The sequence below is a fragment of the Trachypithecus francoisi genome, unplaced genomic scaffold, assembly GCF_009764315.1.
Source record: "Trachypithecus francoisi isolate TF-2019V2 unplaced genomic scaffold, Tfra_2.0 Lachesis_group20, whole genome shotgun sequence".
NCBI lineage: Eukaryota > Metazoa > Chordata > Mammalia > Primates > Cercopithecidae > Trachypithecus > Trachypithecus francoisi.
In genome coordinates this window covers 15962958-16030238 of record NW_022681466.1, presented here as the reverse complement: position 1 = coordinate 16030238, position 67281 = coordinate 15962958, and the positions used below count along the sequence as shown (strand labels likewise).

Genomic DNA, 67281 nt, shown 5'->3' with positions numbered 1-67281 from the left:
TGAGGCTGCAGAATCGCCTGAGCCGGCGAGGTCGAGGCTGCAGTGAGCCGAGATTGCACCACTGCACTCCAGCCTGAGTGACACAGGGAGACTCTGTCTCAAAAAATAATAGGTAGATAGATAGATAAACAAACTATCGGTCAAGGTGAGAACCTACTCTCCACCAACGTTCTTTACAACTTCGACATTTTGGTTTACAGAACAGGGGAGGAAACTGACGGCTCTTGTGTGTAGTGATTTTACTCGTGTGGAGGAGAACCCAGACTTTCCCTGCACACACTCTCCCATTTTATGGATGAGAAAAGGGAGGCCCTCAAGGTCACTTAAATGAAAGAGTCAGCATTAGATCCCCCAAAGTGCCTGAGCCAGATGGGTTCCCACCCTGTCCAGTTCTCAGCCCAGATGCTCTGCTCCAGCAGCGCCCTGACCTGGCTTTCCATCTCGCCTGCCTCTTACAAGCAAATGTCTTAAGACCTCTAAGCTTTAGTTTCCCCATTTACAAAATGAGCTGATGGTGATGATAATGCACCTTCCTCTAGGGATGATGTAAAGATTGAATGCATTAATAGCTGTGACGTGCTTAGAACTCCGGCCCATGGCAAGCATTCTGTGACGACAACTACTGTTGCTGTTACTGTATTGTTATTACTTGCTCTCTAGAACCTGTGGCATGGAAAGTTCCCCAGATTCTGGCCCCACCTCTGCCTCTAATATGCAGTCATGGATAATAATATCTCCTTATACCCAGAACGAAGGTCACCAGTGCAAAGTAGTACAGCCAGGAATCAAACCTGGGGACCTCTGAGCCTGTTTCCCCAACAGTACTTTGAAGGCCTTGCACTCCATTTCCGGTTTTCTTTTTGTGATGATCTTAGATAGGATCTTTAGAGATTTGTCAATATACCTGTTTCCTCATCTGAAAATGAAGACCATATCACCTGTCCCACCTAACGTACAGATTCTTAATATCATGTCTCTGAAAGCCACATGAAAAGTCAATAAACAGTTCTGTGAGCCCTGCCAGGGGCCCAGAGCCGTGTGGATCACAGTCCTTGCCTTCTGCAGAATGTAAATGCTTTGAAGCTTAGAGAACCATGTGGCCTCATGGGTGTGACCAAAGCAGTGGCCTTTGGAGAGGTTATCCATGGGTGATGGGACGCCTCTGGACCTCGTGAAGTCTCTCCCAAGAATGACTGTGGCAGGTCAGGGTGGAGGAGGAGCCTTGACATGCTCCAGAAGTTCTGGAGGCCTGACTCGACACGCCCACCCATGAGGAGCAAGCCTGGAAGGCTGCAGAGGTGGTCACTGACCTGGCTGACTCAGGCAAGGTTTACATTGGTTATGCACCCAGTGGTCTTTCCAGAGGCAACATGTGGCCCCATGTGGCCATCTGCAGCTTCCTCGCACAGTTGGAAAAGCAGAAACTCTCCCTTTTTAATTGTAAAAGGGGAGAAGAAAGTACCAGCTGCAGGGGTGGTTGTGGAGACTGAGGGACCAGTCCTCACCTGTTACCCAAAGGGCCAGTTTATTACAAGGCTGAATTTGTCCAGGGCAAGCCTTGGGACGGGGCAGTGTCCCATCCAGCTCGCACCTCCAGGGCCTAGGAAGACATCTCTGGGACTAAAGTGGGACTCAAGGGCTTCACCCATGGATGGGACCACACCAGCACCTCTGAGTCCAGGGCCAGCACTGTCTGTATCTAGAGTAGCCTCCCAAAGCAGGGCCCAGGGCTGCGGAACCTCTGAGGCCCCCGCCCCCTACTGCCCAGTGGAAAAGTGCAAATCCCAGGTCCATAGCTAAATGTAGTCTGATCTTTAATGGATTCTGAGGATGGAAAAAGGAGTAGGGGAATGATGGAGGACTTCATTGGAACAAATGGAGAAAATGGAATAAGGTCTGTATGATAGATATTACTTTTTTTTTTTTTTTTTTTGAGATGAAGTCTTGCTCTGCATCACCACGCCCAGCTAATTTTTTTTTTTTTTTTAGTAGAGACCAGGTTTCCCATGTTGGCCAGGCTGGTCTCAAACTCCTGACCTCAGGTGATCCACCCACCTTGGCCTCCCAACGTGCTGAGATTTCAGGCATGAGCCACCATGCCTGGCCTCCCGGGTTCAAGCAATTCTCCTGTCTCAGCTTCCTGAGTAGCTGGGATTACGGGTATCACCACCATGCCCGGCTAATTTTTGTATTTTCAGTAGAGACGGGATTTCGCAATGCAGGCCAGGCTGATCTCGAACTACTGACTTCAGGTGATCCACCCAATTTGGCCTCCCAAAGTGCTGAAATTATAGGCGTGAACCACAGCACCTGTCCAATATTACTTTATCAGTGTTAAAATTTCTGGAGTGTGATAACAATACTGTGATTTTGTAGGAGAATGCCCTGTTCTTAGGAAACACATACTGTAGTGTTTAGGGATGAACAAAGTGTTATGATGTCTGTAACTTAGTCTTAAATGGCTCAGCAAAAAAAGAAGCCAGGCCTGGTAGCTCACGCCTGTAAGGGAGGCTGAGGCAGGAGGATCGCTTGAGCCCAGGAGTTTGAGACCAGCCTGGGCAACATAGGGAGACCCTGCCTCTTACAAAAAAAAAAAAAAAAGCTGGGTGTGGTGTTGTGCACCTGTAGTCTTAGCTACTTGGGAGGCTGAGGTGGGAGGATTGCTTGAGCCCATGAGGTGGAGGCTACAGTGAGCAGTGATCCTGCCACTGCACTCCAACCTGGGTGACAGAGCGAGATCTTATCTCAAAAAACAAACAACAAAAAAAGCCAGTGTAGAAAAATGTTAGCCCTGTCTCTACTTAAAATACAAAAATTAGCCAGGCATGGTTGCGGATGCCTATAATCCCAGCTACTCCGGAGGCTGAGGCAGGAGAATTGCTTGAACCCAGGAGGTGGAGGTCACAGTGAGCTGAGATCACACCACTGCACTCCAGCCTGGGTGACAGAGTGAGACTCCATCTCAAAAAAAAAAAAAAATATATATATATATATGCGTATGTGTGTATGTGTGTGCGTGTATATATGTATATTTGTCTGTATATATGTGTGTCTGTGTGTGTGTGTGTGTATATATAAATAACAGCTGGGATCAGACCAATTTGGGAAAGTCCTCCCTGTCTCCCCCTGCCTCTGTGGCCTGAGAAGGTGGCCTGAAAGTGTCTGGACACCCAAGGCTTTACTGGGGGGCTCTGGGTGTGGTCTGAGGAGGTGGGCCCCTAGAGGGAGAGGGTCTTGGCTAAGACTTTCCAGAATGTCCCCCAGCCTGGGTCCCAGGGCTCTGCTCTGCTGGGGGAGCGTGGATTAATATGGAAGGTAGTTTTAGCCATAGCTAGGAAAATTCTAAACGCCCAAACCCTTGACCCAGCCAGATCACTTCTAAGTGTTTTTCTAGTCATCTACTCGTACAAGTGCGAAATGATGGTACCAGCTTGGACTTCTTCATTGCAGTCTTCTTTGTAACAGCAGAACATCCCGTGAAAGGGAACTGTTAATTGCATGACCGTATCTCCATGTGACAAATCCACACAGCCTTGAAAGGGCGGCATTCCCTGACCTATCCAGGTGGGGTGGGGGGTGAGGGCTGCAGATCTCTATATCATTATGTAAAACAATCTCAAAGACAGAGTTCAATTAAATAGCAGGTGCTGAGAGCGTGCCGGACGGTCGTTCCAAACAGCAGTGTCACTGCTCCCTAGGGGACATTTTTTTTTTTTTTTTTTTTGAAATTTACGAGGCCACTGCCATTTCTGGTTGTCACAAGACTGGGGCTTCTGGCATTTGATAGATGGCAGGTCAGGGGTACTAAATGCCCTGTAAGGTGTAGGACAGTTTGACACAATAGGGATTTTCCAACAACAAGAACACATCTCTCAATTTCCCTCTGTCTTTCTGGACAATTACATACAATTACACACATGAGGAATGTTTGCAATTCTCAGATCTGGAAGATGGTTCTGTTTTACCCACATACCCCCGCCTTTTTTTTTTTTTTTTTTTGAGACAAGGTCTCTCACTCTGTCACTAGTTGGAGTGCAGTAGCACAATCATGGCTCATTACAGTCTCGACCTCCCCAGCTCAAGCGATCCTCCCACCTCAGCCTCCCGAGTAGCAAACTCCCATGCCTGACTAATTCGTTTGTATTTGTTGTAGAGACAGGGTTTTGCTATGCTGCCCAGGTTGTAACCATACTTCTTTTGAATACTTACATTCTGCTGTGCATTGAGTTTTCCAGGAATAAAACCACCCTGCAATTGTAGGGAAAATTGGGTTTTGTCTTCAAGAACTTTACCAAAGGTCATTTGCCATTTCATTTTTTTCTTTGTTTTGTTTTTTTGAGATGGGGTTTTGCTTTTGTCGCCCAGGCTGGAGTGCAGTGGTACAATCTTGGCTCACTGTAACCTCCACCTCCTGGACTCAAGCAATTCTCCTGCCTCAGCCTGCTGAGTAGCTGGGATTACAGGCACCCACCACCACGCCTGTCTAATTTTTGTATTTTTAGTAGAGACAGGGTTTCGTCATGTTGACCAGGCTGGTCTCAAACTCCCGACCTCAGGTGATCCACCCACCTGAGCCTCTCAAAGTGCTGGGATTACAGGCATGAGCCACCGCGCCCAGCCTCATTTACCATTTCAAAATATCAGGTCCTGTCCCTGGTTGGTTGTCTAGTGGTTAGGAAAAAGAAAGACAATCTCATCCCAGTGGCTACTTGGCCCATGGGACTTAGTCACCAACCCAACACACCAGCACCGAGTCTGCATTTTATGTTCTCCATATCCAGTGATGATGTGTGCATTCGTGTTTTTTGTTTTTTTGTTTTTTGTTTTTTTATTGAGACAGAGTCTTATTCTTTCGCTCAGGCTGGAGTGCAGGGGCGCGATCTTGTCTCACAGCAACTCCTTGTTCTGCGTTCAAACACTTCTCCTGCCCAGACTCCCGAGTAGCTGGGTCTACAGGCATGCGCCACCATGCCTGGCTAATTTTTGTGTTTTTAGTAGACAGGGTGTCGCCATGTTTGCTGGGCTGGTCTCGAGTTCCTGACCTCAGGAGATCTGCCCGCCTCGGCCTCCCAAAGTGCTGGGATTACAGGTGTGAGCCACTGCGCCCAGCCTAAGTGTATGTTCTTTTGTGTGGTCAAGCCTGAGCTTTTGTATACATCTATTATAAATTACTTTCCTTTTATTCTTCCTCTATATGACAGCCTGAACTTTATGCAGATTTCTAAAACTGTGTGTAGGACAATTATATTACCTATGAATTTCATTTCTGAATCTTAGAGGAGAGCTACAAAACAGGTGTTACCCAAAGCACACCTTGAAGCTGATCTTGTTAAGAACCTTGGCCGGGCGCGATGGCTCACGCCTGTAATCCCAGCACTTTGGGAGGCCGAGGCGGGCGGATCACAAGGTCAGGAGATCGAGACCATTCTGGCTAACATGGTGAAACCCCGTCTCTACTAAAAATACAAAAAAATTGCCGGGCGAGGTGGCGGGTGCCTGTAGTCCCAGCTACTCAGAAGGCTGAGGCAGGAGAATGGCATGAACCCAGGAGGTGGAGCTTGCAGTGAGCCGAGATCGTGCCACTGCACTCCAGCCTGGGCAACAGAGCGAGACTCCGTCTCAAAAAAAAAGAAACTTGCAGAGGCCAGGTGCAGTGGCTCACACCTGCAATCCCAGCACTTTGGGAGGCCAAGGGAGAAGGATCACTTGAGGTCAGGTGTTCGAGACCAGACTGGCCCATATGGTGAAACCCAGTATCTACTAAAAATTAAAAAATTAGCCAGGTGTGGTGGTGCACACCTGTGATCCCAGCTAGGGAGGCCAAGGCACAAGAATCGCTTGAACCTGGGAGGCGGAGATTGCAGTGAGCTGAGATCCCTCCACTACACTCCAACCTGGGTAACAGAGTGAGACACCGTCTCAAAAAAAAAAAAGAAAAAAGAAAAGAAAAAGAAACTTGCAGAGGATCATAAACTCAGCGGGCACCCTCCAGTCCCGTGCAGCATCATCACTTTCTCAGGGGCTGCAAGTTCTGGCTTCTCAGTGCGACCCAGGCTGTCTGAAGTAAGTTGACCACCAGACCAGCGAGGCCCTGCCATGGCTGAGCCTGGGCCACAGTGTCCCAGAAGGAGGAGGATTTGTCACAGCTACACACAGTTGACATGTGGGCCAGACCTGTATACATCTTCTTTCTTTCTTTCTTTTTTTTTTTTTGGTTTATTGAGCATTTCTCTTTTTTTATTTTTATTTTTAAATTTTTTGCGTGTTTGGGCTGGGCGTGGTGGCTCGTACCTGTAACCCCAGCACTTTGGGAGGCCGAAGCAGTTGGATCATTTGAGGTCAGGAGTTCGACACCAGCCTAACCAACATGGTGAAATCCCATCTCTACTAAAAATACAAAAAAAATTAGCTGGGCATGGTGGCATACGCCCGTGATCCCAGTTACTCAGGAGGCTGAGCAGGAGAATCGCTAGGACCCGGGAGGCGGAGGTTGCAGTGAGTCAAGATCGTGCCACTGCACTCCAGCCTGGGTGACAGAGTGAGACTCCAGCTCAAAAAAAAAAAAAAAAATTTTTTTTTTTTGAGTGTTTGTCGTGAGCCAAATACTGTTGTAGGCCCTGGGACACAGCAGGGAGAAAGCCAAATAAGCCACATAAAGTCCACGCTCACACTATCTAGTGCAGGGGACCCAAACAAATGAGTAAGTAAATTAGACATTTCAGACAGCAAGACATATGTGAGGACAATAAAACAGGGTCACATGATAGAATGTCTGGGATGGGTTAGAAAAGGGGGCAACTAGGGAGTCCAGGAACACAATAGAGATTAACCTATGGTGAGGGTCAAGGGAGGGTGGAGCAGGCTGGGAGGAGGGGAGGGATTCACGTTAGAGGCTGAGGATGTCACGCGAGCTTACATTGGAAAAATATTGTGGGGCCGGGTGAGGCAGCTCACACCTAGGGAGCCCAACACTTAGGAAGGCCAAGGCAGGAGGATCGCTTGAGCCCAGGAGTTCAAGACCAGCCTGGGCAACAAGTGAGAGCCCCATCTCTACAAAAAATTTAAAATTTAGCCTGGTGTGGTGGCACGTGCCTGTAGTCCCAGCTACTCAGGAGGCTGAGGCAAGAGGATCACCTTGAGCCCAGGAGTTTGAGGTTACAGTGAGCTAATTTCGCACCACTGCAGTCCAGCCAGTGACAGAGCAATACCTTGTCAAAAAAGAAAAGAAATAAAAGAAAAGAAAAAAGGAAGGAGAAAGAAGAAAAAGAAAGAAAAATGAGCGACAAAAGAAAGGAAAGAAAGAAAAGAAAATAAAGATAAGGAAAGAAAAAAATGGAAGGAAGAAAGAGAAAGAAGGAAATGAAATAAAAGGAGAAGTATTGTGGTATGTGGTGGTTACAAACACAAGATCAGGGCCAGACCTGAATTCATTTCAGCTGTGTGACCTCAGGTCACACAGGTTGCCTAACTTCCCTTAGGGGCTTTTTATTTTTATTTTTATTTTTTTTGGTGACAGGCTGAAGTGTAGTGGCCCGATCTCGGCTCACTGCAACCTCCGCCCTGGGTTTAAGCGATTCTCCTGCCTCAGCCTTCCGAGTAGCTGGGACTACAGGCACCCGCCACCATGCCCGGCTAATTTTTGTGTTTTTAGTAGAGACAGGGTTTCTTCATGGTGGTCAGGCTGGTCTCCAACTCCCGACCTCAGGTGATCTGCCTGCCTCGGCCTCCCAAAGTGCTAGGATTACAGGCATGAGCTAACGTGCCTGGCCTTTTTTTTTTTTTTAAACGGTGCCTCACTGTTGCTCAGGCTGGAGTGCAGTGGTGTGATCATAGCTCACTGCAGCCTGAATCCCTGAGCTCAAGTGATCCTAGAGTTTCAGCTTCTCAAGTAGCTGGGACTACAGGAGAGTGCCACCTTGCCTGGCTAATATATATATATATATATATATATTTTTTTTTTTTTGAGATGGAGTCTTGCTCTGTCGCCCAGGCTGGAGTGCAGTGGCACGATCTCTGCTCACTGCAAGCTCCACCTCCCGGGTTTACTTACACTATCCTCCTGCCTCAGCCTCCCGAGTAGCTAGGACTACAGGCGCCCGCCATCACGCCCGGCTAATTTTTGTTATTTTTAGTAGAAATGGGGTTTCACCGTGTTAGCCAGGATGGTCTCGACCTCGTGATCTGCCCGCCTCCGCCTCCCAAAGTGCTGGGCTTACAGGCGTGAGCCACCGCGCCCGGCCCATATATATATATATATATTTTTTTTTTTGAGTCAGGTTCTCTCACTCTGTTGCCCAGGCTGGAGTGCCATGGCATAATCACAGCTCACTGCAGCCTCGATGTCCTGGACTAAAGCCATCCTCCCACCTCAGCCCCCTCCCCCACTCCCCGCCCCAAGTAGTTGGGACCACAGTCATGCACCACCTCGCCCAGCTAATTTTGTTTATTTTTGATAGAGACAGAGTGTCAGTGTGTTGCCCACGCTGGTCTCAAACTCCTGGGCTCCTGTGATCCTCCTGCGTCCACCTCCCAAAGTGCCAGGATTATACCACAGTGCCCAGCCTTAGTTATTTCACTGTAAGACGGGAATAATAATTGTACCTACCTCAAAGGATTGTGTTAAAGATGAAAGAGCCTAATACAGAACCTGGCACAATATAAATCTCAATAAACAGTAACAGGACCTACCTTTTAAAAACACTGAAATCAAGTATGCCAGCTATCATCCTAGCAGAAGAGATTGAATTAAAGTCCCCTGATATGTATTTGAGTACAGGTTTCTCTGCTAATTCAGAGAATTAGGGGACCTTGTCTCCATCCTGGGTCTCAGTTTCTTCATCTTTAAAATAGAAGGCTGGGTGGGGTGGCTCATGTCTGTAATCCCAGCACTTTGGGAGGCCGAGGTGGGCAGATCACCTGAGGCCAGGAGTTCGAGACCAGCCTGATCAACATGGTGAAACCCCATCTCTACTAAAAATGCAAAAATTAGCCAGGTGTCGTGGCGGGCACCTGTAATCCCAGCTACTTGGGAGGTTGAGGCACGAGAATCGCTTGAACCTGAGAGGCAGAGGTTGCCGTGAGCTGAGATCACACCACTGCACTAAAACCTGGGCAACAGAGCGAGACTCTGTCTCAAAAATAAATAAATAACCAAATAAAAATAAAAAATAAAATGGAAAGGATAGTACTCCTGGCCCCACTTCCTTCCTAGGGCTGCCGAGGTTTAAGCTGAGAGATGAGGTGTGGTGACAGTGCATGACGGGGAAAGTGGGCCTGGGGTGGGCTGCTCCTCCCTTCCTGTCCTCCGTGCAGCTGACTTCTCTCTGGCTTCTGTGGGTTCTGGAGATTATTCTGAGCCAACCTCTCTGAGCTCTCTGGGTGGGGCAGCTTCGTCACCTAGGCCCTGGCCTGTTGCTTCAGAGACAGGTCCCCACTGGGTTAACAAGAGGAACCCCTTTGATGTCCTAAAAATAATTCCTACTGTTTTTAATGTACCAGTTTACAAGATTTCTTCACATCCATCATCCCATTTGAACCTCACATGACTGTGTGGAGGGCATGCAGTGGTTATTGTGTACACATTTTACAGATGAGGAAACCGAGTATTGGAGGAGTTGAGTAATCCATCCAAGTCCATTGGAGCAGATATATCCTGACTGGCAGGGGGCCCACCTGGAGAAAGGCCAGGGGCACTCAGGTGGGCTGGGAGGACTGGGAGGGAGGATCAGGGCCGTGAGCTGAGCTGGCATCGGCATCCAGTGGAGCTGGTGAGGTGGGCAAAACTCTGGGCTCTGATTGATTTGCACTCAGACACCAACACCACTGCATCCTAGCTAATGACTGGATAAGACTTTAGCATCTCCTGTGCCTGTGAATGGAGATCACTCTCCGGAGTGTTATAGGAACTCTGCATTTGAAACACAGGCCTGATTCTTGCCGTCTCTACTCCTGCTTCCAGCTCTCACAACCAGAGTCAACAGTACCCGCCTGTCCTTCCACTGCCACCACCCAAACTGTCTACCTGCTGCCCTTGACAACAGCTGGGCTCCAACTCCTACAGTCCCCAAGCAGTTCAGGGACCACTCAGAGGTGAAACAACTCCAACCATCTCAACCTCAGCAAAAGGAACAGGGTAGTGAGGGGTACTCCACACAGCCACAGGGACACAGGACACTGGCCAGACCACCAAGGGGGGCCTGGCTCCCCGTGGGCCTTCCTGACCCAGTAGCCATCCCTCCCAGGGGAAGGACACAGTGTTCTCAGATGTGGGCCCAGGGGCTGTGTCATGGAGGAGCTGGGAAGGGTTTAGAGGACCTGGGTTTCTGTCTTTGGTTTGGTTGGGTTTTTTTTCTTCCCACTCTAGTAAGATCAAATTTTATATCATTGATTTTGTAAAGTTTAATTGGAAAACGAATTTCTCTGTGTTGAATAAGTGCAATTTGCTGGTCAAAATTCATTCAAACATAGGAGTGAGAGAGGAGGAAGTGACTGTTTATTGAGGAACTGTGATGTGCCAGGCACTCCACAAGATGTTTTGCTCATTCAGGCTTCCTGAGCACCCTGGGTGACAGGCATTCCAATGAGCCCATTTTACAGATGAAGGCATTTAGGGTCAGAAAAATAAGCCAAAGTCACCCAGCTGGCAGGAGGCCACGCTGGAATCCAAGCTCAGTGGGCAGTAAAGAGGCCTGTCTGCTCTGCTCCCAGCCCGTCTGCTAGGCTTGCAGAAAAGCCCTGACTCTTGTCCTCTGGCACCTGCCACCTGCCTGTCTGGGATGGGAAAAGTGAGAGGACAAGGGTGCTGCTTTTTGTTATAATTTGATTAAAATGCATTGTGGCCGGGCACAGTGGTTCATGCCTGTGATCCCAGCACTTTGGGAGGCTGAGGCAGGTGGATTGGTTGAGCTCAAGAGTTTAAGACCTGCTTGGGCAACATAGTGAAACCCTGTCTCTACCAAAAATACAAAAAATTAGCCGGGCGTGGTGGTGTGCACCTGTGGTCCCAGGTACTCAGGAAGCTGAGGCAGGAGGATCACTTGAACCTGGAAGGTGGAGGTTGCAATGAGCTGAGATTGCGCCACTGCACTCCTGCCTGGGTGAGCAAGACCATGTCTCAAAAAAAAAAAAAAAAATTATTTGCATATGACACTTTGTTAAAACAGTTATTGAGGCTGGGTGCCATGGCTCATGCTTGTAATCCCAGCATTTTAGGAGGATCACTTGAGCCCAGGAGTTCAAGACCAGCTTAGGCAATACAGCCAGACCCCGTCTCTACCAAAAAATAAAATAAAATTAGTCAGACACAGTGGTGTGCACCTGTAGTCCCAGCTACTCCGGGAACTTAAGTGGGAGGATCAGTTGAGCTCAGGAGTTCAAGGCTGCAGTGAGCCACGATCATACCACTGTACTCCAGCCTAGGTGACAGAGTAAGACCCTGTCTCTAAAAAGCAAGCAAACAAACAAAAAAACAAACGGTTATTGAGTGAAAAACAAAACAGGGAAGTGGTGTATCCACTGTCACTGGGCAAGTTCATGGCTTATGTTGGGACAGGAACATGGGTCTCCTGACTGTGGCCAGTACTTCTGTTCCCAAATACCCTGCCACAGCCTCTAGCCTGAGCACTGGCCTGTTCCTGCTTCTCCTCCCTCATTACCCACCCATAGCCCAGCAACCTCTGACCCCTAGCTCTGGTATCCCTTTCTGCCGAAAGGGAGACGCTCTGTCCTGATATGGAGCACTCCCCGCAGGACCCCCAGCCCTACCGCCCATGAGTTGGAATAGTTTGGAAAGGACATAGCCTGTCTGCTCCTGCTATCTCTGTCTGCCGTGTGGGGAGCTGGCCCAGAATGATGGAATCCCTGGGGAGCAAGGGGTTGTGTCCGGCTTGGGAGGGCTTCTGGAGACCTGGCCCAAGTCCCAGATCTTTCTTGAACTAGAAAAATGCCTGCTGTTTTTAGTGCATTCTCAGTTGACAAAGCATTTTCTTATCTCTAATCCCATTGGATCTTTATAATGAAGAAGGAATTCCTTGTCAATCTGTGTTGTATTTTATTTAATTAATTAATTTATTTGTTTTGAGACAGAGTCTCGCTCTGTTGCCCAGGCCGGAGTGCAGTGGCATGATCTCTCCTCACTACAATCTCTGCCTCCCGGTTCAAGCAATTCTCGTGCCTCAGCCTCTCAAGTAGCTGGGATTATAGGGATGTGCCACCACACCTGGCTAATTTTTTTTTAATTTTACTTATTTATTTTGAGATGGAGTCTTTCTCTGTCGCCCAGGCTGGAGTGCAGTGGCGTGATCTCGGCTCACTGTAACCTCTGTCTCCCGGGTTCAAGTGATTCTCTCACCTCAGCCTCCTGAGTAGCTGGGATTACAGGCACCTGCCACCATGCCCGGCTAATTTTTGTATTTTTAGTAGAGATGGAGTTTCACCAAGTTGGCCAGGCTGGTATCGATCTCCTGACCTCACGTGATATGGCTGCCTCAGCCTCCCTGCATTGCATTTTAAATCTGAGAGACAGAGGCTGAGAGTGACCTGTGTCTAGGACCAGGACAGGCTACACAGTTTGGAGGTCCAGTGCAAATGAAAATGTGGGACTCCTTGTTCAAAAGTATTAAGACTCTGGTCGGATGCGTTGGCTCACGCCTGTAATCCCAGCACTTTGGGAGGCCAAGATGGGCGGATCACCTGAGGTCAGGAGTTTGAGATCAGCCGGGTCAACATGGCGAAACCCTGTCTCTACTAAAAATACAAAAATTAGCTGGGCGTGTTGGCAAGCACCTGTAGTTCCAGCTACTCAGGAGGCTGAGACAGGAGAATCGCTTGAACCCGGGAGGCAGAGCTTGCCGTGAGCCAAGATCATGCCACTGCACTCCAGCCTGGGTGATAGAGCAAGACTCTGCCTCAAAAATAAAAAAGATAAAACAAAACAAAACAAAACAAAAAAATTAGCCGGATGTGGTGGTGCACACCTGTAATCCCAGCCGTTTGGGAGGCTGAGGCAGGAGAATCACTTGAACCTGGGAGGCGGAGGTTTCAGTGACCTGAGATTGTGCCATTGCCCTCCAGCCTGGGCAACAAGAGCAAAACTCCCTCTCAAAAAAAAAAAAAAAAAGAAAAAGACTTTGTCCAGGCGCAGTGGCTCACACCTGTAATCCCAGCACTTTGGGAGGCTGAGGCAGGCGGATCACCTGAGGTCAGGAGTTTGAGACCAGCCTGGCCAATGTGGTGAAACTCCATCTCTAGTAAAAATACAAAAATTAGCTGGGCATGATGGCAGGCACGTATAATCCCAGCTACTCGGAAGGCTGAGGCAGGAGAAGCGCTTGAACCCGGGAGGCGGAGGTTGCAGAGCCAAGATCACGCCACTGCGCTCCAGCCTGGGCGACATGTAAGGTCCAGCCCTACGGGTCTTGGCGGGTGTTCTCCCCGTGTGTGGAGATGAGATCATAAGAAATAAAGACACAAGACAAAGAGATAAAGAGAAAACAGTTGGACCTTAGGGACCACTACCACCAAGACGTGGAAACTGGTAGTGACCCTGAATGGCTGGGTGCACTGATATTTATTACATACAAGACAAGGGGGGCAGGTTAAGGAGGGTGAGTTGTCCAAGTGATGGATAAGGTCAAGCAAGTCACGTGATCATGGGACAGGGGGCCCTTCCCTTTTAGGTAGCCAAAGGAGAGGGGGAAGGCAGCATATGTCAGCGTTTTCTTCTATGCATTTATCAAAAAGATCAAAGACTTTAAGACTTTCACTATTTCTTCTACCGCTATCTTCTAAGAACTTCAAAGAGGAACCAGGAGTACGGGAGGAACATGAAAGTGGACAAGGATCATGACCACTGAAGCACAGCACCACAGGGAGGGGTTTAGGCCTCCGGATGACTGCGGGCACGCCTGGCTAATATCCAGCTTTCCACAAGAAGCTGGTGGAGCAGAGTGTTCCCTGACTCCTCCAAAGAAAGGGAGACTCCCTTTCGCAGTCTGCTAAGTAACAGGTGCTTTCCCAGGCACTGGCATTACTGCTGACCAAGGAGCCCTCAAGTGCCCCTTATGCGGGCGTGACAGAGGGCTCATCTCTTGCCTTCTTGGTCACTTCTCACAATGTCCCTTCAGCACCTGACCCTATACCCGCTGGTTATTCCTTGGTTATATTAGTAATACAACAAAGAGTAATATTAAAAGCTAATGATTAATAATGTCTATACTAATGATCGATAATGCCCGTGATCATCTCTATATCTAATTTGTATTATAACTATTGTTATTCTAACTATTTTCTTTATTATACTGAAACAGTCTGTGCCTTCAATCTCTTGCCTCGGCACCTGGGTAATCCTCCGCCCACAGTGACAAGGGCAAAACTCTGTCTTAAAAAAAATAAATAAATAAATAAATAAGAATTTCAAGACAGTGGCAGTAGAGCTTTAATTTTTTTTTTTTTTTTTTTTTCCTAGAGGTAGAGTCTTGCTCTCTTGCCCAGGCTGGAGTGCATTGTTGCAATCATAGATCACTGCAGCCTTGAGCTCCTGGGCTCAAGTGGTCATCCTGCCTTGGCCTCCCAAAGTCCTGGGATTACAGGCATGAGCCACTGCACCCGGCCTGTAGAGCTTTAAACAAAGCACAGGCTGCTTCTGAGCACAGGGCCCTTGTCACATGGCTATGAAGACAGCCCTGCCTGGACCCAGAACCCTGGTGTAGGCACTTTATAGCTTATAAGCCCTCCAGTCAGGAGGCCTCAGCCTGAGCCTCCTGAGCCTCAGTTTCATCTCCTGTAATCTGTGAAAGCACTGAACACCAATCTCCCTTCCAGGCTAACTTTTTGCAACAGCTTAAAGCACCCATCCCAAGATCTCTTCAAGAATCCTCTTTCCAAGTCCCTGCTCCCAGCCTGGCTTCCTGGTCCCCATCCCTCTCCCCTCTCCCGCCCTTTCAAAGCCCAGAAAGGACAGGTGACTGAGTGACTGTCTCTGGGCTTATACAGTGGGGTGGTCTCCTGTGACAGGCTAGGCTTCAGGGTATGGCTTAGCCTATCCCTCATATCTCCTTGGGGCCTCTTGGGGCAGAGAGCCCAGGCGGGGCCCAACAGGCACACCAGTCAGGTGCCTGATGATGAGGGCAGGCGCCTGGAACTGGGTCAACAATTGCTCACACGGAGGTGACTCAGGCAGTAAGGGGAAAAAGAGGTGGGGGTGGGGAGGTGGCTGTTTCTGTGCCCTCACTTGAGCCTCAGCCTTCAGGGTTGCCAGATTTATTTTTATTTTTATTTTTGAGAGTCTCACTCTGTCTCCCATCTCCCAGGCTGGAGTGCAGTGGCGCAATCTTGGCTCACTACAACGTCTGCCTCCCGGGTTCAAGCAATTCTCGTGCCTCAGCCTCCCAGGTAGCTGGGATTAGAGATGTGCACCACCACCCCTGGCTAATTTTTGTATTTTTAGTAGAGATGGGGTTTCACCATGTTGGCCAGGCTGGTCTTGAACGCCTAACCTCAAGTGATCTGCCTCCCAAAGTGCTGGATTACAGGCCACCAGACCTGGCCCCCTGTAACTTCTTCTTCTTTTTATTTTTTTTTTTTTGAGACAGTGTCTTGCTCTGTCACCCAGGCTGGAGTGCAGTGGCACAATCTCGGATCACTGCAAGCTCCGCCTCCTGAGCTCTCCTGCCTCAGCCTCCTGAGTAGCCCGGACTACAGGCGCCCGCCACCACTCCCAGCTAATTTTTTTGATTTTTAGTAGAGATGGAGTTTCACCGTGTTAGCCAGGATGGTCTCCATTTCCTGACCTCGTGATCCACCTGCCTTAGCCTCCCAAAGTGCTGGGATTACAGGCTTGAGCCACCGTGCCCGGCTCCTGTAATTTCTTTTTTTTTTTTTTTTGAGACGGAGTCTTGCTCTGCGGCCCAGGCTGGACTGCAGTGGCCGGATCTCAGCTCACTGCAAGCTCCACCTCCCGGTTTTACGCCATTCTCCTGCCTCAGCCTCCCGAGTAGCTGGGACTACAGGCGCCCGCCACCTCGCTCGGCTAGTTTTTTGTATTTTTTAGTAGAGACGGGGTTTCACCGTGTTAGCCAGGATGGTCTCGATCTCCTGACCTCGTGATCTGCCCGTCTCAGCCTCCCAAAGTGCTGGGATTACAGGCTTGAGCCACCGCGCCCGGCCTCCTGTAATTTCTTAAGCAAAGGAAAAGAAAAAAAAAAAAAAAAAAAAAGCAGAAGCCACAAAGGAAAAGATTGGCCAATATATTTCAGATGACATAAAAACAACACAAAAGACAAATGACAGATTGGGAGGAAGCATCTGCAACATACACAATACCCAGAATATATAAACAGCTCCTACAGTTCAACAAGAAAGAAAATACTGCAAAAACAATCAGCAAATAATACTGTGATGGTAGAACAATGTGTCTACTTAGATGGTGCTCCTGGATTAGATTAACATTTAAATCAGTGAACTTTGGGTAAAGCAAATTGCCCTCCATTGTAGGGAGACCCCCTGAGACTACTGCTATGGAATAAAAGATGAAATGCTCCTGATTATTGTAAATACAAAATTGCATGCAGGATTATGTAAAGACAATTGGACTTGCCAGTATGAGCCAACAGCGCATGATGTGCTTCCCCCTGCAGAGAGCCTATGAGTGGACGTTCAGTCATGGAGGTTTCACATCACCAAGATTCCTATCCCAGAAAAACAGATGTTCATAGCTCTGGAAATGGAATGTGACCCTTGTGGAGAGCCTATAAACAGATGCATGAGGGGAGCCTGTTCATATGGATAAGACAGGGCTATAAATGCTCTCATCTTGCCATGGCTCTTCTAGGCCTCTTTAAGGTTAAGGCATACTCCCTTCTGAGAATTTCTGGTCTAACTGGTTGTCTAGCTTCACGTCCTGTTTCTTTTCTTTTCTTTTTTTTTTTGAGACGGAGTCTGGCTCTGTGGCCCAGGCTGGAGTGCAGTGGCGTGATCTTGGCTCACTGCAAGTTCCGCCTCCCGGGTTCACGCCATTCTCCTGCCTCAACCTCCCATGTAGCTGGGACTACAGGCGCCCGCCACCGCACCTGGCTAATTTTTTGTATTTTTAGTAGAGACAGGGTTTCACCGTGTTAGCCAGGATGGCCTCGATCTCCTGACCTTGTGATCCTCCCGTCTCGGCCTCCCAAAGTGCTGGGATTACAGGCGTGAGCCACCACGCCCGGCCAACGTCCTGTTTCTATAGATTATTTGTAACCAGCTTTTGCTGCAACTGTTACTGCTGATTAATATCTTGCTAATCATAGGTTATGGAAAGAGACTATGTTTCTGTTTTAAGGCTCTGTTAGAAATTACTCATGTAGGCTGGGTGCGGTGGCTCAAGCCTGTAATCCCAGCACTTTGGGAGGCCGAGACGGGTGGATCACAAGGTCAGGAGATCGAGACCATCCTGGCTAACATGGTGAAACCCCGTCTCTACTAAAAAATACAAAAAACTAGCTGGGCGAGGTGGCGGGCACCTGTAGTCCCAGCTACTCGGGAGGCTGAGGCAGGAGAATGGTGTGAACCCGGGAGGCGGAACTTGCAGTGAGCCAGGATCCGGCCACTACACTCCAGCCTGGGTGACAGAGCGAGACTCTGTCTCAAAAAAAAAAAAAAAAAAAGAAAGAAATTACTCATGTACACACTATATTGTAAATTCTTATCTCTGTATACTGTACTTCTGCATACAGATGTTATGTTAAAGAATTACTTCATCCCCATGTGACCATCTCACCTCATAATCAAATGACCCTAAATCCCTCACAAACCTACTCCCGCACTCACTAAACTTAATAATAAATGCTGGTATATCCAGTGCATTGGCAGCATCTCAGGACCAGAAGACAGTGAACCCCTGGACCCAGCTTTCACTATCTTGTGTGTGTCTATTATTTCTCGACCTGGCGATCTGCCTGGGAACAAAGAGAGAACCCCGTTGCATTGCAGGCTGCTGGCCAGATCCCGCAATACTCCATAATGCGGATGGGCCTGAATAAAACAGAAAGATGGGCCTCCCCAAACTAGAGGGAATTCTCCAGCAGGCTACCCTTAGACTTAACCATCAACTCTCCTGGGTCTTCAGCCTGCCAGCCCACACTAAAGGCTTAGGATGGTTACAATAAGAAAGACAGATGATAACAGAAGATAACCTGGATGAGGCTAAAGAGAAATTGAAACCCTCATACATTGCTGGTGGGAATGTAAAATAGTGCAGCTGCTTTGGAAAACAGGCTGGTAGTTACACAAAAGGCTAAATAGAATTACTATATAATCCACTAATTCCACTCCTAGGTATATACCCAAGAGAAATGAAAACATATACACACAAAAACTTGTCTAGGCCAGGCGCGGTGGCTCACTCCTGTGATCCCAGCCTTTGGGAGGATGAGGCAGGAGGATCCCTTGAGTTCAGGAGTTTGAGACTAGCTGACCAACATGGAAAGACCCTGTCTCTACAAGAACCATACAAAAATTAGCAGGACATGGTGATAAGCACCTGTAGTCCCAGCTGCTTGGGAGGCAGAGGTGGGAGGATTGCCGAGCCCAGGAGACAGAGGTTGCAGTGAGCGGAGATGACACCACTGCACTCCAACCTGGGTGACAGAGCAAGACTCTGTCTAAAAAAAAAAAAAAAAATTGAAGATAGGCACAGTGGCTCAAGCCTGTAATCTGTAATCTCAGCATTTGGGGAGACTGAGGCAGCAGGATTACTTGAGGCCGGGAGCTTGAGACCAGAATACGCAACATATTAAGAAAAAAAATTAGAAAATATAGCTGGGAGTGTGGTGGCATGTGCCTGTAGTCCCAGCTACTCAGGAGGCTGAGGTGGGAGGGTCGGAGGCTGCAGTACAAGGTGGCACCACTGTAATCCAGCTTGGGTGGCAGAGGAAGGCTCTGTCTCAAAAACAAAGAAACAAACAAAAATGGGCCAGGCGCGGTGGTTCACGCCTGTAATCCCAGCAGTTTGGGAGATTGAGGTGGGTGGATCACTTGCAGTCAGGAGTTCAAGACCAGCCTGGTCAACATGGCAGAACCCTGTCTCTACTAAAAATCCAAAAATTAGCTGGGCATCGTAGCACGTGCCTATAATCCAGCTATCTGGGAGGCGGAGACAGGAGAATTGCTTGAACCCAGGATGCAGAGGTTGCAGTGAGCCAAGATCATGCCACTGCACTCCAGCTTGAGTGTTGGAGTGAGACTCTGTCTCAAACAAATGAAAAGAAACAAAAAAGAAAAGAGATACTGATAAATGCTATGTGATAAGCTTTGAAAACATTAAGCTAAGTGAAAGAAGCCAGTTGCAGATCACTTACTGTAAAATTTCATTTATATGGAATGTCCAAATCTATAGAGGTAGAAAGTAGATCAGCGGTTGCCTAGGGTTAGGGAGGGTGACTGCTAAAGGACGCAAGGCTGCCTTCTGCGGTGATAAAAATGGTCTTAAACTGATTGTAGTGATGCTGCATAACTCTGTTAAGACACTAAAAACCACTGAGTTGTACACTTTAATTTTTTGGGGGGTGGGGATGGAGTCTTGCTCTGTCACCCAGGCTGGAGTGCAATGGCATGATCTCAGCTTACTGCAAACTCCGCCTCCCGGGTTCAAGCAATTCTCCTGCCTCAGCCTCCCGAGTAGGGAATTACAGACCTTGTTATCACGGCACCTTACCCCTCTGAAATTAAAAAAAAAAAAAAAGGCCCGGCGCGGTGGCTCACGCCTGTAATCCCAGCACTTTGGGAAGCCGAGGCGGACGGATCACAAGATCAGGAGATCGAGACCACAGTGAAACCCCGTCTCTACTAAAAAATACAAAACATTAGCCAGGTGCAGTGGCAGGCGCCTGTAGTCCCAGCTACTCAGGAGGCTGAGGCAGGAGAATGGCGTGAACCTGGGAGGCGGAGCTTGCCGAGAGCCGAGATCGCGCCACTGCACTCCAGCCTGGGGGACAGAGTCGGACTCTGGTCTCAAAAAAAAAAAAAAAGAGAGAGAGAAACATTTGTAAAGTAGGTTTTTGAGTCTCAGCGCTATTGACCTTTTGGGCAGGATACTTCTTTGTTGTGTGGTCTTGTTCTGTGTGTTGTGTGATGTTTAGCGGGATTGCTGGCCCCTACACACCAGATGTTAGTGTCCCTCCACCCTGAGTTGTGACAACCCAGATTGTCTCCAGACACTCCCAAATGTCCCTGGCTGGCAAAATTGCCGCTGCTCAAGAATCATGGCTTTGACGATTAGACTTTGTGATATTTGTTTCAGTCTGTTTAGGTTTTTTGTTTTTTCTACCTGTATTTTTTTCTGGTTCTGGGTGGTTGTAATTAATAGGTTCATTGATGGATTCACCTAACATTTCATGAAAGTTTCATGTGTGTGTGTGTTTCAATAGAAGCATAAACTATACTCCCTAGTCTCAAGATACACAGGAAGGAAAATAAGCACAAATGTGTCACCAGGGCACAGACTAGTCCTAGGTCCTCAGCAGGCCAGGTGTCTTATCCACTGTCTGGGTCTGCTCTAACTCCAGGCTTAGAACCCCTGCCACACGACTCCACAGCTCGGCTGGCACCCTTTCCCTGCTCCGACTTCTGCTGCCTCGAGCTTGGCTAGCTGTCCCCCTGCCCCTGCCTCACCCTCAGCTCCAGTTCCTTGCTCAGGCTGCAGCAGTCTCCATCCCCTGTGCAGACACTGCCCTTCCTCCACGGCCCAGTACCAGGTTTTCCCTGGGCCTCTCCTCTCTCCTGGCCCATCTCCCATCACCCATCTCTGCCTGGCCCAGGCCCTTTGGCACCGAGCAGCCTGACTCTTGTCACTGGCTAATGTGTTCTGTGGTACATTTTCTCTCCTCACCCTCCTGTATCAATTCCTCGAAGGCAGGGCCAGTGGAGACTAGGAAGCCACTTCCCTTTCGACAGCCCCCGCCACAGCCCTGCCTGTGCCAGGCACCTAGCAGCTCCTGAAGCCCACTGGCATTGAACATGGCATTCAATCCCTGCCAAGCCTGCCCTTCCCATCTGGTTTCCCAGGGCTCTTCCCAACACCTCCTCCTCCACCTGCCAGTTAAAATCTTCCCAGACTCAGCTCAAGGAGATGCTTCTAAGGGGGAATGAAATCTCTTCTTCCCCACCTGTAGACAATCTACTTCCTCTCCCCACACCTGGCAACTGGCGCACGACCTTGTATCTTAAATTAGATTCAGCCTGAGACTGTCTCCCACCAATCCCTGCCCCCTGTCCTGCCGAGCACCTTAAGGAAAGGGCGTTTGGGCTGTTTATCTTTGTCCTGGAAACCATCCTTCAACTCACGCTGGGCCCTGCCTAGCATGTCATCCGAGTTTGCAGAATAGGGCAGGACAGGACAGGGCAGGATAGGATAGGATAGGAGCGAGTGAGGCCGGTAGCTCACACCTATAATCCCAGTGCCTCGGGGGCCTGCGGTAGGAGAATCGCTTTGGGAGCAGGAGTTGCAGGCCGCAGTGAGCTATGATCAGCTTGGGCGACTGAGCGAGACCCTTTCTCTAAAACAAACACATAAGGTCGGGTGTGGTGGCTTACGCCTGTAATCCCAGCGCTTTGAGAGGCCGAGGCGGGCGGATCACCAGGTCATGAGATCAAGACCATCCTGGCCAACATGGTGAAACCCCGTCTCTACTAAAAATACAAAAATTAGCTGGACGTGGTGGCGCGCGCCTGTAGTCCCAACTACTCGGGAGACTGAGGCAGGAGAATCGCTTGAACCCGGGAGGCAGAGGTTGCAGTGAGCCGAGATCGTGCCACTGCACTCCAGCCTGGCGACAGAGTGAGACTCCATCTCAAAACAAACAAAAGAATAGAAAGAGGAGCACAAATATTCCCAATTCATAACAGTACCTCGCACTGTCAATGCCCCAGACACGCGCTATCATCTCTAGCAAACTCCCCCAGGAACCTGCAGGATGGGTGAAGGAAGGCGACGAGCACCAGCTGCCCTGCTGAGGCTGGCCCGGCGTCACATGATTCTCCAATCACATGATCCCTAGAAATGGGGTGTGGGGCGAGAGGAAGCGGGGAGGAGAGTGATTTGAGTAGAAAAGAAACACAGCATTCCAGGCTGGCCCCACCTCCACCCTGATAAGTAACCAATGGGATCGCGGCAGCCCTGATCCCCGGCCAATGGAAACTGAGGTAGGCGGGTCACCGCGCTGGGATCTGTAGTCTGAGCGCTGCCCGGCTGCTGCTGCCCAGGGACCGCGGACCCGGACGCAGGTAGGAGGGCGGCCGCGCAGACCTCTCGCCTGCTCCTGCCCAGGGGCCCGGCCAGGGCCATGTGAGCTTGAGGTTCCCCTGGAGTCTCAGCCGGAGACAAGAGAAGAACCGCTTATTGAAACTCCTTGGGGGTTCTGATACACTAGAGGGAGTTTTATGGGAAAGAGGAAGCAGTAATTGCAGTGACCTCTGTTAGAAGGGGGCTTTCTACCTCCCCAGCATTCCCCCAAAGCAGGGACCACACCATTCTTGACTCAGCTCCACCCCTGTCGGTAGGTGCCGGCTTCTTTCCCTCTCGTGGTGGTGGTGGGTGGTTCCCGCGGCGGCCTGGAGCCGGAGGGGCGCGCGACCCTGGGCTGGGAGCTTCGAGGGCCTGGGAACGGGACCTGAGACCTTGGCTTCTCGAAGGTAGTAGGGACTTGGGAGTGGTGATTGAACCTGGTCTGGCTCCTCCTTACTTCCTCTTTTTGGAGGTGGGACGAGCTAACTTCCGCCTCTCCCAGCCACTTTTTCCTGCTCAGTTGCAGCTAGGCTGGCTCCCCTTTTGGGAATTTCCTTTCCCCTTGGCACTCGGAGTTGGGGGCTGCCACCTAGTGGAAGATAACGGAGCTAGGGTCTTGAAGAGGCTGCTGTCCCCTCTGGCTGTTTTGGCGGTGTAGGGTGGCGTGAGACTGCGACTCGCCTCCTCATCCCTGTTTCTGTATGCGTGTGCGTGTATTCAGTAGAAGCATACACTATACTCCCTCAACTCAGGGTAAATAGGAGGGGCCATGCACAGGTAACTCACCAGAGTGCCGAATACTCATGTGCAGACAGACTCCCCTTCCCAGCAAGCCAGGGCAGCGGACAGCCTGCTGAGAACACCCAGGAAGTAGGCAGTGCCAGCTGCAGGTGCTTTGGCTGGGAGCTGTGGGGCTGAGGAGAGGGTCCACTGTTCAGGACCAGTCAACTTCATCCTTATCTGTCCAGGAGGTGGCCTCTTGGGGATGCTGAGTTAGGGGAGGGGCACTTGAGGAAAGCCAGTTGGAGCAGAGAGGATGTGACTGGGTGGGTGACATTTCCTGCCCCTCCCCCCTCCAATGGTATCCACACATAGACTCGTGGGGGAACTGAGGCACAGACAGGGAGCAACTTCTCAGGCCCTCACAGTTGCCAATTCCAGGATTAGGACCCAAGTGCGATTTCCAGGCAGTCCCTCCTTGTAACCTGTTTCTGTCGTACCTGTTGCACCTATCCCCCTGGGGCTTAGGGGTCCATTCTCAGGCACTGCCCATTGTGCCACTAGTGATATTAACCCAGGTCCAATACGCTCTGGGGCCATCAAAGCCTGTCGTCACCATGACCTGATGTGTGACATGTTATCGGTGTCCCTTGGTATCCTCATGGAACTGGTTCCAGGACCCCAAAGTCTGTGGGTGCTCAAGTCCCTGATACAAAATGCTGTGATATTTGCATATAACCTATACATACTTTAAATCATTTCTAGATTACTTATGCCTAATACAATGGAAATGCCATGTTGGCTGGGCACGGTGGCTCATGCCTGTAATCCCAGCACTTTGGGAGACTGTGGTGGGTGGATCACCTGAGGTCAGGAGTTCGAGACTGGCAACCTGACCAACATGGTGAAACCCCTATCTCTACTAAAAATACAAAAATTAGCCGGGTGTGGTAGCAGACTCAGGAGGCTGCTCAGGAAGCTGAGGCAGGAGAATTCCTTGAACCCGGGAGGCAGAGGTTGCAGTGAGCTGAGATTGCGCCACTGTACTACAGCCTGGGCGTCAGAGCAAGACTCCGTCTCAAAAAAAAAAAGAAAAAAAAAGAAATGCCACGTAAATAGTTGTGATCCTGAATTGTTTAGGGATTAATAAGAAAGAACAATCTGTACCTGTTCAGTATAGATGCACCCATCCTAAGCCTAACTACGTGGTATACCTCAGCAACAATGTAACATTTTCTGGGGTTTTTGTTGTTTTGTGAGATGGAATATCAGTCTCGCTCTATCACCCAGGCTGGAGTATGGTGGCACAATCTCCTCTGCTCACTGCAACCCCCACCTCCTGGGCTCAAGCGATTTTCCTGCCTCAGCCTCTTGAGTAGCTGGGATTACAGGTGTGTGCTACCACGCATGGCTAATTTTTGTATTTTTAGTAGAGATGGGGGTTTCACCATGTTGGTCAGGCTGGTCTCGAACTCCTGACCTCGTGATCCGCCCACTTAGGCCTCCCAAAGTGCTGGGATTACAGGTGTGAGCCACCACACCCAATATTTTTTTATCTCTGGTTGGATACGGAGGGCTGACTGTACTTAACATCTCTGAGCTTCAGTTTCTTCCTTTAAAGGTAAAGGTGACGCTGGGCGCGGTGGCTCAAGCCTGTAATCCCAGCACTTTGGGAGGCCGAGACGGGCGGATCACGAGGTCAGGATATCGAGACTATCCTGGCTAACATGGTGAAACCCCGTCTCTACTAAAAAATACAAAAAACTAGCCGGGCGAGGTGGCGGGCGCCTGTAGTCCCAGCTACTCAGGAGGCTGAGACAGGAGGATGGCATGAACCTGGGAGGTGGAGCTTGCAGTGAGCTGAGATAGCGCCACTGCACTCCAGCCTGGGAGACAGCAAGAGTCCATCTCAAAAACAAAAAACAAAAAACAAACAAAAAAGTAAAGGTGAGGCCAGGTGTGGTGACTCAAGCCTGTAATCCCAGCACTTAGGGAGGCTGAGGCGGGTGGATCACCTGAGGTCAGGAGTTCAAGACAGCCTGACCAGTATGGTGAAACCCCCTCTCTACTAAAAATACAAAAATTAGCCGAGCATGGTGGCGGGTGCCTGTAGTCCCAGCTACTCAGGAGGCTGAGACAGGATAATCGCTTGAACCTGGGAGGTGGAGGTTGCAGTGAGCTGAGATTGCGCCACTGTACTACAGCCTGGGCGTCAGAGCAAGACTCCGTCTCAAAAAAAAAAAAAAAAAAAAAGGTGAGCAGGCTTGGTGCCACACTCCCAGAGTCCCAGCTAATTGGGAGGCCAAGGTTGGAGGATTGCTTGATCCCAGGAGTTTGAGTCCAGCCTGGCAACAGAGCAATATCTCATCTCTAAAAATAAAAGAAAAGTAAAGGTATTAATTACTACTTTGGATGGTTGTTGCAAAGAAATAAAATAATGTAGTCTTGTAACTGGCTCCCAAGAGGCTCAACAGACATTACTGTTTTCGCTTCTTCAGGACGAGTTACCTCTCTGGCCACCCCACTGAGCTAGCTGGGCTAGATGAGCCTGGGAGAAGAGTTGTTTAGGAAGTGAGAGGCTGCTCTCCGCAGAAACTCAAGGCTCAGTTCCTCCTGGTGACTCAGATGGGCAGCCCAGTGGGCACACGTGGTCTCTCTCCACATGTGGCTGGGTTTTACTTCCAGAATAGATGGAGAGGCAGAGGTGGGGGTTAGCATGCTTGGGGAATCTCAGAGAGCCCTGGTGGTGTGGGGTACCCTCAGAACACAGGTATCTCAAAGGCTGACCCAGCTTCTGTGTCCCCTTCCCTGGGTGAGGAGGGGACATTCATGGGCAGGTGGTGACTGGCCTCTGGGGAAGGCAGCCCAGATTCCACTGGCCACCATACTTCCTTTTTCACAACTTTCTCACCCCTGTGGTTTCCCATGTCATCATGTGGCTGCTTCCTGCAAGTCCTTAGGGGGTGCAGGTATGAACACAGTGTCAGGCAAGGAGGCATCTGGAGGGGAACCCTGGCTTTTCCTGGGGGGCCTCCCTCCCTGCACCCCAGCCCTGTCCTCTCCCATGGCTACTGATGCCTTCCCCCCTCCCCCCCAGAGGTGGCCCACATCTGCACAGATCAGACCCAAAAAAATCACGTCTTCCTGACTCTCATAAGCCTGCCCAGTGAGGCCCAGGCATTAGATCATGTGCTGGGGACTCAGGCCCACACATATACGCATGTCAGCATTCATGCTTACAGGTCTGCACGTGCTGGGGCATGTGTCACACACAGGGCTCTGTAGGAGGCTGACTCTCAGCCCCTGCAGCTTTCTGCCTGCCTGGGCAGGGAGGCGTTGAGAAGGCTCAGGGAGTCCCAGGCCAGGACCTTGGCCTGGGGCTGGGGGACTGAGTGGCCCTAGAATCAAGGGTGGCGCAGGCTTAAGCAGTTGCCAGATGTTCCTTGGTACTTTGCAGGCAGACCATGTGGACCCTGGTGAGCTGGGTGGCCTTAACAGTAGGGCTGGTGGCTGGAACGTGGTGCCCAGATGGTCAGTTCTGCCCTGTGGCCTGCTGCCTGGACCCTGGAAGAGCCAGCTACAGCTGCTGCAGTCCCCTTCTGGTGAGTGCCCCTCAGCCTAGGCAAAAGCTGGCAGCCTGGGTTTTCCCAAAGGGTCATCTTGGATTGGCCAGAGGAGGATGCCAGGCACAAGTCTGTGGTTTATCATTTCCCCTGTCTTTCCAGGACAAATGGCCCACAACACTGAGCAGGCATCTGGGCGGCCCCTGCCAGGCTGGTGCCCACTGCTCTGACGGCCACTCCTGCATCCTCACCGTCTCAGGGACTTCCCATTGCTGCCCCTTCCCAGAGGTGAGCGTGCCATCAGCCCGATGGAGGGGCTTAGGTCTGCATTGATGCTTTTCCTGCAGTCTCCCACTTACAGATAAAAGGGCCTTGCCAATGCCGGTTTCTCTGTGTCCCACAGGCCGTGGCATGCGGGGATGGCCATCACTGCTGCCCACGGGGCTTCCACTGCAGTGCAGATGGGCAATTCTGCTTCCAAAGATCAGGTGCAGCTGGGATGTGGGTGCAGGGCAGACAGACGGGCAGCATGTAGAGCCTGGAACCCAGGAGCCCAGCTGGCGGGGCAGCCCCCATTTCTGCCCTCGTGCCCTCATTCATGTGGCATCTGTGCTAAGCAACACCCCTGCTGTAGACAGAGGTGCAGCACTGGGGATAGGAGGGGGAGGAGAAAGTGCAAGACTCCAGGTTCAGGCATTGTGGGGGTGGGGAAAGGTCAAGCTGGGCCGATCTAATGCCAACCCATGGTCAGTGGGTGCCCCTTCCCCATGCCGGAGGGAGTGGATTGTGAGGAGGGTGAGTTAGGCAAGCCTAGGAGATCACTGAGCCCCTAGTGTCACCCCCAAACCCCAGTAGCTGGGCTTGCAGGCCCTGGTGCCACCAGCTCCGTGTGTGATGGGGCAGTCATCTTCCCTGAGTGGGCTGGTAGAATCCCGGGTCATCTTTCCACAGGTAACAACTCCGTGGGTGCTGTCCAGTGCCCTGATAGTCAGTTCGAGTGCCCGGACTTCTCCACGTGCTGTGTCATGGTCGATGGCTCCTGGGGGTGCTGCCCCATGCCCCAGGTACAAACCTGGGGAGACAGGGGTACGTGGAGGGAGGTGGGGGCAGAGGGTGGGGGCAAGGGGTGAAGACGGAGTCAGGACCATTTTTTCTCAGGCTTCCTGCTGTGAAGACAGGGTGCACTGCTGTCCGCATGGTGCCTTCTGCGACCTGGTTCACACCCGCTGCATCACACCCACGGGCACCCACCCCCTGGCAAAGAAGATCCCTGCCCAGAGGACACACAGGGCAGGTGAGGAGGTGGGAGAGCATCAGGCTGGGGGCTGGGGTGGGGCGTCATTGACTCCAAGTGTGGGAAAAAGTGCCCTCCACCCTGGCTGCCCTCACACTTGCTTCTCTTCCAGTGGCTTTGTCCAGCTCAGTCATGTGTCCGGATGCACGGTCCCAGTGCCCTGATGGTTCTACCTGCTGTGAGCTGCCCAGTGGGAAGTATGGCTGCTGCCCAATGCCCAATGTGAGTGAGGGGCTGGAGCCAGCTTGGCTGTGCACTCCCAGCCACTTGGCCCTGACATGCACCGTACAGGGGCTCTGGGGCATAGGGCTGGCTGGCTGCTTGCTGGGAGCCTGGCTGATGCAGGGTTCATGCCACCCCCTAGTGGAGGATTGGGGCAGTGCCAGCCATCAGCCTGGCTGCTCCCTGTGCTCTGCTGAGCCTGGAAGTGACAGCGACTCACACCTGTCCCCACCCAGGCCATCTGCTGCTCCGACCACCTGCACTGCTGCCCCCAAGACACTGTGTGTGACCTGATCCAGAGTAAGTGCCTCTCCAAGGAGAACGCTACCATGGACCTCCTCACTAAGCTGCCTGCACAAACAGGTACCAGAGGCAGGGCACAGATACAGGGGTGGGGCCCTCTTTCCTTCCTTTTAGGCCTGGCCTTAGGATCACTGCAAGGTGGTGTAAGTGGTGCCCTCCATCTTCAACACCTGGTGCCAGCTGTGGAGCCGGCAAAGGGTAGATACCCCTGAGGGTCCCCAGTGCCACTTCTGACCTGTCCTCTCTGCCTCCCTCACAGTGGGAGACGTGAAATGTGACATGGAGGTGAGCTGCCCGGATGGTTATACCTGCTGCCGTCTACAGTCGGGGGCCTGGGGCTGCTGCCCTTTTACCCAGGTACCCAGGGATGGTGGGTGGGTGGGTGGCCTGAGCAGTGTGGCAGCCAACTGGGCCCCAGTGCCCACTGGCCCTTCTCCATCTGCCCTAGGCTGTGTGCTGTGAGGACCATATACACTGCTGTCCCGCGGGGTTTACGTGTGACACACAGAAGGGTACCTGTGAACAGGGAACTCACCAGGTGTCCTGGATGGAGAAGGCCCCAGCTCACCTCAGCCTGCCAGACCCACAAGCCTTGAAGAGAGATGTCCCCTGTGATAATGTCACCAGCTGTCCCCCCTCCAATACCTGCTGCCAACTCATGTCTGGAGAGTGGGGCTGCTGTCCAATCCCAGAGGTACATGGGAGGGGACAGCATCTTGGCCTGGGCAGGTGGGTGGCCAAACTCCTATTGCTTTCTGCCCTCCACATGGCCAGTAGGTGACACCCAGCTCTGTCAGATTCGTTTCCAGCTGGAGGTGCTGTAAGCAGGAGAGGCGGGCTGGAGTAGGTAGGGGCTCGGCACTGCACCCCACATAGTGGCTACCTAGGACGCCCTTTCCTGCCCACCCCCCAGGCTGTCTGCTGCTCAGACCACCAGCACTGCTGCCCCCAGGGCTACACATGTGTAGCCGAGGGGCGATGTCAGCGGGGAAGCGAGATCGTGGCTGGACTGGAGAAGATGCCTGCCCGCCAGTCTTCCTTATCCCACCCCAGAGACATGGGCTGTGACCAGCACACCAGCTGCCCGGTGGGGCAGACCTGCTGCCCGAGCCTGGGTGGGGGCTGGGCCTGCTGCCAGTTGCCCCACGTGAGTACCTCCCTGCCTGCCCCGGATAGGGGAGCTAAGCCCGGCGAGGGGACAGGAATGTAATGCCATTCTGTGCTCCCTTCCCTGCCAGGCTGTGTGCTGCGAGGATCGCCAGCACTGCTGCCCGGCTGGCTACACCTGCAACGTGAAGGCCCGATCCTGCGAAAAGGAAGTGGTCTCTGCTCAGCCTGCCACCTTCCTGGCCCGTAGCCCTCACGTGGGTGTGAAGGACGTGGAGTGTGGGGGAGGGCACTTCTGCCATGATAACCAGACCTGCTGCCGAGACAACCGAGGGGGCTGGGCCTGCTGTCCCTACCGCCAGGTCAGTGCCATCCCCCACCCTGGGGCTGGGTATGGCCAGGGACCATGTCCCACCTCATCCAACCCTCTCACCCCCCTCTGACCACCCAGGGCGTCTGTTGTGCTGATCGGCGCCACTGCTGTCCTGCTGGCTTCCGCTGCGCAGCCAGGGGCGCCAAGTGTTTGCGCAGGGAGGCCCTGCGCTGGGACACCCCTTTGAGGGACCCAGCCTTGAGACAGCTGCTGTGAGGGACAGTACTGAAGACTGCAGCCCTCGGTACCCCACTGGATGGGTGCCCTCTGCTCAGGCCTCCCTAGCACCTCTGCCCAACCAAATTCTCCCTGGCCCCCATTCTGAGCTCCCTATCACCATGGGAGTTGGGGCCTCAATCTAAGGCCTTCCCTGTCAGAAAGGGGTTGTGGCAAAAGCCACATTACAAGCTGCCATTCCCTCCCCATTTCTGTGGACCCTGTGGCCAGGTGCTTTTCCCTATCCACAGGGGTGTTTGTGTGTGTGCGTGTGTGAGTTCCAATAAAGTTTGTACACTTTCTTAACAGTGTCTGATTTGCCGCCCTGCCTGCCCTCCCTCCCCAGGGCCCCAGAGCAAGGGTTCATGTCCACTGCCAACACTCCCCTCCCCTACCCCACAGAAAGACACACACAGCCTTAACCTCACCAGTTTTGTATTTGCTGCTGCCCACATCGGCTGTATCACATTACCCCCTAGTCCCCAGAGCTGTCCCAGCCACCAGCCCTGTGACATCATAGCCCAAAGATGGGCTAGTCAGCAAACAGCACCCCCTCCCCTCCCAGGGGTCCAGAGAGAACGCCCCCTCCCTTCCCAGCCCTCACACTAGCAGCTGAGGCTGGGTCACCCCTCCTGCTTTCCCACAATAGAGCTTTCTATGTACAGCCACGTCTACACAGGCACTGCTTCCCCCCAGCCCTCCTCCCCGGCACCTCCCCTTGGGGGCTGGACCCCCCCCTCCTCCCCGGCTTGGAGGCAGACACAGGGTCCCTTGCAAGACACAACCCAGCACCTACCACGGAACGGCTCCAAGGCCCCTGGGCCCCTCTCCAGCCTGGGGCTGGGGGCTATGCGTGAGGGGCCCCGCAGGCCCCGGGGGCGCGCACCCTGGGTGCGGGCCCGCGCGGGAGGGGCGGTGCCAGGCCCGGCGCCGGCGCTACTTGACGTTGAACACCATCAGCGGCCGCTCCTCCCGCCGCTGCCACGGGCTCTTCTTGTCGCCCGCTTCGTCGCCCACCTCCGCCCCCAGCTCGTCCTCCGGGCTGGTGAGCGAGTCGCGCCGCAGCTCGCTGGCGCTGCTGCGGGAGCTGTCCCCGCGACTGCGGCCCCGCCCCCGGGGTACCGTGGCCGCCCGGCCCTCGGGCGCCGCCACCTCGTCCAGCAGCGGCGTCAGCGAGTTGTCCTCTGGAGAGCAGAGGCCCGTGCGGCTCTCGCTGCTGCTGGGCTCCGTGTCCTCGCTGAGCGCCAGGCGTGGGGGCGCGGGCGGCGGCGGCGGCGCGGCAGGCGGTGCGCGCTCCCGCTCCTCCCTCGCGGGCCGGCGGCGCGCGGGCCGCGCCTCGTGCACATCGACGCCGGAGTCCAGGCTGGCGTCGGTGCTGCGGGCCCCGCCGCCCGCCTGCAGGTCGATGTAAGAGTGGCGTACTTGCGAGTTGGAGCGCCCGTCGAGGGACACGAACCAGGCGCGCGGGTGCGGCTTCACGCCCAGTTCCAGTAGCTTCTTCTCGGTCAGGGCCTGCAGCTCCCCGTTGAGCTGCGCCATGGTGGACTCGTTGAACAGCACAGGGATGGTGACCGAGCCACTGACGGGCGCCGCGCGCCCGGCCCCCCAGCCCTCGCCGCCGCCCCCGCCGCCCTCGGCCCCCGGGCCTGAGTGGCCTTGCATCTGCGGGCGCTGGGGGTCGGGCTGGGGAAAAGAGCGCGCTGGGCCGGGTGCCGTGCCCTCCGGCGGGGCCGGCTCGTCGCCCACGCCCGCGGCGCCAGCCTCGCCGCCGAGGCGCACGTAGTGCGCGGGGATCACCAGGGTGGGCATGACGTTGCGGTAGACGTTGTCCTTGAGGTGGTCGATGGAGCCGCAGAAGATGAGCTGCCCCGCCTGGCCCAGCGACGGCGGCCGCGCCAGCTGGTCCACCGACTGCGACAGCAGGAAGTCGGGGGTCTTGCTCTCGGCTGCCCCCTTGTGGCCCAGGTAGTGGTCGAAGGGCGGCGGCGGCGGCAAGGGCGGCTCGTGCAGGAAAGCCGCAGCCCCCGAGGGCCCGCGCCGGTACTCCTCTAGGCCGGGCTCCAGCCCGCCGGGGCCCTCGGCCGAACGCGCGCCCTTGAGCCCGGCGCTTTCGCCCCCGCGGGCACCCGAAGGCTCGGCGGCCGGGCGGCTGGCAGACCGCGGCTTGGTGCGGAAGAAGTCGTCCCGGGAGGAGGCCAAGTCCCGGGAACTGGAGAAGGCCGAGTGGAGGGGGCCTGGAGGCGGAGCCTCGGGGTCCCCCGACGGGGCGGGTTCCAGGGGTCCCCCACAGATGAGGTGGAGCTGGGACATCGAGGTGGCCTGGTCTCGTTTGTTACCGTCAGAAGGCCCCGAGAGCTGCAGCTTGCGGTGCTGTTGCCTCGGCTTCAGGCAGCGCCTCCTGGAAGGGAGGGTGCAGAGGGGGCCTCTCAGGAAAGGGTGAGGGCCAGAGTTGCCCCCGAACCCCCTTAGATGCAAGACAAGAGATGAATATAGTGGAAGAGGTGAGGAGAATGCCTGGGGCGCCCAGGAGAGATGGCGGGGAGCCGTGTCCGTTTGGCGGTCCCCTCAGGGTAAACTCTGCACTCCTCTGCATGTAGGATGTGCTGCAAGAACCAGGGATGAGCATCTAAGCCGTCTATGGGTGTGTTCGGCCTGGAGTCCTCTTGGGTAGAGAGCTGGGCTGCTAGGGGCAGTGGCAGATCTCTCTGGAGGGGCCGGGCTGCAAGTCCTGAAGCCCTGCCTCCCCTCCCACCTCCCGGCTGTCTTCAGCCACTAGCACCAGCCCTTCAGGTCTTAGCATGTTTACAGGAAGTCTTTTCCTGTCTGCTCCTTGAGGACCAGAAGTGGATTTTATGCATCTTTGGGGCCCCAGGGCCCGGTGCAAGTGCAGGCCTCAGTCAGAGGAGAGGAGGGGAGGGTGGGGGAAGCCTGGTGCTCACCGACAGTAGTAGATGAGCAGACACAGCAGGATGAGCACCAGCAGGGCAAGGGCTGCCAGGATGGTGAGCAAGAAGATGGTGTGGTAGGTGCCGATGTCCTGGATGCCCGACGTGATGGTGACCAGCCCTGTGCCAGGCGAGGGCTTAGCGTTCAGGTGTGGATGCCCTTCCTGCCTTTCAGAAGTCTGCTCTCCCAGCTCCCCTCCTCCACGGCCCCTATGCCCACTGCCCCACTACTCTTACCAGCCGTGGGGGAGGCCATGGCGGCGACCCAGTACCCCAGCTGAGGGGAGACGAAGGTCCAGTAGAGCTGCCGGCCTTCCTTCCGGATTATACCAGTGCCATTGCGCACCCACAGCCCTGGGAGAGGCAGGGGTTTTGTCACACTTGAGTCCCTCCCACTCAAGTCTCACTTTCCTCCCTCAACTCAAGCACCTGCAACCCCCTGAGGCGCTTACCACTCTTGGGGTCGAATCTCCAGGCTGGAATGCTGGTGCCCACGGTGAGGGCACGAGTCTCGGAGGGCACGGGCAGGGACAGGTGAATGGGGCCTGAGAGTGGCACCTCTGTCCCATTACCTGTCAGCAGGTGCACGCTCACAGCGGCCAGCGGCATCAGCTCCAGCCAGGAGCCATTGCCTGAGGGAAGAGGGTACAGGGCTGAGGGCTGATCCTGAGCCTGGGGAGACCCCGTCCACGCTGGGCACCCAGCCTACCTGAGCTGGAGGCCTCAGTGCCCAGGAAGGCAGGGAAAGCCCGCATTTCCTGCTGGGTGCTGGCAGGCGTGAGTGACGCCCAGAGCTGGCTGTAGGTGGAGCTGATAGGCAGGCGGGCAGCCCGGCGCTGGAACTGCACCAAGGGCTGGGAGCGGGCACCTGGAGGGAGAGAGGGGCTGCAGTGGCCTGACCACGGACAGGATCCCGAGGGACCAGAGCAGAAACCCATTATCTAAGGAAAAGGGGGACATTAAGTCAGGCCACTTCGGAAGGCCAGGGAGGGTGATGCCTTGGGGAGAAAGCTGGGCAGTCATGGAATGTTAACCTGGAAGGGACATGGACTTGAAATCTCTGTGTGAGCCTCAGGAATGTACTTGCTTTCTTAGAAGTTTCCTTGTAGAACCTATAAAATATTGCGATCCAGATCCTCAAACAGTATTGTCTACTAAGTGGCAGGCACCACGTTAGACACTGGGGGCTCAAAGATGAATGTCTGCTGTGATGGGAATGTTTTCTAGCTGTGCTTCCCATTATGGTACCCACTGGATACACGTGGCTGTTAAGCATTTGAAATGTGGCTAGTGTGACTGAGGAACTGGATTTTTAATTTTTAAAAATGTAATGAATTTTTTCTAGGCGGGTGCAGTGGCTCATGCCTGTAATCCCAGCACTTTGGGAGGCCAAGGCGGGTGGATCCCCTGAGGTTGGGAGTCAGAGACCAGGCTGACCAACATGGAGAAACCCCAATTCTACTAAAAATACAAAATCAGCCGGGCGTGGTGGCACATGCCTGTAATCCCAGCTGCTTGTGAGGCTGAGGCATGAGAATCGCTTGAACCTGGGAGGTGGACGTTGTGGTGAGCTGAGATTGTGCCATTGCACTCCAGCCTGGGCAACAAAAGCGAAATTCTGTCTCAACAAAAAAAAAAAAAAAAAAAAAAGGCCGGACGCGGTGGCTCACGCCTGTAATACCAGCACTTTGGGAGGCCGAGGCAGGTGGATCACGAGGTCAGGAGTGCAAGACCAGCCTGGCCAAGATGGTGAAACCCCGTGTCTACTAAAACTGCAAAAATTAACCAGGTGCGGTGGCAGGCACCTATAATCCCAGCTACTCAGGAGGCTGAGGCAGGAAAATCACTTGAACCCAAGCAGCAGAGGTTGCAGTGAGCTGAGATCATGCCATTGTACTCCAGCCTGGGCAACAGAGTGAGAAACCATCTCTGGATGGATTAATTTTTAAAAATTAATTTAAAAAATTTTTTTTTATTTTTGAGACTGTCGCCCAGGCTGGAGTGCAGTGGCTCAATCTCGGCTCACTGCAAGCTCCACCTCCCAGGTTCACGCCATTCTCCTGCCTCAGCCTCCCGAGTAGCTGGGACTACAGGCGCCCACCACCACGCCTGGCTATTTTTTTTTTTTTTTTTTTTTTTAGTTGAGATGGGGTTTCACTGTGTTAGCCAGGATGGTCTCGATCTCCTGACCTCGTGATCCGCCTGTCTCGACCTCCCAAAGTGCTGGGATTACAGGCATGAGCCACCACGCCAGGCCAAATTAATTAATTTTTAATTTAATTTACTTCAATTTAATATGTAGCTAGTGGCTACTGCATCAGACAGTTTAGGTCGTGTGTGTGTGTGTGTGTGTGTGTGTGTGTGTGTGTGTGTTGGGGTGGAGGGGACAGACATATAAACAATTCCAATACAGTATGGTCACAGCTAACATTTATTAAGCTTTAAGCTATGCTGCGCACTGTTCTAAGCAGATTACCTGTATTAACCCCTGCAATTAGGAAAATAGCCCCTTAGCTAGTTGTCTTTATTATCAACCTCATTTTAGAGGTGCAAAAATGGAGGCAGGCAGGGGTTCAGTAACTTGCCCGAGGTCACAATCCTCAAGCCTGGATAGAAGCCCGGACCACTGGGCTCCAGGCCCATCCTCTCCCATTCCATTCCTCCTGCACCTTGCTATCCAAATAGAGGGATGCAGGGGACTAGGGGAGCTGGTCTCACTCAGCTCAGGGGAGGCCCTATGGAGTCTTGCAGGATGTGGAAGACTCAGCCAGGAAAGAAAGAGGGAAAGGACATCCAGGAGGCCTGGCATGAGAAAGGCCCAGAGGTGTGGGGCAGCAGGCGGCCCGGGCTCTGGAAGGCGCTGTCAGCTCTGAGATGGCACCTGGGCTTGGTACTGAAAGCAGTAGGTGCCATGCAGGGGCTTCAAGCTAGGGGGCTACAAAGGGTCCACTGGCATTTTAGAAACCTGCAGGGGCACTTAGAAGCCTCTGGTTTGGGATCAAAGTGATGAAGGTGAGCAAACAAGAGCAGATTGGTAAGGCCGGGTGCAGTGGCTCACGCCTGTAATCCCCGCACTTTGAGAGGCTGAGGCGGGTGGATCACCTGAGGTCAGGAGTTCGAGACCAGCCTGGCCAACATGGCAAAACTGTCTCTACTGAAAATACAAAAATTAGTCTGGCATGGTGACGGGTGCCTGTAATCCCAGCTACTCAGGAGACTAAGGCAGAAGAATCCTGAGATTATGCCACTTCAGTCTGGGCAACAGAGCAACACTCTGTCTCACAAAAAAAAAAAAAGAAAAGAAAAGAAAAATCTAGCTCCGTGACAAGGGCTCAGGCTGAGACTACAAACCGGGAAGGGGCTCCTCCAACTCTGAAACCCACCATGGCCCTCTAAGCGGAATGGAGCCCCCAAACCCTCACTGTCCTCTACTACCCTCCACCTGATGTCTGCCCCGGCCTTCCTCTCCAGTGGAGGTGCCTCTGCTTCCCCTTCACTCCTGAGTCGAGGGCTGACCGCTCCGTTCGACAAGCTCTCACCCAGCCGGGTCCCCTCGCAGGTTAGGGCCGTCTCAGCACTGAAAGCAGCTGCCCTTCACTCCACTGCCCTGCCTGCTCTGGAACTATTTCAGGGCTTGCAATGATCTGTCTTCCTACTTGTCTGTGAACGTCCAAAGGCAAGGAGCGGGTCTTCTTCCTCACCGTGGTTCCCAGCACCAGCCACAATGCCTGGCACGGCCTAGGAGTTGAAGTAAGTACTAGCTGAGCGAGACCAAAAGCTGGGGGTAGATCAGGACAGCTGCAGGCTTTCTCTGGGCCTTGCACTTCCTGTGCACCTGTGCATCCAGCAGGTGCACAACAAATCCGTGTAGGCCCATTGAAGATAAAGGTGGCAGGGAAGGTAGGAATAGATGGAGAATAGAAACCACGAGAATCCCGATAACTATAAACATTTATTGAACACCTTCTGTACTGTGTTTTTTCACTTTTTATGGGATTTAATTCTTACTCCAATTTGATGATGTAGGCACTAACCTTCCACATCTTACAAATGAGCAAATTATGGCTCAAGAGAGGTGAAGTGACTTGCCCAAGGACACCCAGCTAATATAGGACAGTGGAGGTCTCTACGCCCAGGTTAGGGGAAGGAAGAAGAGTTGGCATGGGTGAGGGGGCGCCTTACCGGGAGAGCCTAGGAGAATGTGCACCAGGTCCTCATAGAGGATGAGCGTGGCCGGCCGCTCAGGGAGCAGGTAGAGACTGACAGACGCATACACTGTGGGAGAGATGGCCAGTCAGCTCCAGGAAAGCCTGCCCCTCACCCCCCAGCCAGGCATCCCCTCCATCTAAGTCCCAGAGGCTTCACCCTCCCTCAGCCCCCTCTGTGTACCCCAGCCCAGGCAGCAGCTGCTGGAACGCCTCCCCCTCCACCCCCAAGGAGCCTATTTTGGGAAGGGGCTGATGGAGGGTCAGCTGCTGTTCCCCCCCCCCCACCTGCCCCTGCACTCACAGGGCAGCTTGTCAACACGCCAGGGCACAGAGTTGGTGAGGAAGCCAGGGCGGGCAGCAGTGACCAGCACCCAGGTGCCCAAGCGATAACTGAGGGACAGGGTGGCCACACCCTCTGAGTCTGTGGTACCAGCTGCCAGCAGAGTCCGGTTCCCAAACACATCCACTGAGGCCCGGGCCAGGGGCACCAGCTCTCCGCTCACATACACCTGCACCTTGATCAGGATCTCTGTGGGCAAGATGGGGTGAAGGGAGTGAGGACGAGGGAGGAGGAAAGAACTGGGGGGAGCCCCAAGATCAGCGGAAGGAGCTGTGTTTGGGAGAGTCTTTGGGGCTGAGGCTAGAGAAGGCATGATTTAAGACCCAGCATTCAGTGAGAAACCTCCTGTCAGCCCATGAAGGAGGTGGGACTATTCCCGTATTTCATCGTCTGACACATGCGCTGTGTCACATTTTCACAATTCTAAACTCAGGCTATGTCTATGATTGATGATGCCATCGTTATAACTGGCAGCATTTCTTCCTTTCTTACTGGTACCTGAAATCATGGTGCATCTTACAGTCAGTGGTGTGTTGGATTTGATAATATATGCTCTTAGTCCATTTTACAGATAAGGAAACTGAGGCTTAGAGAGTTTAGATACTTGGACGACAGCTAAGTGGAGATCTGGGATCCAGACCTAGCAGTCTGCCTCTAGAAGCAACATTCTTAACCCCAGGCCTGGGGAGAGGAGAAGGATAGGAGGGCTGAGAAAGGCTAAGTAAAGCTGGGTATGCAGGTGGAGAGAAGGGTCAAGATTCAGCAGTTTGAAAGGGAGGATGGAGGCTAGGGCAGAGTTTGGGGTCTTGGGAAAAAATTGACAGGGGACACTAGGAAACTGGTCATTCCCGTCATTCATCCTTTTCCCAGAATCCTTTGCACAAGCCTGTTTTCCTTCAGATTTAGGGACTCACCCCAACCCTATGCCCAAACAAATTACTTCTGCCCCCTCCCCCTCACATGAACCGCCTGCCCCCTCCCAGCTGGTCAGCTACAGTCAGTCACCATGGCAACGCCCTCATTCCTCCCAGGAGATCAGGCAGGGAGCTGGGGCCCTGGCAAGGGGAAGGAGATCTGGGGGGGTGCAACCCAGGCCCAAGAGAACTATTGTGGAGGGGTCTGGGGAGGGAAGCCCAAGTGTTTTGCTTTCCAGGGATGCCTCTGCCCCCAGTCTGAGGAGAGTCTGGCCAGGCCATCAGGCAGGTGTCCTGCCCTCAGATGGCGTGATGGGGAGGAACCAAGCCTTGAGTTGTTCCCATGGATTCTCCAGGCAGTCTCTCTGATCCAGGGCACCCCTTCCCATCAGCACAGCCCCTCCCTCAAGAACACACCTCACCCCTACCTTCCTGCTAACAAGGTGTGTCATGCATGTATGGACACCTCAGTGGGGGGCCCAGGAGGCAGGTGGGGAGTGGGCTGAGTGCTGGATGCAAATCTAGTGGGGGTTGGGTGCGGAAGGAAGAGTCTGGAGCTGAGAGCAGCAGGGCCTGGGGAGGTCAGGGTGCTGCAGAGACTTCGAGGAGAGGGAAGGCCTTAGAGTGGAGCCTGACACTCAGCAGTGACAGGTGTCTTAGCTCAGGCTCCCAACCCGGAGCCAGTGCCACGCCTGCCCTAGGCATCCCATCCAGCTGTTCCCCTGAGCCCACCTCCCCTCCCAGACCAGAGCCCAACCCTGCAGGGTGGGTGCACACTCTACCCACTCTCGCTCTCTGCTGCTACAGGAAGCTGGCACCCCTGTACTGTTTTTTTGCACATTTGATGAGATTTCTTACTTCAATTTGATGATGTAGGCACTATCCTTCCATGTCTTACAAATGAACAAATTATGGCTCAGAGAGGTTAAGTGACATACCCAAGGGCACCCAGCTAATACGGGAGAGTGGAGGCCTGTACACCCAGGTTGGGAGAAAGAATTGGCTTGGGGTGGGGGGAGGGGAGAGCCTAGGAGGATGTGCACCAGGTCCTCACCATCCCCCCACCAACACCCATTAGGAATTCTGAGAAGCCAGAAGGGCCTGGCTACTCCCACCCCCATCCCGGGCTTAGGAACAGCTGGATAGAGCAGCTGGGGAGAGGGACCCCGAGTCTGAGATACTTGGGGTCATTTGAGGGAATAGCTTGGGTTCAAGAGTCAGAGCTTCAGAAGAGGGAGGGAGCTGGGGAAACAAAACTGGGGTGGGCTGGTAAGGCTCTGTGCCAACCTTGGGGGTGGGGGAGAAGGGGGCAGGTGCCTAGCAGATTCCCTTCCCCCTTCCCCTCAACCTGGGCTCCCCGCCAGCTGCCCCAGAGAACCCCCCTGTACTGGCTCTATTCCAGCCAATTCCCTGGGCCCCTTCCCTTGAGGTGCAGGGACTTGAGGGGAGGGACGTCCTAAGAAACTAGGGCTTCTTCCTACTAAGCAAAGCCTCATCTCCTCCCCCAGAGAGCTGGGGAGACTGAGGCAGAGGGCGAACCCTCCCCAATCCTCAAAGCCTGACATACCATATAGTATCCACCTCTCCCGGCTCCAGGACTGCCTCAATCCAGGAGGAAATCCGACCCTCTCCCTTCATCCGGACCCCACTTCCCTCATCCAGATCCCCTCACCCTGCTTTTCCTGCCAGCTCCTTCGTGTGGGGGGTGAGGAGTGAACACTGCTTCAGGCAGGGATGGGGCCCACAGGCCGGGGGGAGAGAGCAGGAACACGGGAGGTGGGCTCAGGGCTGGAGTGGGGGGAGGCCCCTAAGCATCCAGGCCTGCCTGTGGAGTGTAGAGTCAGGGTCTTGCTCCCCCACCCTTTCCTGCTGCAGAAGCCGGCCCCACCCCCACCTCACACACCCACCTGCGCCCGGTGAGTCGCTGGGGAGGGTCTCCTCCACTGCGAAGGAGATGTGAGGTGAGGAGGGGGTGATCTGGGGGCGGGCAGGGGACAGGAGTGCCATGAGGCCTGCTGAACGGGGACCCAGGCACCTGCCCTCCCAGCCGGCACTGCCCACAGCCAGCCAGCTCAGCATGGCTCCGCGACCGCAAGCCTGCCATGCGCCTTCAGTTGGAATCACAATGTACCCTCTTTTCTCAGAGCCCCACAACTGCCGCTCGTCCTCCGTCATAGGCTCACAAGCATTTATTTGGTGCACCCCAAATTCTAAACCAGGGGAGCTGGCTGGGAGCTGTCAGGCTCCAGGGCGAAGAACCCCATTAGAGCAGTCAATCCCGCCCACAGCCTCACCCACTCCCCCTTCTCCCCTCCCCCCTTCAAACCCAGCTCCAGGCGCCCAGCCTCCTGTCCGGGCCTAGGGTGGCAGCCGATGCCGGCGCCCCCACCCAGCCGGGGTCGGGAGCGAGGAACCCGCAGGGGGCTGCGGAGCGGGCGCCCGCCCCAGCCCGCCCCTGGGCGGGTGTCTTCGGTAGACAATGGCTGAGGCAGCAGCGCCTCGCGAACCAGGAGGGAGAAAAACAAATAGGGAGGGGGCGGCGGCGCCGAGCCTGGGGACCCTCGCCCTACCCATTGTGTCTCCCCAAGACCCCCGCCCCGGACGGCCTCCCTCTCCCCGCCTCCGCTTTCTCCAAGAAGCGCCGACCCCAGATCGCTTAGCTCCCCCCACCCGAATCCAGGGAACAGAATATCCCTCAATTCACGAACGCCGCGAAGAGGGGGCTGACGGGCGGGAGCCTGATCAGGGGGCGCAGGCCCGCGATCGCGGCCCCTCCCGGCGAAGACTCACCCTGCGGGCTGGGGGACTCCGGCGGCGACTTGCCGGGAGCCCGGGAGGCGCTGCCGAGCAGCAGCCCCAGCAGCGGCAACAGCCGCGCAAGGACGCTGGGGCCACTCGCCGGCGGCATCGCGGGGCTAGGCCGGGCCCTAGCGGTCCATGGCTCCCGCCTGGTCCCGCTCGCCCGGCCCGGCGCAGCCCCAGCTCTGCGCCGCGCCTCGCAGCTCCGGCTCCCGCTCCGGCTGCGGCGCCCGCTCAGCGCGATTGTCTCCGCCCGGAGCCGCCGCAAGCGCCCCCTGCAGGCGGCGCGCCACACGGCTGGCCTCCCCCCCCCACCCCCCGGCACCGCCCCTCCCGGCCCGGCTCCGCCCGCCTACCCGCAGTACTGCCCACCTTCAGCCCATCCCGCAGCCCCTGCTCTGCGCTCCCAGACTCTGGGCTGCAAAGGAGTGTCGGGATTAGGGTCCCATCACCCGGGTTCTTGGGTTTCGAGAGTACCCAAAATTGGTGCAGAATTTTTTTGTGTGTAGGTTGGGAGTGGCTATTGCTTACAACACTCTCAAGGGGTATGGTCATGAAAGTCTCAGAAAAGTGTAAGAACTCCCTGCTCGATGGCCCCCTTCTCTCGGCAAAACACCTAGGCAGTGCTGGGGCAGGGAAGGCCCCCTAGACACTCCTAAGTCTCTTTTTTGTTTTTGAGACAGAATTTTTTTTTTTTTTTTTCAGGGACAAGTGAACATTTATTTTGGGGCCTTTCTTACTATTTCAAGTATTTTTTCAAAACAAGGCCCCAGGAATCTCTAGATTCAATTATGTCCCTGGGCTTGGTCGACTGGTGCAGGAGTCTTGGGGAGCCCTGTACAAATGCTAGAGTTACTCATTTATCAACACTAAACTCGAAGATAGAAGATGCCCATGGAATGTGCTAATTTTAGATAAGGTGGCAGCCAATGTAGAAAATGCTGGAATTTTTCCTTGGAACTGGACTGTGATGAGAGGTGCTTGCCATGAACATAGGCTAGTGTTTTCTTCTTCTTCTTCTTTTATTTATTTATTTATTTATTTATTTTTACAAGAGTCTTGCTCTGTTGCCCAGGCTGGAGTGCAGTGGTGAGGTCTTGGCTCACTGCACCCTCTGCCTCCCAGGTTCAAGTGATTCTCCTGCCTCACCCTCCCAAGTAGCTGGGACTACAGGTGTGTGCCACCGTGCCCAACTAATTTTTGTATTTTTAGTAGAGACAGTGTTTCACTATGTTGGCCAGGCTGGTCTCGAACTCCTGACCTCAGATGATCTACCCACCTTGGCCTCCCAAAGTGCTAGTATTACAGGTGTGAGCTACTGTCTTTTCTTTGACCTTTCCTTTCCAGTTTTTGAAGATAAAGCTGGAAATAATCTTCTCTGAAGATACTTGATAAAAATTCCCATAAAAACAAAAACACATGCTTCTACTACACATGCTTCCACTTCATTGATAAAAATTTACTGCAGTTTGGCACCTGGGTCTAGTTCAGCTGGCAGATGAGCTGACTGATGCATTCACCCCGATAGCCAGGTGTGCCCATCTCATTGAGGAAGCCCACTCTATTTTTGGTAGCATGACGGGCCACTGAGAGGTGGAAAGGGCGCAAGAACCTTGATGCTTCCCTGGGAAGGCAATTTCATGAATGAGGTCTTCCAAGCAAATGACACCTAACTTCCCCAGGTGCTCCTCAATCACTGTGTTGTCTGTCAGAGGGAGGGTCTTATTCTTGACCTTGGCTTGTCTATGTTTCAAAATGAGTTCCTGGACAGACTTCTGATTTGGAAATTCCCAGGTCACATAAGGTTCCACTATACGCAGCATTTTTAGGTTCTGGAGGGTGACATTTACAAAGACAACACTAAAAATTTTATTTAGGCAAAGTCTTACAAATGGTTCTCTGCACCAATAAACTCACGCCATCAATTCTTTCGATGCATACAACAAAGGTCAAGGAATGTTTATCTGGCAATTCCAAGGCGTGACGTTTGACTTCTAGTCATCTGAGATGCATTTTGTCACATTTCTGCCGCCAGGAATCATGTAGGAATGATTCCAGTTGCTTAAACTTGAGCCCTTTTCCTTCCCTCTGCTCCTTCTTTGACAAAAGTGCCTGCTTTGCCTGGGTGGCTTTGAGGGCTTCATAAGCCTTCCTCTTTTTCAGGAGATTTTCTAGAACCAAAGGGATTTTTCTTTGCAAGAGCAAAGAAAAATCTTTCTAGTGTTGTAGCTACTGATCATTAAGAGTCTTTTGTTGTCGCCCAGGCTGGAGTGCAATGATGCAATCTCGGCTCACTGCAACCTCCGCTTCCTGAGTTCAAGAGATTCTTGTGCCTCAGCCTCCTGAGTAGCTGGAATTACAGATGCCTGCCACCATGCCCGGCTAATTTTTGTATTTTTAGTAGAGACGGGGTTTCACTGTGTTGGCCAGGCTAGTCTTGAACTTGTGACCTCAGGTGATCCTCCCGCTCAGCCTCCCAAAGTGCTGGGATTACAGGTGTGAGCCACCATGCCTAGCCCTAAGTCTCTTATTAAGCCACTGGCAAGTTACTAAGCCTTCTGGTCCTGTCTTTCTTTAAAATGGGAGTTGTCATAATCTCTACCTCATAGGGTTGCTGTAACGACTAAATGAGATGTAATGACCAAATAATGATGTAAAGACTCTAGCACAGGCCTCACAGGAGCAGGGGCGTAATAAATGCTGCTATTGCTGGCCCAGGGTGAGGTGGGGACTCACCTGTGCCCAGGTAATAGGATGCATTGCTGGGCAGTGCTAATGGCTAAGGAGTGTTTCCAGAGCTGGCAGCAGCCTTTCTCTTCCACCAGTTGGTGACTCTCAGTGGTCTTGGTTCTGGCTTTGTGAATGATAAACTGGGTCTCTCCCTTGTCCTCAGCCATTGAATCCTGTATTTGAGGACAGCTATTGGCTTGCTCTAGTCCCAGCCAAGCTCTCTTTCCTTCCAGTTCAATATTTCTGGTTGTCATCCTCAATCAGTTTCCAGCTGGCCAAATCTTTATCTGGTATCGCTTCCCTGGTTCTCTCCGGTTTGTCACCTTCTCTTTCTCACCATGTGGTGGCCAAGAGGGGACTGGATACCTAAGGCAAGGACCCCATTTCCCAGAGAACAGCAGGCTACCCTCCTGGTTGGGTCTTCTGATTTAAGGGGACATCATTATAAGCTTGTGGACAGAATGAAAACTGCCAGTGTATCTGTCTCTCTTCTTTCTTGCTCCCTTCCTTCTTCTTTACATCTCTCTCTCTCTCTTTTCTTTTCTTTCTTTTTTCTTTTTTTTTTTTTTGAGATGGAGTCTTGTTCTGTTGCCCAGGCTGGAGTGCAGTGGCTGCGATCTCAGCTCACTGCAACCTCCACCTCCTGGGTTCACGCCATTCTCCTGCCTCAGCCTCCCGAGTAGCTGGGACTACAGGCTCCCGCCACCACGCCCAGCTAATTTTTTTGTATTTTTAGTAGAGACAGGGTTTCACCGTGTTAGTCAGGATGGTCTTGATCTCCTGATCTTATAATCCACCTGCCTCGCTCTCCCAAAGGGCTGGGATTACAGGCATGGGCCACTGCGCCCAGCCTCTCTCTCTCTTTTCAATAGAAATTTCCATCTCACCAGATTTCCCAGTACTATTCTTATGTAACTAGTTTTTTGGAACCTCAGCACAAGACTTAGCACTCATCCCTGGTAAATTTCATCCTGTTGGTTTCTACCCAACTTTGCAATCTGTCAAGGCTGCCTTGAATCTGCTTCAGTCACCCATTGTATTGGAGCTCCCTCCCAGCCAGCAGCCATCTGCAGGGTGAAGAGTGGCTTCCTCTGCCTCCAGTCAAGCGACTCATGACAATGCCAGGCAGCCCAGGGCCAGGATGAAGCTTCATAGAGATCTCCTTCAGCTTTATCAGAATTGTTCAGGTCTAAATCCGAGTCTCTGTGATCCAGCTCACATTTATGTCTTGTCTATAAGGACAAACGCCAAATGCTTTGCTGGATCAAGATAAGTTGACTGGAGCCATCCAATTGCAATGACGGAAGGAGGAGGCAATTTGGCTGGGGTTCAAGGATCACTGCTTAATCTTTTCTAAAATGCGTTCAGTCACCCAAATAGAAACCTGTTCCGAAACTTGCCATGCATGTATGTCAAATTATTCTTTTCAGAATTTACTATTTACACCTTTGGGTAAAATCAAATACCAACAGCTCTTGCTGTTATATTGTTCATCAATGGCTTCCCCCAACACTTGGCGTCAAGTCCAAAGTTCTCCCCATGGCCACGGGGTGTTCCTGCCCCCATCCCCCATCTCCTGGACCCTCACCCACCTGCCTCCAGCCACATGGGCCTCCTTGCTTTTTTTGAACACACTAAGCCAGCTCCTACCTCAGGGTCTTTTCACTGGCTGCTCTTTCTTTCCAGAACATTTTATCTTCATGTAGCTGCATGGCTCAGTCATTCATCTCCCTGCTTATCTCATCAAAGAGGCCTTCCCTGACCACTCTACCTAAAATGTTAGCAGCACCCCTCCAAACATCCACCATATATATTTTTTTTTTTTTTTTTTTTTGAGATGGAGTGTCTCTCTGTTGCCAGGCTGGAGTATGCCTCCTGGGTTCAAGCAATTCTCCTGCCTCAGCCTCCTGAGTAGCTGGGATTACAGGTGCCCACCACCGTGCCTGGCTAATTTTTGTATTTTTAGTAGAGACAGGGTTTCTCCATGTTGGCCAGGCTGTTCTCCGACTCCTGACCTGAGGTGATCTGCCCGCCTCAACCTCCCAAATGCTGGGATTACAGGTGGGAGCCACCATACCTGGTTCACCCACATACAATCTATCACTCTCTCGTCACCTTTATTTTCACTCACAGCACTGACTGCCACTGACCATACATTTATTTATTTGTTTACTTTACTTTTTACCTCTGCAATGTAAGTTCCAGGAGGGCAGGGATGTTGCTTTGTTCACTGCTGCATCCCAGCACTGGAATAGTGCCAGGCATGCAGTAGGTGCTCCATGATTATTTATTTTTATTTTTAATTAAAAAAAATTTTTTTAGCCAGGGTCTCAGTCTGTCACCCAGGCTGGAGTGTAGTGGTGAGATCAAGGCTCACTGCAGCCTTGACCTCCCGGGCTCAAGCAATCCTCCTGCCTCAGTCTCCTAAGTACCTGGGTCTATAGGCACACACCACCACACCTAGCTAGTAATTTTTATTTTTATTTTTGAGATGGAGTTTGGCTCTTGTTGCCCAGGCTGGAGTGCAATGGCACAATCTCGGCTCACTGCAACCTCTGCCTCCCCGATTCAAGTGATTCTCCAGCCTCAGCCTCCCGAGTAGTTGGGATTACAGGCGCCTGCTACCATGGCCAGCTAATTTTTTGCATTTTTAGTACAGACGAGGTTTCACCATGTTGGCCAGGCTGGTCTTGAACTCCTGACCTCAGGTAATCTGCCCACCTCGGCCTCCCAAAATGCTGGGATTACAGGTGTGAGCCACCTCACCCGGTCAATTTTTATTTTTTCAGAGACAGAGTCTTTCTCTGTTGCTCAGGCTGGAGTGCAGTGGCACGATCATAGCTCACTGCAGCCCAAAACTCCTGGGCTCAAGTGATCCTCCTGCCTCAGCCTCCCAAAGGGCTAGGATTATAGGCATGAGCCACCATGCCTGATCAATAAATATTTATTGAACCCAGGAATGAACAAATCCCTCAGGACTTCAGGGATACCTCCCTACCTCTGCCTCTCAGCTGTACTCACCACAGCTGGAGAGCTGTCTTCCATCCTCATCCTCTTTCCTGGCTAAAGGCTCTTCTTGGTAGGTAGCCAGGGAGCAATGCTTGCTCTCTCTTCCCTGGCATGATGCTGCCTTCCTCAGGCAACAGCTGAGCCAGCCTCCCTCTGCCCCTTCTCACTCCAAACAGCTTTAAAGACCTTTTTGGATAGAGAGGCAGGGAGAGCATGTTATTTTTCCACACCTCAGGTCATTGTGAAGTTTACCCTTCCAAAATTGTAACAAATGTGCTATTTAAAGCTGCCCTGGCTGGGCGCCGTGGCTCACGCCTGTAATCCCAGCATTTTGGGAGGCCGAGGTGGTGGATCACCTGAGGCCAGGAGTTCAAGACCAGCCTGACCAACATGATGAAATCCCTTCTCTACTAAAAATACGAAAATGCCTGTAATCCCAACACTTTGGGAGGCCAAGATGGGTGGATCACGAGGTCAGGAGATCGAGACCATCCTGGCGAACACGGTGAAACCCCGTCTCTACTAAAAAAATACAAGAAAAAAAACAATCCGGGCGAGGTGGCGGGCGCCTGTAGTCCCAGCTACTCGGGAGGCTGAGGCAGGAGAATGGCGTAAACCCGGGAGGCGGAGCTTGCAGTGAGCCGAGATCGCGCCACTGCACTCCAGTCTGGGCGACAGAGCGAGACTCCGTCTCAAAAAAAAAAAAAAAAAAAGCGAAAATTAACCAGCTGTGGTAGTGTGCTGCTGTAGTCCCAGCTACTCAGGAGGCAGAGGCAGGAGAATTGCTTGAACCTCTGAGGTGGAGGTTGCAGTGAGCCAAGATTATGCCACTGCACTCCAGCTTGGGCAAGAGTGAGATTCTGTCTCAAAAATAAAAAGTAAAATAAATAAATAAATAAATAAAGCTGCCCACCAAGGACACAGCCTGCCTTCTCTGATGCTCCCACCCCATCACCTGCCCTCCCATCCCATCCTGCCCTTAGACATGTTCATCCCACTCCAGTCTTCCTTGAGGCCCTGCCACCCTTTCTCCCTTTTTTTTTTTTTTCCTTTGAGACTGGAGTTTCGCTCTTGTTGCCCAGGCTGGAGTGCAATGGCACAATCTTGGCTCACTGCAAACTCTGCCTCCCATATTCAAGCGATTCTCCTGCCTCAGCCTCCCGACTAGCTGGGATTGCAGGCATGCGCCACCAGGCCCAGCTTATTTCATATTTTTAGTAGAGATGGGGTTTCTCCATGTTGGTAAGGCTGGTCTCGAACTCTCAACCTCAGGTGATCCACCCACCTTGGCCTCCCAAACTAGTGGGATTACAGGCATGAGCCACCGCGTCCGGCTCTCCCTCTTTTCTTATACCTGCCACCCCAACTCTGCACTCCCTGACACTCCCCAAAGACAGTGATTTGCACACTTTGCCCTGGCAGAGACCTTCTCTGTCCACACTTCCACCAGCCCTAGGTCCCTGTCCAAAACATTTCTTCGGTCCTCTCTCCTCTGGCCCCAAAAGGAGGCAGCATGCTTGGCATCAGGGCTCAGTCTCTTTATTAGGCAGCAGGAGGGGGTGACCCAGCTCTGTTGGGAGGGAAATGACACCAAGAGGACCCCAACTAAAGCTTGGAGGCAACTCATTGGAGAAGGGGTGTTGCAGGTAGCACGCCCAACCCTCCTGCTAGAACAGTGTAGGCTGCACCATCACTCCCCCTCTTCATCATCTTCTTCCAGGGGTGGCCGGTTCCGCTTGAAGAAGCCGACCTGGGGGTACACGGGGGCCAAGGTCAGGGTATAGAGATGATCTGTCAGCCTCAGAGCACGTGTGAGGAAGTATGCTAGCTACGAGCACCTCCCTGGACCAGCACAGAACACGAACCCCTCACAAATGGATGCCTTTTGACATTTACAGATAATGCATGGAACAAATTGTTGGGTTTTTGTTTTTTCTCCTGAGTTTTTTTTTTTTTTTTCTTTTTTTTAGATGGAGTCTCACTCTGTCACCCAGGCTGTAGCGTAGTGGCTCGATCTCGGCTCAATGCAGCCTCCACCTCCCGGGTTCAAAAAAATGCCTCATGCCTCAGCCTCCCAAGTAGCTGGGTTTACAGGTGTGTGCCACCATGCCCAGCTAATTTTTAGTAGAGATGGGGTTTCACCCTGTTGGCCAGGCTGGTCTCAAACTCCTGACCTCAGGTGATCTGCCTGCCTCAGCCTCCCAGTGTGCTGGGATTACAGGCATAAGCCACTGTGCCTGGCCTCTGAATTTTTCTTTCTTGTTTTATTTTTAGAGACAGGGTCTTTCTCTGTTGCCCAGGCAATCCTCTCACCTCTTAGCCTCCCAAGCAGCTGGGACTACAGGTGTGGACTACCACACCTGACTAATTTTTTTAGAAAAACTTTTTTGTAGAGATGGAGTCTCACTATGTTGTCCCAAACTCCTGGCCTCAAGTGCTCCACCGCACCTGGCCCCCACCTGGAATTTTTATTTTATTTTATTTTATTTTTGAGACGAAATCTCGCTCTGTTGCCCAGGCTGGAGTGCAGTGGCGCAATCTTGGCTCACTGCAACCTCTGCCTCCCTGGTTCAAGTGATTCTCCTGCCTCAGCCTCCTGAGTTGCTGGGACTATAGGCATGCGCCACCATGCCTGGCTAATTTTTGTATTTTTAGTAGAGACGGGGTTTCACCGTGTTGGTCAGGCTGGTCTCCAACTCCTGACCTTGTGATCCGCCTGCCTCGGCCTCCTAAAGTGCTGGGATTACAGGAGTGAGCCACCGTGCCCAGCCTGGAATTCTTCTTATACTGAAGTTTGTGTCTACGTGACTCGAGCATATGATGGTATGTGTTCGACTATTGTGGGTCTAGTGTGTGGTTTCCCTGAAAGCACCATGTCTTCCCTTCAGTGTGCTTGAGGCTTCTCCAGGTGCAGAGGAGCGAGTGACCCTCCAGGGCCACATAGGAAGCAAGGAATAGGGTCTAAACCAGTCCTCGGGCCTCTTGCCTCACTCAAGGAGAAGGGCAGAGCTAGGAGGAAGTGCGTCTTGTCCTCGAGACCAGCCAGGAACTCCTGAAGGCAGAACTTACACCCTATATACCCTCTATATCCTCTGATTCTTTCTGGTGGCAGGAGTGTCTAAAGGCCCCAGAATTTCAGGCGCTATCCTTTCCAATAGTATGTACCTGGAAGTGTTCCCAGGAGAATGACATTTTTTGTGTTTGTGTGTTTGTTTTACCTTTTTTGCTCTACTAGAGAAAGACATTCTATTTCTTTCTTTCTTTCTTTCTTTCTTTTCTTTCTTTCTTTCTTTTTTTTGAGATGGAGGCTCGCTGTGTTGCCCAAGCTGGAGTGCAGTGGCGTGATCTTGGCTTACCGCAACCTCCGCCTCTACTGCCTTAGCCTCCCGAGTAGCTGAGATTACAGGCATGTGTCACCACGCCTGGCTAATTTTGGTTTGTTTTTTTTTTTTTGAGACGGAGTCTCGCTCTGTCGCCCGGGCTGGAGTGCAGTGGCCAGATCTTGGCTCACTGCAAGCTCCGCCTCCTGGGTTAACGCCATTCTCCTGCCTCAGCCTCCCCAGTAGCTGGGACTACAGGCGCCCGCTACCTCGCCCGGCTAGTTTTTTTGTATTTTTTAGTAGAGACGGGGTTTCACCGGGTTAGCCAGGATGATTCTGGTATTTTTAGTAGAGATGGGGTTTCACCATTTTGGCCAGGCTGGTCTCGAACTCTTAACCTCAGGTGATCTACCCACCTTGGCCTCCCAAAGTGCTGGGATTACAGGTGTGAGCCACTCCACTGGGCCGAGAATGACATTCTAGATCCCTGGTCCCTGGATTACCCACTTGGGTGGGCCACAATCTCTCCTTGACTCCCTGTGAGGCAAGGTGGGGCCAAGCCTGTGCCCCACTGGAGATTCCACCGTCCTTCACACCTCACCTTCCACATGGCCAGGACCAGGATGGTGAGCAGCAGCAGGCCGCCCAGCACACCCACCAGCACCCACCAGATTGGAATGGCCCTCTCCTCCAAGGCCCGAAGCAGCTGTGTCCGCACCTGGGGGCAAACCCACGTGTCTTCTCAGTCACCTTGACACCTGCCTTTCTTTCTTCTTTTTTTTTTTTTTGAGATGGAGTCTCGCTCTGTCACCAGGCTAGAGTGCAGTGGCATGATCTCCACTCACTGCAACCTCCACCTCCTGAGTTCAAGAGATTCTCCTGCCTCAGCTTCCCGAGTAGCTGAGACTACAGGCGCGTGCCACCATGCCCAGCTAATTTTTGTATTTTTAGTAGAGACAGGGTTTCACCATGTTGGCCAGGATGGTCTCGATCTCTTGACTTCATGATCCACCTGCCTCAGCTTCCCAAAGTGCTGGGATTCCAGGCATAAGCCACCACACCTAGCAGACACCTGCCTTTCATAAAGACTCAAACCTCAGGCTGGTGCCCTCCAGCCATGCCACCCACCCATACCACCCCTCAGACCTTCCTGACTGGTCACTGACTGGGGACAATGGGTCCTGCAGGACTGGTCTCTGCTCCACCCCCCCACACTCACCTGAGCTTCCCCTCGTGGCAGGCTGAGCGGGGGCACAGCATAGGGGAGGGAGGACACGTTGAACCACGCCTGTGACTGCAGCACAAACTGATCCAGTGGCCTCTGGACAGGTTGGGGTTGAAAGCCGTAAACACCCACACGTGGCCTATTGGTTGCAGGAGTCCAGGTCCCACACACCCGGCAGGGAAGCCCTGCCTCTGGCCTAATCCCACTGCAATCCCCCAAAGTAAACCTTGCCTTCCCTCTCTTCCTGCCTTCCCACACCAAACCCCGCCCCTCCCAGAGCAAAGTGGTCCCCGCCTAGAAGGCCCGGCCCTGCCACTCTACAGCCTGCCCCACCTGGTGGAGGCTGGGCAGCCACAGGAAAGCCAGCACCGTGACCATGGCCCGCTGCCCGCGCGCCATCTCCTGCAGGTCACACTGCACCACAGTACAGGGCGCCGAGTCGCAGCTCTGAGGGGAGGCGTCGTCAGTCCCCAGCCCGTCCTGGCCCATCACCCCATCACCCCCTACCCCCTTACCCCCAGGACCCAACGCAGAGGGGGCCGGGGGTTCAGGGAGCGGTGGCCTTCCCATCAGGAAGGGCCTTGGATCCGAGCTTTGGATGCTGTCTCCACTGGCTTGCTCACATAGTCCCAGAGATGCAGGGAGGGTCATCCCCCAGCGCGCAATGCCCAGAGCTATAATAACCTTGCTTTGGCATTATTTTATGTTCCTTAACGTACTGGGAAGCTTTAAAAAAGTGCAGGTGTCTTTCAGCTCACCCCAGACACAAGCCAGCGTGCTCCTCCATGTTGAAGTGCTCCCTGGGACCAAGCGTGGCCCACAGAGGCCCACAGCACACCCGGACCCCTCTCCCTCCTCCCATCCCCTCTGCCCCTTGGGCCCCGGGGAGGCCCCACTGGAGACCAGAGAGCCTGCTCACTAGGAGAACTGGATCCTGAAGCCTCGAGGGCTGCTCGGGCTCTGGCAGGAAGATCTGTCTGCGATCCCGCTTGTGATGGGCCGGGTGAATGGGGGAGGGGCTGGGGGTGGGCAGCCCCCAGTCCACCTGGTGGGGCAAAGGAGTGGTCAGGCCCAGGTCTCCGCCGAGCCCCAGCCCACAGAAGTGCCCCGGTGGTTGGTCTGGGGCCCCCTTCACAGCTCTTTCTTCCACCCAGCTCTCACCTTGCGGGGGTTGACAGGAGGCTGTGGGAAGCACTGAAGGCCTCCCTGGGGCTGTATATCCACGATATAGAGCAGGTCGGAGTGCTGGGACTGCCCCGGGAGGTGGATGCTGAGGTGAAGGCCATTCACAGTCCCAGGGCCATTGTTGTGGAGCTGGAGGGGTGGTGGTGGCAGGGTGCGGGGAGCTCAGCCCCTCACCCGGGGTTCTGAGGACCCACTCACCCCAGCCCAGGACGCGAGGCTCCTCCCTACCTCATAGGTGTGCTCCACTTTGGGTCCCCGGCTGTCCAAGCTGTTCTGCTCCCTGTCACCTTCTTCTGCAGCCACCACCAGGGAGGCTGGAAAGGAGTTCCTGCAAGTGCCCAAGACCCCCAGAGACAGTGTGATGCCCTGACTGGCCTGTGGGGTTCCCCAGCGCCCCCTGGAGTTGAGAGCCCTGAATACCACCTCCATTCTCCACCCCTGGCGTCTCACCCTCGCAGCTCCACTTGGGCCTCTGCCCGGACTGGCACATCCAGCAGCACAATCTTGCTGTTTGGATTCTGGCTGTTCTTGCTAGAGGGGAGGGAATGAGGAGAAACAGGGCCAGGGACACCAGCCCAGTGACTCTCTGAGGGTGAGGCCAGAATTTTAGAGAGTTCAGAGAAAGCTAATTATACAAACAGCATGCCACACTGAAGTTAGGCCTGGGAAAGAACTTCCTCTACGGCTCCAAGACTCAGACATAAGTCTCTGAGGAAGAAAGGGAACTAGGCTTCTTCAAAGACCTTTTTTTTTTTTCTTTTTTTTTTTTTTGAGACGGAGTCTCGCTCTGTCACCCAGGCTGGAAGGCTGGAGTGCAGGGGCCCAATCTCAGCTCACTGCAACCTCCACCTCCCAGGTTCAGTTCCAGCTATTCTCCTGCCTCAGCCTCCTGAGTAGCTAGGATTGTAGGTGCACACCACCACGCCCAGCTAATTTTTATATTTTTAGTAGAGATGGGGTTTCACCATGTTGGCCAGGCTGGTCTCCAACTCCTGACCTCATGATCCGCCTGCCTTGGCCTTGCAAAGTGCTGGGATTACAGGTGTGAACCACCGCGCCTGGCCTCAAAAGACCCTTTTGTATGGAAGGGAGCTGAGGGGCTCTGCACGGGGGTCAGACAGGGGAAGGGTGGTGGGTAGGCACGCTTGCTGGGTCAGTACCTCCGGATCTGCAGCTGGAAGGACACAGACTCCCCAGACTCTTCCAGATTCCCCACGCTCACCAACATCGCGATTCCTATCTGGGAGATCACAAAAGGTCACTGCCCAAATGCGCCACTTCGGACAGCCCTGCCCTGAATGTGGCCTCCAGTCTTCACCCTTCAAGATCACCATTATTCTTTCTTTTCTTTCTTTTTTTTTTTTTTTTTTTCTGAGATGGAGTCTCACTCTGTCACCCAGGCTGGAGTGCAGTGGCATGATCTCGGCTCACTGCAACCTCCACCTCTCAGGTTCAAGTGATTTTCCTGCCTCAGCCTCCTGAGTAGCTGGGACTATAGGCGTGTGCCACCATGCCCGGGTAATTTTTGTATTTTTAATAGAGATGGGGTTTCGCTGTGTTGTCCTGGCTGGTCTTGAACTCCCAACCTCGTGATCCACCCATCTCGGCCTCCCAGTGTGCTGGGATTACAGGCATGAGCCACCGTGCCAGGCTACCATTATTATTTCTATTTTACCTGGAAGCCCACTGGGTAAAGGGGCTCAGAGAGGGAAAGTCACTCACCCAAGGACATGGGGCGAGGGAGTGTGAGGTCCAAGATTCTGGCCCAGAACTATGCAGTTCTAAAAACCTCACCCCTAAAATCTGGTTGTTCATGAGCCACTGGTGGAGACCCAGCACCACGACCCAGCAGCCTCACCTGGGTGTTCTTCTTCATGGGATTGCCCAGCTCACACAGCACCACCCTGGTCTCATTCTCCTTCTTCTGGTTACAGATGAGTCTCTCAAAGCCCTTCAGGAAAGCAGTTTCAAGAAAGAAATTACAGGCATCAGCATCATATATATATATTTAAGCTCCCTTGGAAAGTCTGGAAAGATTTGTGTGCCAAGGTAGGGAGGGGGGTTTCTTGGGGTGGGATCTCAAGGGACTGTCACATGCTAGTGTGTGTATTGCTGTAGCATTATTCCTTTTTATGCATTTTCATTTTGGAAATAAAAAACACAAAACATTAGAGTATGACCCCATTATTATAAACTACATTAACAGCATAAAAATAAATATATACTTATGTGAGTGCCAGTCAATATTGAAAAAAGACTGGAAGGAAATCCTCCAAATGTTAACAGAGGTTCCTGTTAACATTTGGTTCCTAAGCCTTTTTTGTTTTTCTGGTTTTTGTAATAGAGTTCTGGAATTCTGTGCCATTAGCAAGTATTCCTCTTTCAAATAAAAAATTAAAAATTACATCTTTGACAGCAAAGCAGAAGAGAAGAGAGACTCTCAGGGAGGGAGATGAGAGAGCCAAGGCTCCAGCACCTCCCAGATCCTGGGTACTGTTCCCAGGGTGGGGGCCGTACCTCGACGTTGCTTAGGGCCCGCATGTAGTGGGCCCCCTGGGGCAGATGCACGGCCAGCTCTGCTTCATAGGCCCCCTCGCCCTCGTTGGCTGTGTCCATCTGCAGCTTCAGGACATTATCTGCCCCAACTAGGAGCGGGGAGCCTGTCCTGTGGGGAAAGAGGAGTGAAGCCAGATAGCCTGGGTCTGGGCCCAGGATGTGGGAAGAGAGGGGACTCAGGTGGGGAGCAGGTATGACGGGCAGAAAGGGCCAGGATCGGGCGGAGTGGGAGGCCTCCTCACACGCTGGCAGTGAGCTGAAGCTGGGGCACACACACGTCATCTTCCCCGCAGTCCAGGACGATTCGTGTCTAGGGGGACACATTGGGGTGTGTGGGTAAGCTGGGGATGTGTGAGGTTTGGGGATTACATCAGGGTTAGGAAAACAGTGGGCTTTGGGTTCACATAGGGGCTTAGGGAGTAAGAAGATCTGAGGATGAAAAGGAGTTTGGAGATGGGGCTCTGGGGTTTATTTGGAGGTTTGAGACAATGTCAGGGTTTATCAATTTACATTAGAGCTTAGAGGATACTGGGATTGTTAGGTGATTATTTTATTTTATTTTATTTTGGAGACAGAGTCTTGCTCTGTCACCCAGGCTGGAGTGCAGTGGCACAATCTTGGTTCACTGCAAGCTCCGCCTCCCTGGTTCACATCATTCTCCTGCTTCAGCCTCCCGAGTAGCTGGGACTACGGGCTAAAAAATTAGCCCACACCCAGCTAATTTTTTTTGTGTGTATTTTTAGTAGAGATGGGGTTTCACCGTGTTAGCCAGGATGGTCTCCATCTCCTGACCTCGTGATCCGCCCACCTCGGCCTCCCAAAGTGCTGGCATTACAGACATGAGCCACTGCTCTCGGCCTTTTTTTTTTTTGAGACAGAGTCTCACTCTGTCACCCAGGCTGGAGTGCTGTGGCACAATCACTGCAACCTCTGCCTCCCGGGTTCAAGTGATTCTCCTGCCTCAGCCTCCCAAGTAGCTGGAATTACAGGTGTGCATCACCATGCCTAGCTAATTTTTTTGTATTTTTAGTAGAGATGGGGTTTCACCATGTTGGCCAGGTTGGTCTCCAACTCCTGACCTCAGGCAATCTGCCCACCTCGGTCTCCCAAAGTGCTGGGATTACATGTGTGAGCCACCGCGACTGGCCGGATTTGAGGTTTTCATTAGGGTTTGGAATTACATCAAGGTTTTGGGGTTCACATTGCATCTTGGCACTAACTCTAATCTTGACTTGTTGTCAGGGGTCCTGCACCTCCCTTGCCTGTCCCCACCTGTCCCTACCTGCTCCTGCACATGGGTGTCTCCATGCAGCACGACAGCAGGGGCCATTCCAGCCTCCGTGGGCGGCAGGGACACATTGAGGCTGAGCACAATGGGGCTCAGCTTGTCCCGGAATTCTGCCTCATCCTAGGATGGGGGCAAGAGTCAGGCCATCTTGCTACCATACACATCCCACCTTCTCCTGGCCAGTCGGCACCGTGTCCTGACTATCCCCGGACTCACAGCACCCAGCTCAGTGCCCCAGGGCTGGAAGAACAAGTGCAGTGGGTGTGTTCTACTCGCCCAGCCCTGCCAATCCCCTGCCTGGGCGTACTCGAAGGAAGGCCATGGTGGTGTGGCAGATGGGGCTGTGCTTTCCGCCCAGATCCAAATTCAGGGTGGTGCCTGCCTGTTGAGAGCCCAGCAGCAGCACCCGCCGGCCCTGGCGGGGCTTCTGCCGGTCCAACTGCAGCTCGGCATTTAGGGCTGGCAGGGCAAGCAGAAGAGTCAGGACCTCCCTGGCCAGCCTCCGGGGGAGTCCAAGCCCACCTCCCTCCTATCCCCTTCATGCCACTCACACAGCTTCTGAGGAATGTTGTGCCCAGTGGCTCCAACACACATCTGGATTTTGAAGCTGCAAAGACATAAGTGGGGCTCAGGGGTTGAGGCCTTTCTGAGGTCCCAGATCCTTCAAGGCTCATGCCCTCTGCCTCCTCACCAGCTCACGGGTGTCTTGGTCTGGGGTAGGACACAGCTCTTCACAGCAGGATTCAGTGAATCTTGTACCAGTAGCTGGACAGAGGCCTTCACCACTGGCTGAGCTCTGATGGGATGGGGTGATGGGGTAGGCTCGCCACTGTGGCTCCTCCTGGCCTGGCCTCCTCTGATGGCATGGGACCTTCCCCATCCTGCCCCTGGAGCCAGCGCTCACCTGTACACAGCCACCTGGTTGGCCCCGTAAGCTCCCACAATCAGGTCTACAGACATGGAGGAAGGGGTCAGAATTGGCCATTAGAGAGGGTGTGCGATCCTCATCTCATCTTCCCAGGGGTTTCCCCACACCACCTCCCCCACTGGAGGTTTAACCCAGCCCCTCTGGCAGTCCACAGTGGGACACCAGGCCAGCCATGAGCCCCTGGCCATGTCTCTCGGCACTTCCAGCAAATGTCCAAGGGCCTTTCTTGGGCATTTCTAACTGGAGGCAGTCCAGGGCACCTGGGTATCCGTTGTCATCGATGTCTACGGCACCTCGAAGGGAGAAGCCAAAGGCAGAGCCTGTGGGGAAGGGGCTTTCCAGGACCTGGGAGGGACGTGAACTCAGCCCCTCACTCTGACCCAGGAACACCAGCACTTGGCCCCGGCCACTGGGACCCCCGTAGGGGGCAGCCACTGCAATGTCTGGAAGGAGTAACAGAAAGGGAGTGGCCGATTGTTATTCAGCCTCCCTAGATGACTGTAAAGCTTTCCTGAGCTTCTCTGGGCACATCCCAGGAGACCAGGAAAGGGGTACAAAGTGTGGGTGAAGGAGGCACTGCCCTACCCTCCAGGAGTTGACAATCAGGTGGGAGAGGGACCTGCCAAGTAGGATTGTTATAAAAAACAGTGACAACTCTGTCCATTGAGGAAAATATATCCTGAAAATTAAGCATCATTATTCCTTTTTCTAAATTTATTATTATTATTATTTGAGATGGAGTCTTGCTCTGTTGTTCAGGCTGGAGTGCAGTGGTGCGATCTCGGCTCACTACAACCTGTGCCTCCCCTGTTAAAATGATTCTTGTGCCTCAGCCTCTCTAGTAGCTGGGATTACAGACGCCTACCACCATGCTCGGCTAATTTTTGTATTTTTAGTAGAGACGGAGTTTCACCACACTGGCCAGGCTGGTCTCGAACTCCTGACCTCAAGTGATCTGCTTACCTTGGGCTCCCAAAGTGCTGGGATTACAGGTGTGAGCCACCTTTTAATTTTTTTTTATTTTTAAGACAGAGTCTTGCTCTGTCATTCAGGCTGGAGTGCAGTGGTGCGACCATGGCTTACTGCAGCCTTAACCTTCTGGGCTGAAGCAATCCTCCCACGTCAGCTTCCCAAGCAGTTGAAACTATAGCCACCATGCCCAACTAATTTAAAAAAATTTTAATAGAGACGAGATATCCCTGTGTTGCCCAGGCTGGTCTCAAACTCTTAGGCTCAAGTGATCCTCCTGCCTCGGCCTCCCAAAGGGCTGGGATTCCGGGTGTGAGCCACTGTGCCTGGCCATCTAGCATCTATTTCTAACCTCTCCATTCCATCAAGCTCCCAGCCCCGCCACTTCCTTCAGCAGGTGACATAATCTCTTACTTCAGGAAGAGAAGCAGCCCACTGTTTCTTTCCGCTTCCCCATTTGACCCTGGAAGAGGTTTCCCTCCTTTACCCTGACACTGGGCCAGTCACCCTCCCACCCCCTGAGGCATCACAGGGACTCTCTGCTGGCTCATCTCCCCATCTCCCCACAACATCATTTTCAACCTACTCCATGTTCCTCCACATTGAAATAATCTTCCCTTGACCCTCATCTCTTTTCCATAATCACCTTTTCTCTTTTTCCTCTCATAGTCAAACATGTCCTTTTTTTTTTCTTTCTATTCCTCAAATTCCTTTTTACCACAAACCTGTTGAAAGAGCTGTTTACATTAGCTGCCTCCAATTTTTCACCTCCATTCTTACCTTACCCAACTGCATTCTGGCTTTTAACCCTACCTTGACCTGAATCAATTTATGTCACTGTCACCAATAACCTCCTCCCCCCTTTTTCTCTTTCTTTCTTCTCTCTCTCTCTCTTTCTCTCTTTCTTTCTTTCTTTCTCTGACATGGAGTCTTGCTCTGTCGCCCATGCTGGAGTGCAGTAGTGGCGCGATCTCAGCTCAGTGCAACCTCCACTTCCTGGGTTCCAGAGATTCTCCTGCCTCAATTTCCCAAGTAGCTGGGATTACAGGCATAAGCCACTGTGCCCGGCACCCTCTTCTTGCTAAAAGCCCATGGATATTTCTCCAGCCCCATCGAATTGTACCTTGCAGCAGCAGCAGGAGCTGCAGCACCCACTTCCTCCTGCCCATGCTTTTTAACACATGCTCTTCCTTGAGTCCCTGGGCATCAGACCCCCTGGGTTCCCTCCTCCCTCTCTGGACACTTCTCTGTCTCCTTCTCAGACTCACCTCCTGTATGAGTCACCTAAATGCTTTTGCTCCCCAGGGCTCTATCCTGGGCCTCTTCTAATTGCACAGGTTCCGGGACCTCATCCACTTTCCCCAAACCCCTGTCTCCCATTCAGATCGATCTTGTGGAAGCGGGGAAAGCCACTCCCACTGTTCTTTAGATATTTCCGCCTAAAGCACCCAAGCCCTTCAAGCTCAACAGGTCCAGAGCTGAACTGCTGATCTCCCACCTCTCCCCAGCACCTGCTGCACGGCCTGAGTTCCAGGCAGTGACGGGCATCACAGGCACCCAACTCCAACCTCTCCCCTGGCCCCACATCCAGTCTCCCACCAAGTCCTAATAATCCAAGTTCTAAATATCTGTGAAGTCACTCCCATCTCTAACTGCACCGCCAAAATCCACATCCAGGTGGTCATTGTCTCTTGCCTGGATTAAGGCAAACACATCCTAATTAGTCTCCTTCAACTCTCCCATCTGCTCTCCACTTAGCACCCCAGGTGTCTAAGCTACATACTTATATGCTTAAAACCCATCCTGGTTCTGGCTGCCCTCAGGCCAACTCCATGCTTTTTGTGTGTCTGTTAACCCCTCTGCACCTAGTAGGGCTCCTCTCTTCCCTCACCATTGTAGCCATCCTGGTCGAGGTCGCCCAGGGGTGCGATGGCAGAGCCGAATCGCCCATAGAGCTGTGTGCCAGTCAGCAGGAGGCTGGGGGCACCCAGCGTGTGGGGGCCTCGCGGCTGCAGGAACAAATACACACGCCCCACTTCGGCCAGTTTTCGGTCTGCCCGGCTTTCCATATACAGTGGAGCGCCCACCAGCAGGTCATGCCTCCTGTGGGCCAGATGAGTGGTTATATGGGACTGGACAAGGGGGATGTTGGGGCTAGGGCCAAATTTCCCCCACCCTTGCTCTCCTATTCCTCCGGTGAACACGTAACGTGAGAGGAGGGGCTAGGAAATAGAGACAGAGGGCAGCTCTGGTAATTTGGGACCCAACTGGGTAGGGGTGGGCCATGTCCCTCCTCACCCATCCCCGTTGACGTCAGTGACAGCCACTGAATGCCCAAAATACGAAGCCATCTGCAAGATGAGGAGCACCATCATTCAGGTCGCTGGACCAGCATCCTCTCTAAGAAATGGGCCCTCACCTCCCCTAAAATATTCTGAAGTCTCAGTTACCCCTCCACCCAGCCACTCCCACTGGGACCTGGCCCCCACCTGCTCTCCGTGTAGCCGGTGCAGCCTCTGGTAGTAGGAGCCCAAAATTTCCACCTGCATGGACAGCGAAGGCGAATGCATCACTCTTTTACCCAAAGCAGCCTCCCACTCCAGGTGAGAAAGGGCTGTTTGGTGGCGGGGGTGGGGGGCGCTCAGGGGTTGTCAGCCTGAGGACTGGGATAAGGGGCTTCGGGATGCCCAGTTGGTGGGGGCACTTACCGCTCCCAGCGTCCAGCTCCAAGTGGGGGCACCGACGACATACTCTGGCGACAGGGAGAGCCAGGCTCAGGGAATGAGAGCCTTAGACCCTACCCACTGCCCGCTCCCCGTTCTGCACCCAGGGAAGATTTATGTGCAGGAAGATTTCCCTACACAGGGGAGATTTCAGGAAGGCGCTCCTCCCCGGGCTGGGCTCCCCAACTCCCGCCCTAAGTGGATTTCTTGCCTGTAGTGTTGAGATCCCCGTCGAACTCGCCCACAGCCACCGAGTACCCTGAGGACACGGGCGCAAATTAGTCTTTCCCAGGGAAGGAAGCAGGGAGGGGACAGAGGGCAAGGAAGGAGGAGATTAAGGCCACTCAGCCCCAGCTCTGCCTTGTGCAGATGGAAAAACGGAGGCCTTCGAGGGGCCAAGCCCTGCCCCAGACTGCACTACGAGTACGCGGTGGAAGGGAGCGGTGGGCGCATGGGAGGTGGGCGATCTGCGGGGAAGCCGCAGGAGCTGAGGGCGGGAGCGACTTAGGCGGTGGGCCGGCCGGCAGGGGTGGGCATGGAGGCTCCCGCAGGGGCAGGACCTGACCGTCTGCGGTGAGCGGTGACCCTTGGGGTGTTGGAAGTCTGGAAGGGAGGTGTTACCCCAGTAGCCGTCGAAGTACTCTGGGTTGCTGGAGTCGAAGGAGAGGCTCTGGGAGGACACGTGCCACAAAAGGATGCCTGGGCGGTAACTCGAGAAAATATCCGCAATTGGAGCCTGGGCCAGGAGACCTAGGGCGGAAGGGACAGCGGGTGTGGGGCCCAAACCCCAGCGGTCTCCCCGGGCCGCAAGAAGGGAGGGAGGTATACGGATGGTCACGTACCTAAGAAATAATAGCCTCCAGGAGCCCCAAGCACCAGCTCCCCCGCCTGGAAGGGAATCCCTGAGGGTGAGAGGGGACCCTGTTTGGGAGCCGCCCCCGTCCGCTTTTGCTCCCTGCTTGCCTGAGTGACCACGGAGCTGAAGCCCGCTTCACAGTAACGCTTGTCCCAGCCTGCGGGAGACAAGGAGGAGGGGTCAGCGCAGGGCTGGAGGGAGGCGCGCGCGAGCCGGGAGGAGGGCTGGTGGGATCCTACAGGGGCCGGGCCTGGAGTCGGCTGTGCCCTGGGGCTAGGCCGGATCCAAAGCAACTGCTGCGGCGCTGGGGGCGGGATCCGGTGGGGGCGGGGCCAGGTCGTCGAGGGCGCTTACTAAAATTATTTTCCACGTAAATGCGGCTCAGGGTGTTCCCGCGACAGGGGGAGTACTCGGCGCGGCGGCCGCTCTCTGGCTGAGCCAAAAAGCAGCTGCCTACGGGCGTCTTCTCAGCCTCCTCGGTCTTTTCTAGGACGTTCCAGTGCTGCCAGGGGGCGCAGGCCTGGAGAAAGGCCACAGGAGAGTGGGGAAGGGCGCGAAACTTGGGCTCCTGCCGGCCCCGCGTGTCCCTGCCCCCGACTGTTCCCGGTGCCCTGTACCGCGGGGCCCACCACAATGACGTCGCTCCAGCTGACGACCGACGCCCCTAGTCCTTGGCGGGCCTTGAAGGTTTGTAAAGTTTGGGAGCCTACATTTCGGGTCTCATCACCTGGAAGGCACAAGAAGGGGTGGAGCGCTGAAGCCCGGCAGTCCACGTCCCTCTGGCCCCACCCTTGTTCTCCTTGCCTGGGACTCACGGAGGTCAAAGAGTAGCGAGGGGCACTGGCCGCCCTCGGCTCTCCAGGGGCACAGGAACACGCCGCCCGTCTCCTCCTGGCTGGGACCCAGGGTCCGTGGGGCGCCCACCACGATGGCCACTCTGCATAGGAAAGCTGGGTGAGCGCTGCGCAGATTCCAGCGTATCCCAGACCCTGGCGACGGCGCTGGGAGCCCTGCCCGGAAGGCGATGTGGCGTGGGGGCACCGGACCATCTTTCCTCAATGACACTTCACAGACCACCGAGGTGTACTTCTTCATCTTATGGACAGTGAAACCGACTCTCAGCGAGGGCAATCACGTGCGTAAAGTAACCCAGTGAGTTGAGAGTAAAGCTGGGACTATAAGGGGTTTGAGATCTTTGCTGAAAAAGACCTAAACTCAGTGCAACATCTCCATCCTTCCACTCACAACAAGAACCAGAGGTTCACATGCTCCCTAGAACGCCTGTCTAGACTGTTACCAGATCCCCCCCCTGCTTTTTTTTTGAGACGGAGTCTCGCTCTGTCGCCCAGGCTGGAGTGCAGTGGCTCACTGCAAGCTCCGCCTCCCAGGTTCATGCCATTCTGCTGCCTCAGCCTCCCGAGTAGCTGGGACTACAGGCGCCCACCACCACACCCGGCTAGTTTTTTGTATTTTTAGTAGAGACGGGGTTTCACCATGTTAGCCAGGATGGTCTCGTCTCAATCTTCTGACCTCGTGATCTGCCCACCTTGGCCCCTGAAAGTGCTGGGATTACAGGCATGAGCCACCGCGCCCGGCCCAGATCCCCTCTTGAGAGCTGGTTTTAATGAAGAAAGGTAGAAGGTACCTCTGAAGTGGGGCTGGAGTGTGTGTGCTGATAGAGATGAGGGCCCTAGCAGATCTAGGTTTAAATCACAATTCTGCCATTTGTGAAATAGGAATACCAATTTCACAACCAATGACTTTTTCACAACCAATCAAAACTGTCAGGAGTAAATGTAATAAATACGAGTAACGGTTAGCAGGGTCCCAGGCAAATACATAACAAATGCTCTTGAAACAATGCTATAATTTTAAAAAATAATTTTGTTGTTTTGTTTTGAGACCGGGTCTCATTCTGTTGCCCAGCTGGAGTGCAGTAGCACGATCACAGCTCACTGTAGCCTTGATCTTCAGGGCTCAAGCAATCCTCTCCCCTCAGCCACCCGAGTAGCTGGGACTGTGGGTGTGCAACACCATGCCTAGCTAATTAAAAAACATTTTTTTATAGGCCAGTCATGGTGGCTTACACCTGTAATCCCAGCACTTTGGGAGGCTAAGGTATTACAGGCGTGAGCCTCTGTGTCTGGTCTATAATTTTTTTTAGCTGCAGAATGTTTAAGTAGTGCCAATGGGATCACTACTTATAGGAGGGGAGATAAGCAGGAGTGGGCACAGGAAGGAGTTGAATTGATTCAGGCCCAATGACAGCATTCGCCAACACCCACAAGCTCTGGAGCTAGAATGACCCTTCAAAATTGTCAGAGTTGGCCGGGCACGGTGGCTCACACCTGTAATCCCAGCACTTTGGGAGGCTGAGGTGGGCGAATCACCTGAGGTCAGGAGTTCGAGACCAGCCTGGCCAACATAGTGAAACCCCGTCTCTACTAAAAATACAAAAATTAGCCAAGTGTGGTGGCATGCACCTGTAATCCCAGCTACTCGGGAGGCTGAGACAGGAAAATCGTTTGAACCCGGGAGGCGGAGGTTGCAGTGAGCTGAGATGGTGCCACTGCACTCCAGCCTGGGCAACAAGAGCAAAATTCTGTCTCAAAAGAAAACAAGAAAAAAAAAAAGCCCCGGCGTGGTGGCTCATGCCTGTAATCCCAGCACTTTGGGAGGCCAAGGCAGGCGGATCACCTGAGGTTGGGAGTTCAAGACTACCCTGACAGAAACCTCGTCTCTACTAAAAATACAAGATTAACTAGATATGGTGGCACATGCCTGTAATCCCAGCTACTCGGGAGGCTGAGGCAGGAGAATCGCTTGAACCCGGAAGGTGGAGGTTGTGGTGAGCCGGAGATTGCACCATCGTACTCTAGCCTGGGCAACAAGAGCCAAACCCCGTCTCAAAAAAAAAAAAAAAAAAAGAAAAGAAAAGAATTGTCAGAGTTGATGAAAGAGGGAAAGAGGGCTGGACCCTTATCAAATGCCTCCCCACCCCCCGCCTCCACTCTTCCCACTCGCCCACTTCTCATTGTTCAGTCACTGGATGTGGGCCACCTTGGGAGGGGACTTTAAGTGAACTGGCTGTCTTCAGCAGAGGAAATCTCCTAAGTGGCTGACACTTGAAGGCTATGTGCCATTGTCACCCATTACCATCCCCTGAAGCTGCTGGGCACTGTCTCTCACGGTAAGTAGCTCAGGATACACACTATGAAGAGAAGGAGCCAAGACTCTAATCTTGGGCATTCTTGATTCTGAAGCCTGATCAATACTAACCATTAATGACCTATTGCTTCTTTTCAAAAATTTATAATGTTGGTGGAGATGAGGGAAATGGAATAGAAATGCAAGATTGGGGAGGGTAGACAACTTTAGTTTTGCAAATCAATTTTTTTTTTTTTTTTTGAGACGGAGTCTCACTCTGTCGTCCAGGCTGGAGTGCAGTGGCCGGATCTCAGCTCACTGCAAGCTCCGCCTCCTGGGTTTACGCCATTCTCCTGCCTCAGCCTCCCGAGTAGCTGGGACTACAGGCGCCCGCCACGTCACCCGGCTAGTTTTTTGTATTTTTTAGTAGAGACGGGGTTTCACCGTGTTAGCCAGGATGGTCTCGATCTCCTGACCTCGTGATCCGCCCGTCTTGGCCTCCCAAAGTGCTGGGATTACAGGCTTGAGCCACCATGCCTGGCCCTGCAAATCAATTTAGGACATGTGCTCCTCTCCGCATTTCTTTCTTTCTTTTTATTTATTTATTTTTTGAGACAGAGTTTCACCCAGGCTGGAGTGCAATGGCGCGATCTCGGCTCACCACAACCTCCGCCTCTCAGGTTCAAATGATTCTCCTGCCTCAGCCTCCCGAGCAACTGGGATTACAGGCATGCGCCACCATGCCCAGCTAATTTTTTTTTTTTTTCTTTTTTTAGTAGAGACGAGGTCTCTCCATGTTGGTCAGGCTGGTCTTAAACTCTCGACCTCAGGTGATCCACCCGTCTTGACCTCCCAAAGTGCTGGGATTACAGGCGTGAGTCACCACACCTGGCCTCCTCTCCACATTTCAAGGTGTTGAGGGTGGAGTGGTTCATACAACTGACCCTTGGGGAAAAAATAAAGCATCAATTCTTGTTTTCCCTTGGTTCTTGCTATAGTTTCAGTGCCCATCACCACACCTGTGCCCTGCCCTTACACCTTCACCTGAGCCAGTCCCCCAGACCTCAGCATTCTTGACAAGAAATCAACCTGAATAGGCCCCACAAGTCACCTTGCTCAACTGCCATAACAAATAGAAAACTTGAAGCCCCCAGAAGCAGTGATGGGGAGGGGTCCTGCTCTCTCCCAATACCCAAACTTCCCTCACAGCTCACCTCCCATGGCTGTCCTTGTGGAAGTCCAGTGAAAACCCAAAGTGGCTGCCATTGGGGCCTGCATAGAAGGTGAGATGCACTGGGTCCAGATTCAAGGCCCAGGCTGGAGGGGCAGCACAAGGTCCCAAGAGCAGCAGCACCCACTCCAGAAGCCAGAGGGCTTGCAGTGGACACAAAGCTCTGGCCATCTTCCTTCTTCCACAACCTCCCAGGCAGGAATGGGCCAGCTCCTCCTTCTTCCCTTCAGATTCCTCCACAGGAAGTCTTTTCTTATCAAACTGGAACCCCAAGTAACTTGCTGAGCAATGGGCAGAGCAAAGGGCTATAGCCCATGGACTCATGGTGGCTAGAATTGTCAGGAAGTGGGTGAGGCCACTTCCTGACATGGCTGAAAGCCATGAGTCCTCCCTTTTCCTGAGAACAGTTTATTACCAAGTCCTATTGGTTCTGCCTGTCAATGATGTCTCTTGAATCTTTACCCCATCTCTACTACCACCATGCTAGTCCAAGCCACCATCACTTTCTGCTTGGGATACCGTGATTGCGAACTAGTTCATACCTGTCTACTCTAGCCTACAGTTCTAATCTCCTCCCTTCCCCCATCTGGCTGTACAGCTGTGGTGTTTTGTGACTTAGCCAGAGGTTGGGGAAGGAGAAGGAAGCTGCTGCCCCCTGATAAAACCTGAGGCTGCTGTATCTTTTTGGATACGGCATTTACCCGCTTCCTCCTAGGACCTTGGGCGGCCTCAACCAGCCATACTGGCGCAGCAGCTTCCTCACTTGTCTGTCTTGAGCCAAGTTTTAGTGTGGCCACAGCAGTGCAGTCAGTGCTGGGGACAGGGTGGTGAGCTGACCTTGGTCTAGGTGGC

At 53.2% G+C, this 67281-nt stretch overlaps 3 protein-coding genes and 1 pseudogene across 7 annotated transcripts; 1 reads left to right on the top strand and 3 right to left on the bottom strand.

Annotated features, from left to right (window-relative positions):
- Window positions 1–22007: 22007 nt before the first annotated feature.
- On the top strand, window positions 22008–30362 carry GRN (granulin precursor). 3 transcript variants are annotated; one of them, XM_033182755.1, is made up of 14 exons: window positions 22190–22257; window positions 22534–22665; window positions 26436–26580; window positions 26704–26829; window positions 26945–27029; window positions 27493–27605; window positions 27700–27835; window positions 27948–28057; window positions 28294–28420; window positions 28620–28717; window positions 28809–29054; window positions 29274–29507; window positions 29599–29829; window positions 29919–30362. In XM_033182755.1, exons 3-14 carry the CDS (start codon window positions 26443–26445, stop codon window positions 30054–30056), a joined length of 1782 nt encoding a protein of 593 aa, XP_033038646.1. In that variant the 5' UTR covers window positions 22190–22257; window positions 22534–22665; window positions 26436–26442; the 3' UTR covers window positions 30057–30362. The 3 variants fall into 3 exon arrangements, with proteins under 3 accessions (XP_033038644.1, XP_033038646.1, XP_033038645.1); XM_033182753.1 differs by lacking the exon at window positions 22534–22665 and having other exon boundaries at window positions 22008–22257; XM_033182754.1 differs by lacking the exon at window positions 22534–22665 and having other exon boundaries at window positions 22195–22529.
- Window positions 30363–30477: 115 nt separating this feature from the next.
- Window positions 30478–41534, bottom strand: FAM171A2 (family with sequence similarity 171 member A2). 2 transcript variants are annotated; one of them, XM_033182752.1, is made up of 8 exons: window positions 41254–41534; window positions 37511–37738; window positions 37184–37276; window positions 33711–33869; window positions 33454–33633; window positions 33239–33355; window positions 32996–33122; window positions 30478–32454 (listed from the first exon to the last, which is right to left on the bottom strand). In XM_033182752.1, exons 1-8 carry the CDS (start codon window positions 41369–41371, stop codon window positions 30993–30995), a joined length of 2484 nt encoding a protein of 827 aa, XP_033038643.1. In that variant the 5' UTR covers window positions 41372–41534; the 3' UTR covers window positions 30478–30992. The 2 variants fall into 2 exon arrangements, with proteins under 2 accessions (XP_033038643.1, XP_033038642.1); XM_033182751.1 differs by lacking the exon at window positions 41254–41534 and adding an exon at window positions 40371–40719 and having other exon boundaries at window positions 30845–32454.
- A 1210-nt stretch (window positions 41535–42744) lies between these two features.
- On the bottom strand, window positions 42745–43502 carry LOC117066882 (annotated as a pseudogene).
- A 5022-nt stretch (window positions 43503–48524) lies between these two features.
- Window positions 48525–66771, bottom strand: ITGA2B (integrin subunit alpha 2b). Of its 2 annotated transcripts, XM_033182749.1 has the most exons (30): window positions 66413–66771; window positions 62867–62988; window positions 62681–62778; window positions 62406–62571; window positions 62159–62208; window positions 62038–62083; window positions 61817–61945; window positions 61407–61454; window positions 61181–61224; window positions 60962–61015; window positions 60771–60823; window positions 60364–60575; window positions 57764–57946; window positions 57480–57525; window positions 57267–57371; window positions 57127–57182; window positions 56883–57034; window positions 56570–56695; window positions 55530–55597; window positions 55249–55396; window positions 54590–54682; window positions 53892–53971; window positions 53182–53262; window positions 52960–53059; window positions 52708–52860; window positions 52466–52591; window positions 51880–51993; window positions 51541–51642; window positions 50923–51039; window positions 48525–48751 (listed from the first exon to the last, which is right to left on the bottom strand). In XM_033182749.1, exons 1-30 carry the CDS (start codon window positions 66751–66753, stop codon window positions 48692–48694), a joined length of 3273 nt encoding a protein of 1090 aa, XP_033038640.1. In that variant the 5' UTR covers window positions 66754–66771; the 3' UTR covers window positions 48525–48691. The 2 variants fall into 2 exon arrangements, with proteins under 2 accessions (XP_033038640.1, XP_033038641.1); XM_033182750.1 differs by lacking the exon at window positions 51880–51993 and having other exon boundaries at window positions 66413–66757.
- Between the last annotated feature and the right edge of the window lie 510 nt (window positions 66772–67281).

What these genes read in the sequence shown, in the direction of transcription:
- GRN (XM_033182753.1), top strand. Translation starts at nt 26,443, where the DNA reads ATGTGGACCCTGGTGAGCTGGGTGGCCTTAACAGTAGGGCTGGTGGCT. An exon ending in ATTCTGCTTCCAAAGATCAG is followed by an intron (nt 27,030 to 27,492) that starts GTGCAGCTGGGA and finishes ATCTTTCCACAG; the next exon opens with GTAACAACTCCGTGGGTGCT. An exon ending in TAAGCTGCCTGCACAAACAG is followed by an intron (nt 28,421 to 28,619) that starts GTACCAGAGGCA and finishes CCTCCCTCACAG; the next exon opens with TGGGAGACGTGAAATGTGAC.
- FAM171A2 (XM_033182751.1), bottom strand. Translation starts at nt 40,638, where the DNA reads ATGACGGAGGACGAGCGGCAGTTGTGGGGCTCTGAGAAAAGAGGGTAC. An exon ending in CATTCTCCTAGGCTCTCCCG is followed by an intron (nt 33,870 to 37,183) that starts GTAAGGCGCCCC and finishes CTCTCCCTCCAG; the next exon opens with GTGCCCGCTCCCAGCCCTTG. An exon ending in CATGGCCTCCCCCACGGCTG is followed by an intron (nt 33,123 to 33,238) that starts GTAAGAGTAGTG and finishes CGCCTGGCACAG; the next exon opens with GGCTGGTCACCATCACGTCG.
- ITGA2B (XM_033182749.1), bottom strand. Translation starts at nt 66,753, where the DNA reads ATGAGTCCATGGGCTATAGCCCTTTGCTCTGCCCATTGCTCAGCAAGT. An exon ending in CTCGCTACTCTTTGACCTCC is followed by an intron (nt 62,779 to 62,866) that starts GTGAGTCCCAGG and finishes TGTGCCTTCCAG; the next exon opens with GTGATGAGACCCGAAATGTA. An exon ending in CCATGAAGAAGAACACCCAG is followed by an intron (nt 53,972 to 54,589) that starts GTGAGGCTGCTG and finishes GTGATCTCCCAG; the next exon opens with ATAGGAATCGCGATGTTGGT.